Source organism: Ruditapes philippinarum, unplaced genomic scaffold (assembly GCF_026571515.1).
Source record: "Ruditapes philippinarum isolate M1 unplaced genomic scaffold, ASM2657151v2 ctg2948_1_1_1_1, whole genome shotgun sequence".
NCBI lineage: Eukaryota > Metazoa > Mollusca > Bivalvia > Venerida > Veneridae > Ruditapes > Ruditapes philippinarum.
In genome coordinates, this window is record NW_026865442.1 from 139,358 (window position 1) to 203,247 (window position 63,890).

The 63,890-nt window shown below is 31.8% G+C and overlaps 2 protein-coding genes across 2 annotated transcripts; both read right to left on the reverse strand.

Annotated features, from left to right (window-relative positions):
* Positions 1–204: 204 nt before the first annotated feature.
* On the reverse strand, positions 205–4,948 carry LOC132729032 (uncharacterized). The gene is made up of 2 exons (XM_060714769.1): positions 4,806–4,948; positions 205–2,316 (listed from the first exon to the last, which is right to left on the reverse strand). Exon 2 carries the CDS (start codon positions 2,300–2,302, stop codon positions 281–283), a length of 2,022 nt encoding a protein of 673 aa, XP_060570752.1. The 5' UTR covers positions 2,303–2,316; positions 4,806–4,948; the 3' UTR covers positions 205–280.
* Positions 4,949–9,891: 4,943 nt separating this feature from the next.
* Positions 9,892–22,967, reverse strand: LOC132729031 (uncharacterized). Its single transcript, XM_060714768.1, has 2 exons — positions 22,846–22,967; positions 9,892–13,279 (listed from the first exon to the last, which is right to left on the reverse strand). The coding sequence occupies exon 2, from the start codon at positions 13,270–13,272 to the stop codon at positions 11,215–11,217; it is 2,058 nt and encodes a 685-aa protein (XP_060570751.1). The 5' UTR covers positions 13,273–13,279; positions 22,846–22,967; the 3' UTR covers positions 9,892–11,214.
* Positions 22,968–63,890: the final 40,923 nt, after the last annotated feature.

The following is a 63,890-nucleotide window of genomic DNA, read 5'->3' on the forward strand; positions in this document are numbered from 1 at the left end:
ATATACATGGAGTCATTAGACAGACGGAATAAAGACAGAATTAACAATTGCAAATATACTCAAAACAGAACACTTTACAGGTCGGCCAATACTTTCAAATAAACTCTTTCTGGTATGTTTGATTTATACAATCTGTTCGTTAGGCTTAAGAATGGTTGCACCTTTTATAATCTCTCAAGAATAAATTTTAACTAATCGAGTCTGCAAGATTAATCTTCTACTTTATGGTTTCATTTCTTTTGTCGGGAATCACATTTTATAAGCTTATGAACAGTCCATATTAGAAAGGTAAATACATTAACCTTTTGATAAATGCAGCAAGGTCGTCATTTGGTTTGCAGTGTTCGAGTAAAAGTCTTACGCTCTCTGTGATATTACTACATGTAATACGTTCATTAAGAAAAAGTTTGCGTTTTTTGTTTTTGCGTTTTTTTTTTATACGCAAAGTTCTGTTAGCACTATCTAAAGAAATCACATTCTGTTGAACAAGACCGTTTGCAAGTTCATCGTCGGCTTTACACATTTCAATCACCATTTTCTCAATGTCGCCATCTTTCCAATAAAAGATTCGTTCAGGTTTCACTTGTTCAGATTTATTTTTATCCGTATCCAAAAGGAACAGATGATTTAGCTCAAGCTTGTCAGATATTGTATGATAAAATGTACTTAGATCTTTACCATTCAATTCGATAAAAGTATATTTCATCATACTGCGCTTCAATTTCTCGCATTCGTCTTCATCTCCATTGAACAACTTTGAAGTGATACTACATTCACTAGTCAGAATCTGACGTTTAAGTTCTCCGAGAAAAAGTTTCTCCGATTCACCTTCATAAAATAAAACTTTCCTTGCAAAGAAAATATCCGATATATGCTGTGATGTTGCTAATCTCATATCTTTCATACTGGCATCCTTTTCTTCACCTAAAAGCTGCTTGCCAGATATGATACGATGCTTTGTTTTAGAACGTCTAAAGATGAATGTGTCTGAAACTGTCCAAGGTGATATAAACTCTTTTTGGTGTGTAGTAAGTATAACACGTTTGTTGCCCTTTTCTTGATTCATTATCTGTATCATTCTGGCCACGAGCTGTGGGTGCATTCCTCGGTCAGGCTCCTCAAGCAAAATAGTCTTGTATTGCTTGCTTGATAACAGGATAGAAAATGTCTTTGCCTCTAAGATTCCTTCTGGCGTTTTAAGAAGAGCAAATTTACCTTTTGGTAAATCGATCTTGCCATCTTTGCCCAGTTGAAAGTCGTAATCTTTAATCTGTGTTAATTGTTTAAAAATAAGTTCCTCTTTTGTCTTGTCGAAAATTTCGCCTTTGTCTTCTAAGAAATATTTCATGATTTCACATCTAATCTCTGCTTCCCTGTAATTGTCTTCTCGAAATTCCCCAGCGATGCGTTTACTTTTAGACCATTGTAAAGGCCCAATTGAACGTAAAGGGAATGTAACCACAATTTCTTCCGTTAAGATACTCAATATGGACTCTAGTCCTTTGTTACTTTCTACTCGTCGATCTTCTATACTTTTAAATTCTGTGCATATGTACTTGTCTACATCTTTGCTGTCCGACTTTTGTTTTAAAATCGAGTCGACAAAAAGCTTTTTTAGACTGTCAGTGTTCTGTACAATATAATATTGTAAAACTTCTAATTTTTTCTTGTCTTTAGATTTTTCAACTGAGTTGATAAACATTGGATGTTCCTCAGAACACTTCATGGCAAATTTATAGTAATTTTCACTTTTTAAATCATTTTTTTCCTTCACATCTTCTCCAATTGATATCTTTTTCAGGTCAACATCTCTCTTTGTTGCTGGTCCCGAAATACTTAGAGGATTATCTCGACTCGAATTTCTTTGTCGTTTTAATTGCTGACTAGTTGATTCCATGTCAGTGCTTAAATCAGGTTCAGTTTGTTTTCCTTTTTGTTCATCTTGCATATCTTCATTATACAACCTTTCGTCAGAGCTTTGCACTGTGTGCATAGATTCATCACTTTCGTTCTTGCATCGATTTGTCAATGGAAGTCTTACAATCCCAGAAATAATATTTTCATTACTTCCTGACAATCCTGTTTCAAAATTGCAAATGAAATAAGACGGAAAGTTTTCATCAAACACTGAAGAAATTGATGTACTGTACTCTAACTTTAAACACCGTCTAATGCCTTCAAAAACTGAGCTTTTACCTGTACAATTTTCACCTATAAATATGAAAGGTCCTCTCCCCGAAAAATCCATCACTTGATACTCTTTAAATTTCACAAAGTTCTTGAAACATACTGACCGCAACATGGTTAAACTAAAATCTGAAATGAAAAAGATATCGAATTACACTGAAAGCATTTTTCTAGTTACGAATTATCTGATGATAAAAAAGAAGCTCAACTTATTGTATAATAAGTTATAGGTCTCTATTAAAGCCCCACTCCACTGACCCAAAAATGAAAGCTTTTGAAAATGCTCTTTAATCAAATCGAACTGAAAATCGCACATCCTTTCAATTTTCAATTTAATTCTGAGTACCTTTCTTATTATCCTTTGCATATTTCCCAATTTTAAGTCCTTCACTTGATTTTTGTTAAAATGTTTCAAACTTTATGTTTCTAGATTTTGTAATCTTAGTTTAGCTCCTTTAAAACAAATGTAGCTATCTATGTTGGTTTAATTTGATAACGATTAATTTTTTCAACCACACATTTTTCCATTTCGAGAGGACACTTAACTTCCCGTCTAGTTATGTGTATTTTCCTTACGAGTTTTGGAAACATATTATTTGGCCGAGGACACAAATTATAACAATGTACGTAATCTTTTAAAACACTTTCATAGGTACCCTACCTTGCCTTAAATGATGCAAAGTCGCCATATGACCTCTACTATGTTGGTGCGACTTTAAACTCAACCAAAAGTATAGATATATATTCTACACTTAATAAATTAAATTTATAAGTAAAGGGCCTTCAGCATTTGAACCACGTACTGTATCAATAGCAATCATCAACACATCTAATCCTAACCTTTTGGTCTCGTTTCAAGTCAGGCTTATTTTTATCAACCTATGTAGTCTCGTTTTCATTTTCAATGTCCAAAATATCGGTATAAAATGCATATCGTACTCCATCTAGCCTTGTTTTCATGTCTAAAATTCATATCAAATCCTTTTATACTTGAAGAACGAATTTCTGACAAAATGTCAAAATATCATGTTGTGAAATAAAGAGGTTTCTATACATTGTTGATAACAATATTCATTCCAATGGACTAGTGCACAGTGGCAAAACCTATATCAAACTTGGCCTGTGTCTGCTACAACATACATGTAGATTTGACAGCCACGTACCTGTCCAACAGAATTCAGTTTTGCAATTTATAATATCCTCAAAATTTAACAATGTACCGTCAAAAAAGACGTAAGAAGATGAACATAGTTGATAGTTATTTCTATTCTCTATGTCTAACTCAGTTTTGTCATGAATCAATAACAACATAATGTGCTTTAACAGTATGGAAATAAAACTTAACCAGGACCTAACACAAAGTAGCTTACATAAAGAAATTAAAATTTATTGACTCTAAGATAACATATATAACTCTATAACCTTATCTTTGTTAACCTACACTGAATGCTATACATGCATATTTTTTGATATGGTTTTATCGCTTCCTACATTTCTACATGCAATTTTGGCCAAAATAAATCCTCACAAGTTTGCGTATAACCTTAGGACAAACTTTTAAGGGTTATAAAATGAATTTTAGTAATATTTTGTCATACAGATATTCATTTTAGTTTTCAAAAAGTATATAAATAGGTTTTAGATGACTCTCATTTCTTAAAACTTTATATTTGTAACTGTGTATAAAACGGAAGCAAATAGTTTGATTTAAATTCAAAAATAAAAATATGTTTTACCATGGAACATGAGGGATGATAGAAAAAGGTTGTTCACTGACACTGATTGTGTCTTACATGTCGGGGTTTATTTACTTGATTTCTTTTAAACAGACAGAAACACTACTCAAAAAGGTTTGGGTAAGAATTCACCATTTATGATCTTTAAAAGACGAACAATATTTCTTTATCGCTTGAGTTTGACGACTGATATCAATTTTTTTAAATGCTGGAAACTGAAATCTAGTTTAACAATACATGATCGATTGATTGATTGATTGATTAATAAGACTTTAAGCCACATTGAGGTTTTAAAAGGCATATGGTGACTTTCCAGTTTTGCTGTCGGTGAAAGTCCTTATTAAGATACAGTATTTCAGGCATAAACGGACACCTGATCAATGTTGGAAAGCTTCCTCACATGAATGAACCTCAGGCGGGATTCAGTCCAAGTTAGGGGCAAATTTAGATATTGAAATAAAATTTTAAATACGAATAAAATTTCGCATCCGAAAATATATATTGTGTCACAATTTAAGTAGCATTTTCTTTAATTTGTAATAAAATAAAATCATCTCTTTTACGTAATTGTCGTTCATTATCTGATTATATGATATAAGGACCAAGAACTTCTGCAAAAGTACGCTTTATTGCCCATTGTTACATTAAAAACTCTTTCCTCAAATCCAGTCTCTCTCGCAAAAAAGCTAAGTATTAGGTTATTTTTATTATTGCTTGGCAAGTATATCGTAATTACTATGTAACATTTACAATTATTATAGTAAATTGACCGATTTTTTTGCGATTTCTTCCAATAGCCATTCCTTACTCTTATTGGAAGTAGCACCTATAGCAACAAGCAAATAATGTGATAAATAGTACGGAAATAAAACAAGTACTTACTATGTTCTCTGTATTTATAATTAACTATCACTAAGTATCTCACACAAAGAAATTGATTAAACTATACAAATTTATACACTATACTATAATTCATAAACAGCCTTATCTATGTTTACTTATGATATCGAAGCATACTTCATGTGCATTGCATTACATATCTCGCTTTTAATTTAGCTAAACAGTTTTATCGAGACAGACATGTATTGATTTTCTGCTATTTGCGTAAAGTCCTTAAAATGCAATTTAAACTACTTGTATTTATACGTTTTTATTCCGTATTTATCATAAAAGGTATCAAAATATATGAAGAACTAGTTTTTGCATAAATTATATACTGCTATTTTAAGTTATATTAATGGAAATTGGTCACAATGAGTACAGGTGTTATATTTTGATGAAATTTGATGATCAGCAAGACACGGCGTGTACGCAGCTATTTTGACAGATGTATTTAATGTAGAACTAGAAACTTACAGAAATAAGATGATTTGCTGCGCTTTGTACAGTATGCATCTCTGAAGTTAAGAAGTAACAAGATATGTTTGTAAAACATGTATGCCCCCTATCGGCAGCCAATAAATCATGTGATCAGGTTATTATGCATGACTATTGACCCAGTGAATAAAAAGTTAATAAGGGTTATAATTAACTGGTCATGACTACTCACAAGGTAATAATTATTGTGACCCCATAGATTATGTGCAGCAATTTAAGTTATTACAAATCTTACCAAATAATGTATGCATAAATTTTATGAATCATGAAGGCTTATTAATGACAGTCAAGTTGTTATATTTCCTAAGACCTTGAAATGTGTATACCAAAAGAATTTTTAGTTTAATATAAAAATATCAACCAAGGCAACTAGAGTTGTTGATTTATTGGTCAGAAATCGTCTTTATGTACAAGGTCAATATGACACTGACCTATTGACCCCAAAATTGATAGGGGTCATCTGCTGGTCATGAACAATCATCATTCCAATTTTGAAGTTCCTAGGCCTAAGCGTTCTTTAGTTATTGATCGGAAACCGTTTTTAATTACAAGGTCAATGTGACCTTGACCTTTAATCCATTGACCCCAAAATCGAAAGGGGTCATCTGCTGGTCATGACCAATCACCATTCAAAGTTTGAAGTTCCTAGGCCAAAGCGTTCTTTAGTTATAGATCGGAAACCGTTTTTACTTACAAAGTCAATGTGACCTTGACCATTGACCCATTGATCCCAAAATCAATTGCTGGTCATTTCTAATCGCCGTACCAAGTTCGAAGTTCCTATGCCTAAGCGTTCTTTAGTTATTGATCGGAAACCGTTTTTACTTACAAGGTCAATGTGACCCTGTCCTTTAACCCCTTGACCCCAAAATCAATAGGGGTCATTTATTGGTCATGACCAATCACTATAATAAGTTTGAAGTTCCTATGCCTAAGGGTTCTTTAGTGATCACTCGGAAACCAGACGGACCGACAGACAGACAAATGCATTTAGCAATATAGCCCATCTTCTTTGAAGTTGGGGCATAATAAAAGAAACCTTTATATTAATAAAAAACTATTAAATATCAAGGCACATTAGTCCCCAGAAAGAAAGTCATTTTTACTTCTTAAAAAAGGGCAGACTTGAATTTTATTATGTTTAAATAAAAGTTTAAGAGAATATTAGATACGTATTACCTGAGGAAAGTAGCCATAGATGCAAAATAATTTGTAAAAAAGTAGCAAAATGTTTCCGAAGTAGTATTTTGACTTCCATACACAATACTAATTCTCAATAATTGTAATTATTGTAAAAAAAGAATAACAGATGGTTCAGTTAATTGGACATTGAGTAACAGTTTGGATATTAAAAATGTACATCAACATTAAAAACTTTTGTACACAGTGAAAGCTGTTAGTCAATTGTGTGTTCTTAGCGTACGCATGTATTTGTGCGTGCGTGCGTGCGCGAGCGCGTGTGTGGCAGCATTTGAAAATCCAAACTGGTTACTTTCCTTTCAGTACTACGGTCCAATAGCAGTGGAAATCTCCGTGTTGAGATAAGTTTAAATATACAAGGGGTAATTGATACTTTTTTTAAACATTGCTTTTGTTAACGAAGGCTTACACACCTCCTGTATTGTTTGTGACAGGTCTATATTTTTCGGATAAACCTGTTTAAACAAAAGAAAGTCCGTTATGAGGTCTATCTTTTGCATGTGCACAGGTCTGTTTTAGTTAGACAGACCTGGTCATGAAAAACACGTGCAAAATAGACCTGCCTATGCACAGACAAAGAAAACATGAAACGCAATAAAAAATTAAAAAAAATGTAAATGTAAATGATTGTTATAATGTTCCTGTCTTACAAATTCGAGAAACATTTTTTAAACAAGATAATGTTCATTGAATACACTTAACAATTATTCCAGCATCCTTATATTAAATCTTTGAATAAAAATAATTGATAACATATCAAAGTAAGGACACATTTAACATTTATTGAATCGCGTATGTAACTAGTTCTTCGGTCATTAAGTTCATAATATAAAAAATGGACGCTTCAAGTTCATTCATATGAAACTAGAACAGTTATCAAAGCATACTTCTTACGATTTTAAATCACCTAATCCAGAACAATTTTAACGTTCTAGAAAATTCGCAGTACGGAAATAAAACAAGTACAAAATTGTACCAAAAATTCATATCGAAAAAATATACCAAAAATGTGTCCATTTCACAACTTTTCACCATTTCATATTCGCTTTGCATTAGAAACCGCAGCTACCCACGGTTAAAAGAAAAGTCTCTGGTAGCATTCCCACCCGCGGGATCAATAAGATTGTAAAATCCCCGATGACCCCCACCCTCTTTCTTTGAGTTAGGCTTTGTTTAGATGAACAATCATATTTTATTTTAGAACGTTTCGGTTCATGTATCTCACACTTGCCATCAATATACATATGTAAGTCTTTCGTGGTCTGCTGGATATTCGGACATTATCCTTCGGACAGTTGCCAACTCGGAAGGGTCCCCCTCTTTGCAGTGGCTGTCATTTGCCCCCCTCATATCTTTGGAAGTGTCGGGCATTCCCCCCTCCCTGTTTTAAAAACGTTAAAATATATAATTGTTGAATTGTTTGTTACCAAAATTCATCGCATTAAAGCTGCACGCCTCCAGATGAGCCAAAATATTTCAAGAAAATCAATATTGAGATAAAAGTAATAAAATTTAATGAAAGGTAAAAACATTCAAGGTCTAAATTATATTTTTCATGTTATGTGCGGTTAACGAATGATTTTGCAGTATTTTATTACCATACTTCTACTGAGCTGCTAAAGCAGTAAGGGCTACTTTTGCATATGTTGACGATTTTTTGGTTATTTTCTTGGATTGTAAGTGCCAATTGCAATATGTAAATTACTAAATTTGTTCACCTTACAATAATTTACTTTGAAATTCATTTCCAAATTTTCATGAAAATTTACATGAATCTTGAGGCGTGCTGCTTTAAATACACTAAAAATCTCGAGCAAATTTGAGAAAATCAAAATAGCATCCAAAAAAAACAAAAAACAACTATAATCATTCCATTGACATACAAAAAAAAACTATACACGAGATGACCTCTGACAAAGTAACAAGTCGCAACAGCAAAATAAAAGAGGCAAACGTCCGGGGGGGGGGGGGGGGCAACTGTCCGGGGCAAATGTCTTAGATTCCGCGATGTCTGATACGAAATAATATCAACATAAGTATGCATTCTTTAACATACCTTCCATTACAGTTCTATTCATTTTTCCATTGGCATATTGCACATTTAGCTTTTTTTTGATTATTATTTTAAAGGGAAAAGCAAATTTAAATGCAAAATATGTATTGTATTTAAGCAGAACATTGATAAAAGCTTACCTGTATATGCGCTGTGTTAATAATAATATTTGTGCATTACATCAAATGATTGCTCAAGCCAATATAGTTTTACGGTGTGTTAGTTAGATATCGGCCTCGTACATCGATCTTTCTGTTTAGGAAAGACCTGGTCACGAATTTCATGAAACACCTCATAATCACATGTATCATATCACTGATTTTATACATGTCACTACTGAAAATAAATTTCTTATCTTATATTATGTTATCTTATATACGCGTCATAATTTCAATTACAATGTACTTTGTATCTACGGATACGTCCTTTGTGATTACCTAATTACCTGATAGTATCTGCTAATTACGTGATTGTGTCTTGTTATTAGGCATCTGGAAAAACGTAAAGTATAATTAAGTCACATTAGGGAGACAGAGTAATTTAATTATGTGAAAGTTACCCCTAAAATGGTGATAATGTTTAAATTAAGTAATAATTAGGAAACATTATCTTCTTCCTGTTTAAATTAAAAATATATTATAGGCGGGTAACACCTTATTGGATGAAAGTTTTTTCTTATTGGTACAGCTTGTATCAGGCATCAGAATTTGTCGCTATCTAAAACTAAATCAGAAATAGTTATTCAGAAGCTTCAAAGGATAAGTCTAAAAGTACAATAATCATTTCAGTGGCATAGGTACGGAAGTATATGGTAAACAGGTAAAAAAGTACATAAATGACTACATAAAGCAACTGCAGACAAGAGTTGTTATATTTTTCTTGCCTTAGGGATAGATGTCATGTCCCACCGGCGGGCGCCTAATGTCATAGGGTTAGAAAAATGAGCAGCCTTATGGGACTCGAACCCGAAACACTGCTCCGCTGATCTATCTATTACACTGTCCGGCTGCTTATACATTGTATTATACAAATTTAATTAATTCAACAAAAAATATGAAGATAACAGTAGTACCAATGCTTACCTGGATGGAAGAATGATGACTTGTATTTGTATTATAATATATATTTCTAAAGCTCCTATATTACATGTACAAATGCAGACTATTTCATCATGAGATAAGCAAACTTAACGTAAAAACGAAATTTGCGGCAAAATATAGTGGACGAAGAGCACATAACATTTGTACTTTGTATTTTATTGCTTATAATCCAAAAATCTATAAAAGAGGTATTTAACATTTTTAGTACATCATTTAAATGTTTTAGTGTTTCGACAAATTGACGTTCATTCGACATGTGTAATTAGGCTTGAATTTCTCATTGACACTATAATTTATAAATAATTTGACTTTATAAAATAGCCACAAAACATTGTCTTAAAATTTGACAGTGAACCTTTATCTGTTGTCTTTTTATGAGTCTATATATATAAATAGCTGGCGAATGAATGACTGTGCGTGCTAACCTTTAGCCACCAAAAAATAAAGATAGACAAACTCTCTAGGTTTTCACAATATAATGTTTGTATTTGCGGTTGTTGGGAATTGAAGCAGAACGTTGTAGTTGTTCTAGATTAAAGCAGAACTTGTAATGTACGTATATATCTAAAATAAAACTGATGTTATTATGTACGTCTATCTCTGAAATTCGTTCTGACATTGAAATAGCTTACAAAATTAATGTATGGCAAATGTAAAATGTTGTTTATACTTTACCTTACTGTTTTTGTTTTATATTTTCGATCATTTGAGGTATTTGGCTCTAATACATTTATTAGAAGTTGAGGTTAGAATCTGCTCAAACTGGAGCTTATGTATCAAGTATATCAAAAGAAATCTAGTTTTCAATTCTAAACTTGAAATCCATGTGGGATTAATAATGATGTTTTGTGTACTTCATGTTGTTTCCCTTGTCCCCGCAAAGAAGCATATGGGCGAGCATTTCAATTTACCTACATTTTCCTGATTTTTGTACACATCAGTGCTGGTTATAAATGTATTTTTAGCAAAACTTTGCCTATTAATTCATCTCTGTTTTTTTATTTTTCTGTGCATTTATATAAATTTTCTAGCAATATCTGCATTAAAGATTGAAAACAAGAAACTGGAGTGCTATGTGTATTGTGTAAACACTGAATAATCAAAATTTTGGTTCTTCAATAACGTTGTTTAATTCCTGATTTTCGGAAGTCAGCGCATATAAATGGCGTCAAACATAACAAAATAAAAAAGGATTGTCACGCTTACGTGACGCTAGTATTTGCCTTATATACTATATACATGCATGCGTATGTAACAATGTGAATGAGACACGTAGACATAACATCACATCGTAGATCTTTAATTACATTATGTAATTAAAAATCCTGAAAACGCCAATAATAAACGGCACATGTAAATGACCATTGCGGTGTTACAAGTAAATATTATTATTGTTAAAACAAATGACGTCATGTTGTAAACATGTCGTGGCTTCATTCAATATTGGCATCTGTTTAATTTTAAAACATTCACACGGCATGAACATCGAACCTCAGATTGACATTTTTTTGCTTTTTTGTAAAGATTATTGAAAGTAATTATGAATATTGTGCATAAATAGTTATTCCATTAGCCTTTTGATAAATGCAGCGAGATCGTGTTCTGGTTTGCAATTATCAAGAAGGAGTCTTACACTTTCTGTTATATGACTGCATTTAACACTTTCGTGAAGAAAAAGTTTCCGTCTTCCACGTTTCACTTTCTGATCGGCAAGATCTCTTTCTAGTCTGCTGTTATTTTCACACATTGCAAAAACCATATCCTCTATATTACCATCTAACCAGAAAAAGATCTGTTCTTCTTTTATGTCCCTTCTGATATTTTTCCATTCTTCTCGTGATCTTTTCTTTAATCTTTCGTTTTCCTTTTCTCTTCTTGGTTTGCGATCCGCTAGCATGTATGCTACAGCTTCTCTGTCTACAAGAACTAAATGATCTAGCTTTAGTCGTTCACATATTGATTGGTAAAATTTACGATTGTCTTTACTATTCATTTTAATAAAAGTATATTCAATAAGACATTTCTTCAACTGTTTGTTTAATAGTACAGCATCATCTTTTTCAAATAATTTTGAAGTAACACTACAATCTCCAGAAAGAATTTGGCTCTTAAGTTCTCCTAGAAACAGTTCTTCTGAGTCACCTTCATAAAATAGAACTTTTCGAGCGAAGAAAATGTCAGGTATATGATGCGATGTCAACAATCGCAATTTCTTCATATTTGCGTCGTTTTCAAGAATAGACTTGCCAGATATGATTCGATGACTTGTTCCAGAACACCTGAAGATGAATGTATCAGATACTGTTCGAGGTGTAATAAATCCTTTCTGGTGTGTAATGAGTAGAACACGTTTACTTTTATTCTCTTGATTAATTATTTGTGTCATTCTTTCCACGAATTGCGGATGCATTCCTCTATCTGGTTCCTCAAGCAAAATGGTCTTGTATTGTTTACTTGATATTATAATAGAAAATGCTTTTGCTTCTAAGATTCCTTCTGGCGTTTTCAGCAAAGCAAATTTACCCTTTGGTAAGTTGATCTTGCCATTTTCAAGCGTAAAGTGGTAATCGTCAATCTGTGTTAGCTGTTTAAAATATTCTTCTTCTTTTTCTTTGTCAAATTTTTCGCCATTGTCTTCGAGGAAGTATTTTATAATTTCACACCTGTTTTCAGCTTCAGTATAATTTCTCTCCCGATATTCACTTGCAATGCGTTTACTTTCAGACCATTGTAAAGGCCCAACCGAGCGTAAAGGGAATGTGAAAATAAGATCTTTCGTTAACGGGTCCAATATTGACTCTAATCCTTCGCTTATATCCTCTTGCATTTCGTCGATACTTTTAAAAATTGCTTGTATATAATTGTCTACACCAATGCTTTCTGACTTTTGTTCTAAAATTGTGCTTTTGAATTGTTTATGTGCTTGTTTATTGTCAGTTGGACTTATTTTATACCTTTTACATATAATAAGATTAGTTCCATCTTCAGATTTATCAACTAAATTGATAAACACTGGATCACATTCAGCGCATTTCATTGCAAATTTGTAATAGCGTGTTGTATTATATTGTCTTACTGGATTATATTGCTTAACATTTTCTCCACTACAAAATCGATCCGATGTTTTTTTGTTCGTTGAGGTTCGTTCTACACTAAGCCCCTTTTCATTCTTTAAACTTGATTTTCTTTGACGTTTTTGTTTTGGAATCGGTGTTTCTTCTACACTGCTTGATTTTTTTCGTTTCTTTCGTTTTCTATCTGGTTTCTCTCCACAACTCATCTCATTTTCAGAATTTGGTTTTTCGATATCTTCATCACACTCTTTGTGCTTTTGGCTTGTCGGTGGAAGTAAAACTATACCGCATATTATATTATTTTCAATATCTTCAGTGAAACCTGTTTCAAAGTTGCAAATGAAATATGATGGTTGGTTTGAATCATAAACTGAAGATATTGATGAACTGTACTGCAGCTTCAAACATCGCCGGATACCTTCAAAAACAGAGCTTTTTCCCGAACAATTTTCACCTATGAAAATGAAAGGTCCACTTTCCGAAAAGTCAAGCAACTGATATTCTTCAAACCTTACGAAGTTCTTGAAACAAATAGACCGCAGCATTGTTAAGCTTAAAAGAAATAAGAAGCACATAAAGTAAATAAAATATCCCATTAAACAATGTGGCCATACCACGTGACATTTCGGGTACGGTACACGCTGATTTTTTTTCACCCGATCCCGGTATGTTTTTGACTAAAACCTCTGCTGTTGCTCAACCAAATTTAATCAGATAAGGAGCAGAGTGCCTGTTATTATATCAGGTACCCACGGTTAATCAAGATTTTAAAAACCTTTGAATGGTTTTTGAAAACATTTGAGTACAATTTTTTCATTGCCGTGGCCGAGGGGAACGGTTCACACACATTTATCACAACAAGCGATTTCTAGCAAGTCGTCTGTTTTTCCCCACTGTTTCATAGAAAAATGAACTCCTACTCTTATAGATTTACTATGTCTAATGTATGTTTTGAATGCAGTGATGTTTAAGCATATTTCATCATCTTATTTTTAAATCGTACGGAACACACAGTTACAAAATTTTGTGTTTTTTTTTTTCAAAATGCAATGAACGCGTGCTAAAGGCAAGTTTGTCATTCTAGCTTCCTGTCTGACAGTGTACCTTGCGTCTTTCTTCAGAATTTGTCAAATGTTTTCAATGTTAAGTTTTGTCGTTGTTGTTGCAGGGGGCCTGTGTGAGCAGCATCTTTCAGCTGCTGGTGTCCCGACTTAAATCGACCAACCCACCTTCAAACAGTCAAATACGATATTTGACCCTCCCCATAAATAACGTACACCTCGCCATGAATATCCTTCGCCTTTAAGCCAAGCAGAGACCTAACTTTGATATAGGCCCTAATTTCACCCCTTTCCAACCATATTTATGTGAGTGTAACGAGTTCTCTGCAAAACAATGTACTTAGTACCAAGGTTAGTGTAATTGTTAGCGAGATATTGATCAATACTACTCAATACTATTACGCTATCGACGTGTATTGGATTTGAGTTTACATAAAGTACGATTTTCTACGAGATACAACCCGAGTTACATTAATTTTGGAACACCCCTTGTACATAGTGTTCATTGTGTTATGTTGATATTTTACGTTTAGAAGTACTTATATTTAAAATGTCCTTTTTTTCAATAATTAATTTTTAAATCCACCTCTTTTCCTCCTTTATTTATATTATATATATATAACATATGTATATTTTGACATCGGAAATGAAAAAAAGATCAGGATGAATACAATATAGACTTGACATAAATACTTGAAAATCAGAACGAGGCTACATGAACTAGATATTTTTAATTAAAGATATATCAAATAAACAGAGGTTATGAAGATAACATCGGGTCCGAGAGCGATTTGTATTAGATGATGACGCAAACCCTTGAACTTCCTCGGTAACATCCTTTTAAGTCCCTAGAACCTAGCACATGTAACAATATTCGGACAATTATCATAGTTTAATTGTCCGTCAATTTTTGGCTAATAAATGCTGTTTCGGTCTACATTAAAGTTCGGGCAAGAGTTCAAAAACTTTAGTAAGCTTCTAGAAGTAAATTTTATCTTTATATTGGCTTATTCCCATGCTAGCTGTTGGCAATAATTTAAACGACAAGAGAGCCCTTTGAAGGCATTCATTCAGTGCTAACAGTAGCGTACGTCTGTTTACAGTAGTGTACTTTTGTGAGAATTCTACAACGTTCTGATTTGTCAAAGTGATAGTCGCTGTTATTAGGAAACACATCAATATTTTATTTTAAAAATGAAGGTATTAAATCAATGAAAATATAGAAAATTCTAATTACATATTGCCTTTTGACTGATTTTCTATCTATTAATGTAATTTACTATAATATATTACTACATAATTTAATTAACACCGTTTGGATTAAATGTAACATAAAAAGTGTGAGTAAAATCGCATTTCTTAAAAAAGTTAGATCTTAATTATCAATATTTATTTTGTTTTCTCAAATTCCTATCGGTCACTTCTTCAGTTGTAACTTGTATAGATTGCACAACATTTTATAATCGAATTGTGCGCCAAATTCTATTTAAGTGTTAGTTTCTTCTTTAAATAATTATGTTGGCATCAAGCGGTAAGTATCATGATACCTTGCAACATACAAGTCCCGGGGTTCTCGTATGATTAAATAAGATATGTTAATTTGAAGAAGAAGAAAAACTTTCATTTATATTTTCAGATATATTTTAAAACGACAGAAAATCTATGTGTACCGTATTCTTTAAAATAACAGTGTTGTCCGTACCATGATGAAATATGCTAAAACACCACTGCATTTACAAGATACATAGCAATCTATAAGATTTAGGGTTCATTGTTCTATGAAACAGTGGAAACAAGAATTATCTTTAAAAAAGATACTTGGACTAACTAAAACTGGTTCATTTGCATCGTATCTTAGGAAACATGGAAAAAGAATCACAAGGATTTTGATATTTGGTCTATTATTGAATTTCCGTTTAAAGTTTTGAAATATTGAATTCATATGCATATGTTCGCTATTTATGTGAAAGAATCACATTTGAAGTATTTTGAGTAGAAACAACATGTAAAGTCTGAAGTAAATCCTTTAAAAATAAAGAAGCAAATAAGAACTACAAACATAACAATTTATTTCTTACTCAATTGTGTTCGTGTCAGTTCTTTTTTACGTCATGAATTCTTTTATTGTTATTAGTGTGAATGCCTTTTAGCTCATAGAAAAATTTAAGTAATTGAAGTTTAATCAAATCGAAATTTTAATAGAAAGTTTATAAATGACATTTTGTCGATACGAAATAACCGAATCTACGAATTAACAAAACCTTGTCCATTACTATAAATACTGTATTCCCAGAAACTTTCACGGAGACAATATTTTGCGTTTTTCATAAGGATTGCATTTTCGCGGAGATAAACTTTCGTGCAATGATAGTGACCGCTAATTTCGCGAATATTAAGTCACTGGGGGGGGGGGGGGGTAAAGAGCATATTTTACTAATATCACAATTAGGTTTCGGTATTTTTCCACTGTATACCTGCAAGAAAAACTAAAAGCATACGTACGATATTGACAAAATCTTACTTAATCTATAGGTAAGATATAAAATACCAAAATACCATTCCGTTTTGACGTAATTCTCGAATACGAAAGAAACCTAAAAAAAAGAGCCGAACGTAAGCTTTCTAATCTAAAATATACGTGTTCTTTGACACACATTCATAATAAACAAGCCATTCAATCTTCAGCGGTTATTTGAGAGGTCATCAGACCTCTCCACAGTGTTCAGACTGATTGCTGGCGGCATCCATTTTTGCGTATCTGATTTGTAGTGAAAAGCATAAAATCATTAGGAGCAGTCTTCAAAAACTGTTGTGAGCATGCTCCGCTTCAAAATACGACTTAACTTAAACGAAAAATTAGCATTGAAGTGAACAAATCGGTACATGGCAAAAGCGGTAATATCATTTACGTTTCTAAGCGCTAAGTGGGTGTTTCATTTCGTTTTAGTCTTTTAAACTGTATAAATTGATCACCGTACTGTTTTCTGAATAGCGTTTTACTATTTCATGTTCGATAAATAGTCACTTTGAAAATTATAGCTACAATATCACCATGCACTATTATATGACCGAGTGAACCGTATACCGAAGTTTTGCTGCTCCTTTAACTTTTAAACCGGTATGACTAAATAACGCAACGTAGTATTTTTGGCGCAAATAGCACAAATTTTACTCAAGTTTGAAGTCATGCATCTTTACATACTGTTTATTCCAATCAAATGATATACACATATTTATGTAAATCTGGGACTTAAAATTGTTTGATTAACATACTTTATGCCCGATTTAGTTTGATGACATAACATAAATTGTCCCCTTTGTAGAAAAAGTATCCCTAATGCGCCAAAAAAAAGTCCATTTCTCCGGCATATAATCTTTCAAAACATTAAAAGAAATTTAGTATGAAACAAACTTTCATTATTATACTATATTCAATATATATAATAAATTATATCTTGTTAAAAAATTGTAATTTATAACCATTCATTATGCCTTTTATGCAAACAAATATTCCCAAATATTTTCGAATTAAACAAATATTCCACAGCTGCAAAAGAGACCTCTCGCATGCTTCTTTTAAAAGAAGCAAACTTGTACAGAACAGAGTTTATTTAATAACATGTACACACATAGGTAAATCGTGATTACAAACGTGTTAGACGTGTTTTGAAGGCTTTTCGAGCCCCTCCCCCTTTTTGAGGCCTCAAGTGAAAAAATTATCCAATTTAGGCCCAAACACTTTTTCGTTTGGGAAAAGTTGCTATTCAATAAAAACGGCCATTTTTCACAATATGCTCATGAGAGAAAGAATTAATTACAAAAATTAAAAATGCTACAAAACAACAATTTTTCACCAAAATTAGGTGAAAGGCCACATGTTAACATGGAAAAACTAAATTTTGGGTTATTTCAAGGTTTTTCGCCATTTTTTGTTAACCCTTTAGTTCATATAGACGTGTTTAGACGACTTTTCTACCCCATATCCTTTTTGAGGCCTCCAATAGTGACAAATTACCCTATTTAGGCCCCAAACACTGTTTTTCGTTTGGGAAATATTGCTAAAAATGTGATCACTTTTTCAGCGCCGCCCCTATCAAAAAGGTACATCAGGGGATTGTCAGAAGGGGGATGTGCCCCCTTCTGTTTGCGGGGTTCGAAGGGGGCAGTAGTCCCCCTCATCGCCAAAAAAATTTGGACTTGTGAGAGGCTATAAATGACCCCAGGTCGATCGTAATGTAATATGTAACCAACGCTGAAAAGCCTTTGACACTTGCTCAATTCATTGAGAAGTTGCAGCACTCTGAAATCAATTTTCATGGAAAAAAATCTACGAAAAATAGTGATTTCTGGCAATTTTGAGATGACCCCTCATTGCCATGGTAACAGGAAATTTAAGACATAGCATGTCGTTACAAAGGCAATGGTCTAGTTAACATTTGTGCCAAGTTTGATTAGTAATGAAGCATTTTTCATAGTTTCATAGTAGTTTGAACTTGTAACAGGAGGCTTTTCAATGAAAACGGCAATTGTTCAAAATATTCTCATTAGAGAAATGGTTAATAAAAAAAATTAAAAATGCTACAAAACAACAATTTTTCACCAAAATTAGGTGAAAGGCCACGTGTTAACATGGAAAAACTAAATTTTGGGTAATTTCAAGGTTTTTCATCATTTTTTGTTAACCCTTTACCTCATAATTATAGACGTGTTTTGGCGGTTTTTCGACCCCCATCCTTTTGATGCAACAAACAGTGAAAAATTACACTAGTTAGGCCCAAACACGGTGTTTCGTTTGGGAAATTCTGCTTAAATAGTGATAATTTTTCGGTGCCGCCCCCTATCAAAAGGTACATTAGGGGGTCGTCAGAAGGGGGATGTGCCCCCTTCTGTTTAGAGGGTTCGAAGGGGGCAGTTTTCCCCCTGATCGCCAAAAAATTTGAACTTGTGAGAGGCTAAAAATAACCCATGGTCGATCGTAAGTTATTGTGTAAAAAGCCTTCGACACTATCTCAATCCATTGAGAAGTTGAAGTACTTTGAAATCAATTTTCATGGAAAACATCTACGCAGAAAAGTGATTTCTCGTAATTTTGAGATGACCCCTAATTGCCATGGTAACAGGAAATATAAAACTTAGCATGTCCTTGAAAAAATATTGGTTCAGTCAACATTTGTGCCCAGTTTCATTAGTATTGGAGCATTTTTCATAGTTTCATAGCAGTTTGAACTTGTAACAGGGGGCTTTTCAGTGCAAACTGACATTTTGCACAATATGCTCATGAGAGAAAGGGTTAATTACAGAAATTAAAAATGCTACAAAACAACAACTTTACACCAAAATTAGGTGGCAGGCCACATGTTAACATGGAAAAACTAGATTTTGGGTAATTTCAAGGTTTTTCATCATTTTTTGTTAATAAAAAAAACTAAAAATGCTACAAAACAACAATTTTTCACCAGAATTAGACGAAAGGCCACATGTTAACATGGAAAAACTAGATTTTGGGTAAAATCAAGGGTTTTTTTTAATCATTTTTTGTTAACCCTTTACTTCATATAGACGGGTGTTGACGGCTTTTCGACTCCCTCCCTTTTATTGAGGCCTCAAACAGTGAAAAACCACCCCATGTCGTTACAAAGGCAATAGTCCAGTCAACATTTGTGCCAAGTTTGATTAGTATTGAAGCATTATTTATAGTTGCATAGCAGTTTGAACTTGTAACAGGAGGCTTTTCAATGAAAACGGCCATTTTTACAATATGCTTAATATACGAGAGAAAGGATTAAATACGAGAGAAAGGGTTAATTACAGTAATTACAGAAATTAAGAATGCTACAAAACAACAATTTTTCACCAAAATTAGGTGAAAGGCCACATGTTTACGTGGAAAAACTTAATTTTGGGTAATTTCAAGGTTTTTCATCATTTTTGTTAACCCTTTACCTCATAATTATAGACACGTGTTTTGACGGCTTTTCGACCCCATATCTGTTTTGAGGCCTCAAACAGTGAAAAATTACTATAGTTAGCCCCGAAACACTGTTTTTTGTTTAGGAATGGTGGTTTCGTCATTTTTTTAAAAACAATTATGACTCATTTAAGCAGCGTAAAACAATCTTTGGATGCATTGTTATCTAGAATTATAATGTGTAGGAGAAGGCATAGTTAAACAGAACTTAAGTATCTAAAAATTAACTTGATAGTAAAAGAACTTATGAATGTAAATGATTTGTTTCTAGAACTCCTTTAGATTAATAAAAAAATTAAACAATGGCAGAAAAATCCTTTGTGTTAGTTTACTTATTTTACAATGGCCAATTAAATTCCTAGATTTCAGATTCTTATTTTAAAAGGACCAATGGAATTTTAACATATATTCAGTTTTTGTAAATTTTATAGGAAGTCCAATCGAAATCAGACGACCTCCGGCCGAAAAAAACCCAGAAGACTTGCTAAAAATCGGTAATGGTAATACCATTCCCCTTGGCCCCAGCTATGAACAAAACTGTACTCGAATGTTCTCAAAAATTATTCAGGGGTTTACAAATTTTGATTAACCGTGGGTAGATGATATGATAGCTGGTATTATTCTGCGCCGTATCTGATCAAAATCGGTTGAGTAACAGCAAAGTTATTTCCCAAAATCATACCCGAATAAGGTGAAAACTCTTCGTGTACAGTACCCTAAAAGTCATGTGGTATGGCCACATTGTAAATCATATTTCAATATTTTGATATACATAATCTTTGGAGACGTTTACGAAGATATGAAAATTAAATAACTATCTATATATACATTTCAATAGATCTTATTCGTATATTCGTATGCTTTTTATCAAAAGATAAAGTCATTCATACAAATAATACGCAGGGATTTTAATGTCTTTATAAGTTTTTGACTATACATGTATAAAAATTATATAATAAAATTTTACAATGGGAATTAATGTGTGTGGTATGATTTGCTGTATAGTTACATTTTTTTTTCAAACGTGTAGGTCAAAATGTCTCGAAACCATAATATATAAAAAGAACAAAAAATGGTATCGATTACCGCTAAATCCAATATTGCCTTATGTTATTCTTCTTCCTGTTACATTTTTATCTTTAAAAAGAATTATGATCATTGTAAACCTGTCACATGTACACTGATATACATGTGTTTCACACAAGTTATTTGAAATTTGATTTCGGTAATAAAAATCACAATGCATTTACATTTTAAAGCTATAAGGTTTTCAATATGTAAAAGTTATATCAAATTTGTACTATCATTAAAACTAAAACTCTATTGATAACTAATTTTTCACATGAACACTTGAAACAACAGAAACAAAATTTGTAGATTTAGAGCATTTTTACATAACAAAAGATTATTTGTTACTGAGTACCAACGATGGATTATTATCAATTTATTATACATGTATTTATAGTGATTGTAATTTTATACATTTAAGATACATCAACATGCGTTTTTATCATCTTTCTTTAATTAAAGATTCCAGAAGCATGATTAGGTCATGTGAAGCATTCAAATTTTGATCATTATATAATGTGAATGCACTGATGGAAGAAACATGATTTACATAACTCATTGCTAATGGTAATAGCCAGATAAACATGTATATATTAATAAAGATTTCACGACAATATACTTAAAATCACGGTACTTCTAAGATCCGCATGCTTAAAATATGTAGAATTGGTGAACCTCAAAGGAAGGTATCCTTGCCTTTTCTTTACTAAGATATTGCTCCGGACATAACTTTTGCTTCTCAAATACAGTATATTTAAAATGACAACGGGCAATAACTCAACAAGGCATCTGTAGATTCCTATTTATAAATTCATTATACATGAAACAAATAATTCAGAGTTATGAAGTTGAATTACTCACACATGTGAACTTGAGTGCTAATCATTTCCTGCTTGAAATACACATTCCTGCCGAATTCCATCAACAGTTAGCTTAGTGTCTTTAAAATTGGACAATTTAAGGGTTCGATGATGATTTTGTTTTCTTTATGGGATTATAAAAAATATAATTCAAGATTCAAACAATTTTACTAAAAATGCTAAATACACAAGTTATGTGGCGACCGAATTATATATGTAAAAGTCAGGAATGATGCTGTTAAATTTCTAAGCAAGCACATACTCTGTTAATTTATCGGTGAAAAATCCCTTTTTGCGATAATTCATTTATTAATTACTCAATAGAATCAACATAAAAGTCTTTAAAATTAATTTATGTTTTGTTTCAGCTTCTGATAGAAGAGTGTTTATACAGCATTATAAATTGAAGACATTTTAACCAATCAATTAAAGGCAGTCGGCCAATCAAGAGAGTCATTGACAATTACAACTTCAATGAAATAATAAGATAATGATATTACCTAGGGCTATTACCGTGGGTTTAGTGAGCTCTGTTGTATTCCTTGAGGCTATTGTCATGATTTATTTGAGAGAAGAACCTTAAGAAAGAGCTGTCACCGCGGGTTTAGTGAGCTAAACTGTATCCATGGAGACTATCACCATGGTTTATTTGAGTTCGGAACTATTAGTCAGAGCCGTCATCGTGAGTTTAGTGAGCTGAACTGTTATCCTTGCGTTTTTAAGATAAGAGATATAAGATATTGCAATCACTCTGGGATGTCTGGGATATACTATATCACATGAGACTGTCACTGTGCTTTACTTGAGATAAGAAATGTTAGAAATATCACTCTGCTGTATTCTTTAAGGCTATATCCCTGCTTTATTTGAGTTAAGAACTTAATAACTATTGGGCAGAGCTATCACCGCGGCTGTAGTGAGCTGTACTGTTTTCTTTGTTACTAACCTGTTCTTTATTTGAGATAAGAACTATCTAAGTTATGTGACGACCGAATAATATGTTCACAAAGAAACTCGTTAACAATAAGTACGTATATACCAAACACTGAACTTTCGGTTTAAATGAACAACTTAAAAAACTTCATAAAATAGCAAAATAAAAACAAAAATGATAAAACACCAACGTAAATTAAGAAGAAAATATTAAAATAAAATACTTACTCTTAATACGATTTATGCCTTGCATAATATTATCTGAGTTAATTCTTGATGTTTTATAAATTAAATGACCCAAACAACTTGTTCAGATAAACACAATATTTGTTTTAGAAAAGTCAATGTCATATTACGTAAGAAGACTATTGATTAGCATAATATATTATATTTAGAAAAATCAATAGTCAATACCACAAAACGACACCTAATAGTGTACATAATTATTTCTTTAACAATCTTTACATAAGAACATGTTAAACCAAAGCTGCTGTTTTATTCTTTCTTTTTTTAAAATAACATAACTTTATTTTCTAATAAATTACATAATGATTTTGAATTGCCCGACTTGACATTTTAAATCTAAGTGGTTGTTAGTCAAACCATCAATCAAAATCAGTCTATAATTAACACAATTATGACAATTTTAACAAATTCAATAATATCGCCTTTAATGTCTATGACATTTGAAGGTCAAGGTCGTTACTAAATTGATTAATATAGCAAGTGTATAGTAAGTGTTGGTTTGTTTAAACATCAATCAAATATTTCCATTACTAAAATAAGTAATAGCTAGTTTTAGAAAAAAAAAATATACCATAGATGTCGAAGTCATGGTAAGGTCAAGGTAAATTTTATGATTAGATTCCAACTTATATATATCAACGAAAAGGTAGCTATGCCAAAGAAAGTTTACGAAACATCAAATGATGCCAAGGTTGTTCAACATTGGCACAATTTAACAATTTGACAATAAATATTAAAATCATTTAATGGTCAAGGTTATACAGTAGTTGCAAAACATGACAATTTTATGTCTTGTTATGTTCAAGTCTGTATCAAATACATCAATAAGTTACCAAAATATGACACATTTTAGCAAAAAGAAATAATTTGACCTTAAAGGTTAAGGTCAGTTTTAGGTAAAACTCAGCTTTTTCTACTTTAAAGTAATGTTTTTAGTGTTCTTATTTCCAATAATACAATACATCCATTCATAACAAAGTAAAGCCGTTTATAGACAAATTCACCAAAATATAAGCATTACTCTTGTAGGTCAATCAAAGAATATACGTAGATGAAGCATCGTTGATTAACTTGAGTTCATTGTTGTGGAGTTCACGGGAATAAAACAATGACAATGGCATACATTAAGCTGATATGAAAAAGTTAGTGAATTCTTTGTTTTCACAAGGGGCGTTATGAACCGATCATCTCGGCCATAAAATATCCTATGTGCATATAATTCAATGCCCAACAAATGGTTCGATGTAAAAATATTACAATTTGCATAGCTTGTGAAAGATAAAGGGCGAAACAATAAATATATAAGTTGATAAAGGGTTGATATGACATGTCGTTCAGTTGATAAATAACAACAACTACAACATATTTATTTCATAAGAAGGCCATCGGATTTATTTCATAAGAAGGCCATCGGCCCATAATATACAATGCAACATGAGACTAGAATCATTTTACATCCTTCGATAATAATCATACGATATACAAATAATTTGGTGTATATAAACACAGACATTACATATCGTTGTTTTACAGCTTGAATTCATTCATGGGTAAAAATCAGTTAAATTATTTCTCCCTTCATAGTATTTTAATAAGTATTATTGGCCTACTTCGTTATATTTATAACAATGGAAAAAAGCATGATATTCACAGTAAATGACATATGTTCGTTATTTAAACAATAAGTAAACACGCGTTATTCTCTAGGAATGTTTATACGACTGTAGATTTCAGTACATTATGGTTTTCAGTCTAAAACAAATCAAAAACACCAGCTCTTGTTTTTTTATAGGATGCTTACAGAAAAGGTGATGAACCAAGAAAAATAACATCTAATCATCAATTTAAGTTATGGGCAACTATAATCACAAAGCAAAGATTAAAAAGTTGACGAAACGTTATAAAGATCATTTTTAAAATGATTTTGCTGTCTGCGTTTTATATTTAAGACTTCCGTTTCATTTGTATTCATTTCTCTAGCGTTAGAGTAAATTGCACTGTAACAGATTGCACTTTATGTGCTTCATCTTCAGTTTGCAGTTGGCCTTCATGTTTCGTTTCCTGCAAGACAAAAGTAGCAAAACGAACACCTTGTTCGTACACCAACGAATAAAGGTTTTAAATAATTTATACACTCTCGTCCATTTGCATAATAAGAATAAGTAAAAGGAATGTCTCAAAATAAAAATGAAAAATCAATTATAGATTAAATTATCTGTTACCTAACTCACTTCTTATTTCCAAGAAAAATTTCAGAGATCTGCCCCCAAAACCTGTGTACAAGTTGTAAAATATACAAAACTGACATATCACAGCTGCTTATCCTGTGAAGCAGTTGGTCGTTTCAAAATTATAATTATGTTTATTTTTTAAAAGGCTTTGATAATTAACCATTAATAGGTATGTCCATGGAAATGGTATGTGAAACAATTTGAATGTGTAAACAAAACACAGATTCTTGTCCGGTGTAACATTAAATTTTTTAGCACGTTTAAATTATACCCTATGGGTTTTTTTTTTAAATATTGAAAACTGAACCAACTGCCAACAATTTAATTTTGATTAAAAAGTCTTTGAGAACTGATCATTCGTTAAATTTTTATCAGATAAGGGTTATTTTTACGGTAATTTAAATTTTATCAAACGTTTGTTTGTAGTCGAGAAACGCTTAGAAGAAACAGAATCTCTCAAATATGAGTCACAAAAATGATTTCACAAACATAACTTAGCAGAGTCAAGGCCTATTCCTACTGCTTCGGCGAAAAAGGCAAGATAATCTGTATGTTCGATACAAAAGATTAAGACAATGATTTCCAACTGATGGGTCTATGTTGTATGAGTCCGACATGCCCATCGAGACTTCCTCACAGGATTTTTGACCAATGATAATGGTCAATTTACTAATGGTATACTCAACTGTTGAAATTCATAAGAATGTTTGTAGCTAGCCGTGGTTTAAGGAAATATTCTCTTAACATTGTGTTTAGAACGATAATATATTTCATATGGTGTGTATAAATAAAATGATCTACTGTATACCCATAGATATATTAATATCTTCCCGTGCCTAAAACCGATAGTTATACATTACTATGTACTCAAATAAGGTATGCATTTGGTCATAAAAGTTGTGCACTTTAATTTATGACTTGTTTTCTTGTCCTACTCAACATTTCTATTTAACCCTAAATTCATGTACACAGTCAACGGCGTCTTATCTCATGCCAGTAAATATTTTACGTCTGCTACATCAACGTCTTCGCACCTTGCTATTCACTTTTCTGTATTGACCAGGGGAATAACCGTTACTGATACCCTACACTTCTCGCAGCGGTTACTTCCCTTGATCAATGAACTCGCATTCCGACTTTATAAGAGATTTAAATAAAAGTTTGCTTCTTTAAAAAGAACCATGCGAGAGGTATTTTTGCTGCTGTAGAAGATTTGTTTAATTTGAAAATCTTTAAAAAAAGACACAATGAATGGTTAAAAATAACAATTATTTAACAAAATATAATTTATTATATAAATTGAATATATAGTATCATAATGAAAGTTTGTTTTACACCTCATTTTTTAATGTTTTGAAAGATTATATACCGGAGAAATGGATTTTTTTCTTGGCGCATTAGGGAAACTTTTTCAACAAAGGGAACTAAATTTAAAATAAATGATATGTATATTAAAAGTAGTATCAAAATAAAATTTTCTTGTAAAATTCAATAAGCATATTTTCGGTTAATGTTTTGTCAAATATATGGAAACATTTCCTCTAAATTTTCCAAAACGGGCATAAAGTATGTTTATCAGACAATTTTAAGTCCAGGATTTACATAAAAAATGTTGTATATCATTTGATTGGAATAAACAGAATATAAAGCTGCATGCCTCCAACCACAATATTTTAAGAAAATAAAACTTGTGTCAAATTTTGCCATTTGCGCCAAAAATCCCCGTTGCGTTTAAGGAGCAGCAAAATTTCGGTACGCGGTTCACTCGGTCATTATAATAGTGCATGGTGTTATTGTAGCTATAATGTTCTCTGTTACTATTTTTCGTCACTGTTACTATTTATCGGAACAAGAAATAGTAAAACGCTATTCAGAAAACAATACTGTAATCGATTTGTACAGTTTAAAAGATTAGAACGGTATGAAAATCTACGTAGCGCTAAGTAACGTAAATGATATTTTCCGATTTTTCTATGTCCCGATTCGTCCACTTCGATGTTAATTTTTCGTTTAAATTAAGTCGTATTTTGAAACGGAGCATGCGCGAAACACATTTTGTAGACTGCTCCTAATAGTTTAGAGCTGTAAATGAGATTCATTTACTACAATCATATACGCAAAAATGGATGCCGCCAGCGATCAGTCTGAACACTATGGAGAGGTCTGATGACCTCTCCAATAACACGGCGGTTTTAATTCCTTATCGTTCTTATAGGGACAGATGGGTTTTAAATGGTGTGATATCTGTAGATGCATTCACTTTAATAATAGCAAGTGACTGCCTTTTATAGCGGATAAAATATAAACATATATTATTTCGCAATGTTATTATAGTTCACTACATAAGTACCATGTAACTAGCCGTCCATTATCAGTTTTTGCCGATGGATTGGCAAAATGTTATTTAATTTAGCTCCTGTTCAACTTGATTTTATTGAATAAATATATTTTTATCACTTGAAAATCTGAAAGGAATACAGAAATATTTCTGTTCATACTATGACCAATTATAGGCATGTTTTGGCATTATTATTTTATCTCTAATGGCAAGTCTGTAGTTGATCATTTTTCAACTTGGGTCACTTTTACACGCGTGGGTCATTATACAACGTAGAGGGGTCGATTTTCAACGTTGAAAATTGATCAGAATCCGTTAGACCCCTGGTGTCGATGTTCAACAGGGTCAAAATTAAATGTTACTGCGGCACGTTGTTCAATGATAAAATAAGTCAAATTGCTTTGACATTGTCCCATGGCAAATGCTGTAGTTTAGAATATACAATAGAACTCGTATACAAGTCAAAACGCATGAACACGTTTTTTCAAATAGTTAAAAAAACAAATTAAAATAAAACTAGGATGCTAGTCCAGAAACAGCCGAATAGCCCGAGTATACCTCGGATTCCAGCCCGGACACTCTAGTAGATAGTCTTGACATTGTCTCATGTAAAAATAGATAATTAATAGATAATTAATCACGGATTCTAGTCCTGAATATGTTTTTTTAATACTGTCTCATGATCGATGTTGTCAAGTAATAGCAAGGTTTCCGATGCAGGTGAAAGAACTTACAGTTTTGTCAGAGTCTTCAGCCGAAAATTCCTCAACTGTGACCAAACGTGTTGAACACTAAGGGTTCTTCATTCGAAATCACAAAGAATCGAAAAAAAACATCCAACATTTTCTGTTCTAAATGCGGCACCTGCAGCAATACATTTGTTTTGCTGCCTCGGTTTCAATGCTTCATTTGTAATTTCTTTTTCCGCAAAAATTACCTTTGTATGTTGATAAATGCATTTTGTTGTTTCTTAGTTTTTTGTCTCTCCTTTTCTTTATTTTTGTTTCTATATGGTGACAATAACTCTTAAATTCCATGTATGGTTTCTTGAAATTTCTTTCTATCTTTTTCTGATATAACTTTTTTCTGATATAACTTTACCTTGTTGGTTATTTTGATCTTTCTGTCTTCGTTCTGCCATGTAATCTTTATATTTTCTCAGCTAATATTTGTATTTTTATAATCACTCGGTGTTTGTCATTGAATTTTTTATGTTAGTCATTATAACAGGACTAAAAGTCAATAATAATGTGTTCACTCTAAATTTTTCTTAAAAGTTTAATGGTTGATCTTGTCAAACTAAAAATCTTTTATCGTCTACTTCTGTTTTTATAAGACCATATTTGTTCTGTATTATAAGACCATATTTTTTCTGTTTTTATAAGACCATATTAAATTGACATCATTTTGCCAATGAATAGCTAAAATAATTAAAGAATTAAATATTTACTTTTCAAAGAGCGAGTCTGACAGACACATAGATAATGATAAAAGAAGAAAAGAAAAAAGAAAACAAAACGTTTACCCTACTGGGGTTTGAACACACGCCCCTTACTTTCATTGCAGTTGACATTAATTCTAGCCTATTTGTTTACTTACCAAAGTGGAGGTAATGCATTAGTGTGCATATGTTAAGTGAACATTTAAAATTTAAAATTGTAGTTAAAGATAGAGAGACGTTTTGTTTGTGAATACTTAACATGAGATGGAGTTGCAATATCTTTTGAATTTTATAACATCCTTCAAAATATTTTGTGTTTTGTACCCCTCAATCATTTTTAGCTCGACTATTCGATAAAAATAAGTAAAGCTATTGAAGTCACCCGAGCGTCAGCGTCGGGGTCGGCGTAACCACTTATGTTAAGGTTTTTGTAATACCTTAAATATGTTCAAAACCCATTGAAATTCACCATCATGACCTCAACCTGTAGACAGGAGGAGGTAACTGTATCAAGCATTTTGATGAATTATGCCCCTTTTTCAACTTAGAATTTACGAAAAGTTTTTGTAATACCTCACATATTTTCAAAGTCCATTGACATATGGCTTTGAAACTTTGCACACTTGTTCACCATCATGACCCCAACTTGTAGACAGGAGGAGGTAACTCTATTAAGCATTTGGCAGAATAATGCCAGTTTTCTTAGAACTTAGAATTTACGTTTAAGTTTGCATACCACCTCCGATATTTTCATATTCTATTGACATCTGTCTTTGAAACAAGTTGAAATTTTATACTCTTCTTTGAGAGCATTATTGTAGGACTCTCTCTCTTCAGTGCCTATAACTGTAACATAGATTTAAAGAAAAAAATGCCTTTTTTATTAACTTAGAAAATTTTACATTGTCAAGGCTTTTTTACTATCATGCACTAAGAATAGTCGAGCGTTGCTGTCCTACCTAGAGCTCTTGTTAATATGATACTGTTGTACACGATAGGAAATCAGGATTTTAAAGAATCAGTTATTTGTATTATTATTATTTGTATTTGGCTTATTTAAATTAAAAGGTAAATTGTCGGTCGGCCTCAAAACTGTTGACCTTAAAAGTAAGATAAATGTCTTGTGTAGAAAATGTAATCATACTTAAAATTAACACTAACTGACAAAATAACGATTATTTTTCAAAATAATCAAAGACACTGTGTTAGTAAACAAAAGAATTCAAATATTTGTATTTATGCATTTTGTACTAGTTATCTGATGCAATTTACTGTGATATCTTTGATATTGTGATTTTGTAACATTTCTCTTCAAGGTTATCTTGCCTTAAGACAGGAAATCCTTGGATTAATGAACGTTGGTAAACACAAAGGAAGAGACAAATTTGTTCTCACTTGGTGTTTTGTTCTGCAGTGACATTTAGATCTTCGGCTGATTAATCAAGCCGAACGCTTTATTTGGTCTTCATTAGACTAGTATTATGGCATCGGTCCTAATAGTTGTCTCTAATTAGATAATATTCGTGTAAACTATTATAAAACTCTAAGTACATAGTAGATGAGAATATGCTGTTTGTCATCAACTTATAATATGAGTATGTATTCTATACAACGGATATTTTCGAGGAAATTGTGTTGTTATTATAGGTATAATGATATAGATTTCATCAGTAATTAATTTGTGTATGTAGATCTATTTAAAAAGTTGGAAAGTGTTACAAGAAGAAGTAACACGTGACCGTTGGTCAAAACTAGCAACGTATGCCAAGGTGATTGCAAAAGTGTAAGACATAGCAGTGACTGATCATATATACACCGCTGTGTCAAGCACTGGGTCTGCCTTTCAAGCCGACACCTCCTGTTTGGGGCTCTCTCTTTCTTTTCGTTCCTACCTAACTTGTAGGGTCACTCCCCTCGGATTCAGTGATGACATTGGCACATGTTCTGGTCTTTATTTATTCTGCCATCTCTACTTCTTCAAATCTTCTGCCAATGCCCTGTGCCTCCTCAAAGACGTGCACGTAACAAGGGAAGAGAGAAGTGAATAGAAATCTACTGATCAATATGCATGATATACTAGTTAAAAATAAAACGTTACTATATAAATTAGTTATAATAATTGTCGTTGTATTTTCTCAGTATTTATTTTAATATGTCAGACATCAACATAAAATATAAAAACATGAACAAAATAAATACAATGTTTATTAGTAATAGAAAGATAAATAATTCATCGAACATAGAGCTGGACTCTTTGTCAGCAAATTATTTTTTTACATAAGCATAGTATATATTGAATTACTTCTCTTATTTAAACTGTATAAAAAGTTTAAATTGTTTTTCAAAATCATTTAAGCTTAGTAAACACTCGAATCATTGTGATCTCTTCACTAACATTCTTTATTGAGGAAACAACTTGAAATGAACAATTTATCTAATATCTTAAAAAAGATTTCAGTATAATTCATTTCACTATTATTGTATTCTATCAATAATGTGCATATATACAGTACATCATACAATGTTATTATACAACAACTCTCATGTCCCTAGCACCATACATCACGTCAAACAAGAAAAAATATAACAATATAACAACAGTGAGAGATACGAAAAAGTGCAACATTTTACATCAGTGTCGCTGTGACTAAAGAAATGTTTTCATATGTTATGTAATCATTGTCTTTACAGCAGTATTTTGATGCTGTGATTTTAATAAATCGCAGATACTATCTATATATTTCAAGCTACCTAGGAATGATTAGTAAACTCTTTTATAGGGTTTGCTTAGCCAGAATATTAATAAAATCAGCAAGATCGTTGTCTGGATTGCAGTGGGCCAAAATGGATCTTACACTCTCTTTTACATTCCCAATGCCAATGCAGTCATGAAGAAAAAGTTTTGTTCCATAAATTTGACTACGTCGAACACCGTCATGGGAAGACTTGTCTTGTTTATCTATGATCACTTTTTGCTTTATAAGAGACGCTTTAAGATCACCGTTTCCATCACACATCACTGTTACCATATCTTCAATGCTGCCATCTAACCAAAAAAATATATGTTTTGATTGCATAAGTGAGTTTCTGATAACTTTCCATTCCGCCTGTGATCTTGACTTTGCTGCTTCCCTTTCATGTTTCCTAATGTCTTTTGGTTTATTTTTTCCATGTATACCCGGAACAGCATCCCGATCTACAATAACTAAATAATCCAGCTTAAGATTGTCAGCTACTGTTGTATAAAACTCACGATTGTCCTTATTGTTCATTTTAATTAACGTATATTCCATCAGACACTCCTTCAGCTGATTGTTTGCTGTGACAACATTATCTGCATTTAACAGTTTTGAGGTAATACTACTTTCTCCAGTCAGAATTTGACTCTTAAGTTCTTCGAGAAAAAGTTGTTCAGAGTCACCTTCATAAAACAAAGCTTTCTTTGCAAATAAAATGTCTGGCACATGATGCGATGTTAATAATCTCATTGTCTTCATATTAACATCTTTTTCGTCCCCAAGTATAGACTTGCAGGATATTATTTGATTTTCTTTTCCGCTGTGCCTAAAAACGAATATGTCAGGTACTGTCCATGGTGTAACAAACCCTTTCTGGTGTGTTGTAAGTATTACTCTTTTGTTGTTTTTCTCTTCTTTCATTATCTGAATCATTCTTTGCATTAATTGTGGGTGCATTCCTCTGTCTGGCTCCTCAAGCAATATGGTCTTGAATTTTTTGCTTGAAATAAGGATAGAAAATGCTTTTGCCTCTAAAATCCCTTGTGGTGTTTTTAGCAAAGCAAACTCACCTTCTGATAAATGGATCTTGCCATCTTTGTCTAACTTGAACTTGTAGTCAACAGACTCTTTCAATAGTAACTGTCTGAAATATTTTTGTTCCTTGTCTGTGTCAAACTCTTTGCAATTTTTTAAGAAATATTTTATTATTTCACATCTCTTTTCAGCTTCTTCGTAATTTTTCTCCCGAAGATCTTTATTGATACGATCACTTTTAGACCATTGTAAAGGACCAATTGAACGCAAAGGGAACGTAAATACAAACTCCTCTGTTAATAAGCCCAATAATGCTTCTAATTCTTCTGGAGATGTATTACGGTTATTGTGAAGGTTTCCAAATATTGACTTGATGGAAGTCTCAATTTCGGATTCGTCGGGATTTTGTTTTGACAGAGTTTCGTTGAATTGATTATCGTCCCGTAGAATGTAACTTTTAGAAACGGTCAGATCTGCTTTTTTGTTAGATGATGTTGATTGATAAATTAAATTAATCAATATTTTATCATCCTTCATGGCAAACTTATAATACCAACATCTGCTACTTTGACGTTTTGATTCATTTCTATTTCCTGTTGCATTCTTTCTAGTTAAAACTGTGTCAGATTCTAACGTCGGAATAATATCATTGCTCTTCAAGTTTTGTGCCATGATTCCAGACTTATGCGTTTCTATGCTTGGAACTCTTTGTCGTTTTACTTGTTGGTTGGACAATTCCTCCTCAACATTCATTCTTTTACGTCCAGTTGGACTTCTTTTGTCTTCGTCAACACTCATCTTCCTATGTCCAATATGAGTTCCTGCTATTTCAGATCCGTCTGACTTATTTTCAGCTTCCGTCATTTCTTTGGTATTACGTCTTTGCATTTCTGTATTTTGTTCGGTATATCCAGGAATAGACACGATACCGAATATAACATTTTTCTTACTTTTTGAAATATCAGTTTCAACATTGCAAATGAAATAAGAAATCTTTCTTGAATTATACACTGAAGATGATGATGTACTCAGGTCCAACTTCAAACACCGCCGGATACCTTCTAAAACGGAACTTTTGCCTGAACCATTTTCCCCGATAAGGATAAAAGGGCCATCACTTGAAAAGTCCATCCTCTGATGCTCATTAAACTTCACAAAGTTCTTAAAACAGACAGACCGAAGCATACTTAGTTGGAGGTCTGTAGTGATAAAATAGATTAACTGTTACATAAATAATACAGTACAGGTAAATATTTTTTTTTTAATTTTCATACAGAAAAAAGTCGTCAACAAAAAAGGAGGTCTGAATAGATCAAGAAGTCAGAATAGGTCAAAAGACTTCTTTGTATTTGATATAATATAGGCTACATATTTTGTATCTTATCATTGTAGAAGAATGTCATTCAAAATATTACGTATATTTTGTTATTTTATCGCCCCCCTTCTTCAACCAGCAATAGAATCTATTAAAAAGGTTTGTTGCCACGTACTTCACTTCAGTGTTGTTATATTTTTCTGGTCCTTCGGGATCATTGATGTCAGCACTATTAAATGTTGAGAATTGAGTACCGCACAAGCCGGAGTTAGGGGGCGTGAGGGATGTTGCACGTATTCGTTAATTTCATGTACAGAGTCAATCAAACCGAATCTGCAATTCTTTTGTAATTTTGTTGTAATTAATGCTTCCGAGGGATCACTTTGTTTCCAGATTTTATTTATAAATCGAGCAAAATAACATTTATTTATAAAAAAATAAAGCTTGTGATGGGTCGTGTTGTAAGATGGTATATATTTTGAAGAGTCGAAGCTTCGAAAATACTAGTATTTTAACTTTTCAAGACTTTATATATTTTACATTCGAAGTCCAGTTACAATTCCTTTTTTTACAAGTACTCATTGACCTTATAGCTTAACCAACTTTCGCTTCCTTTGCGAAAAGAACAGTTTTAGCGATATTCATCGGAAGGCAAAATACCAATTATTTATAGATTGTTACATTAGTGACAATCTATTTCGCATTAAGTAATTACTGCCGGTTAGAAAAATCTTAAACGGTTTAAATCCATTATAAAAGCATTATCTTATTGCTTTTTTCCTTTCATTCTTGTGTCATATTGATATACATGTATAAAAAGATAACAAAATATGTATCAAGCGTTTATAACGATATCTTAGTAATAGAGCTAGTACTTAATCAGCGTTTTGGATTTATCAAGACGTTACTTCAGTACGACAGTTTTAAATTAAGTATAAAAATGTAATGTACCCTCCCTTAATTGAAAGAACGTACACACACACACACACGCGCGCGCGCATTTTACTTAAGGATTTTACCTTTGGATAATTAACATTTTAATGTTCGGGAAATAAAAAGTATGTCAAAACGTTTACAAAGTCATGAAAGCAAAACGTTGCGTTTTGATTACGATCGACACTAGAACTTAAACATCAACAAGTATATACTTTCTAACCAAACTTTGTAAGTTTTCTGTTTGTGAATTTCTTATTATTTAACAAAGAGGAGGGATTTGATAAGATATAGAGGATATTTGTTTCTTTTTTTGTGTAATATGAAATTGTATTTCATCGAGTGAGCTTTAAAAACAGTATTCTCACGAGTTGCGTAGCTATGAGTGAGAATACTATTTTTTTTAAGTTCACGAGATGAAATAAAATAACATCTTACACATTTTCATTTTATATTATCCTTAAACACCATTTTAAATGAAATTTCCTCAATATTTACTGGAATATCAAAATGTGTTTTCCCCACTGATAGTCCTCAATTTCAGACAAATTTCTCATAAATACACGAAGTCTTAAGCTAAAAACAACGTGATATGATGATAATATTATTAGTTTTATTAAAAAATATGAATGATCGCTTGTTTTAATAATAAAAAAGAAACGGACACAAACGTACACAAGAAAGCATTCAGAACTCAACACTATGATAACAAGTTGAATCCTGCCGGCTTTTGAATGCAAGGTTGTTTGCATTTTACACATAAATGGTAAACAAATAATTCGAAAATCTACGCAGTGCACATAATATAAGGTTTCAATAATTTGTAAAAGGGGCAAAATATTTCATGAAAATTGATAACCGGAAAACATAAAAATATGGTAAGTAAACCTGATACGTTGTTTGATTAATTTAAAATAAGTTACGATACTTATCCGAGGGGCCACAAGCAGAATAGCATATCAAACAAGTCAGCTTATTTTTTTGAGATACTGACAAGGTATGGGTATGCGCACATTGCATCGGCTACTGTCGGCGCCCAAACCCTGACTATATCCACGTTATTTTGTTTCAAACATAAATTGTTTATAACACCATAAAGTACGTTAAAACACAGTTGATAATTACGTATAACGCAAAGTATTGTTTTGTCATTTTATCTTTGCAACTCATGATAACGAGCATAAAGCGTGATATATACATGTGTAATAATAAATAATATAATCATTAATTTATTCTTTTTTTAGACATATGTACTACATAATTATTTTCTAAAAAACTGACCTGGCTGAAAAATCAGTATCGTTTTCTTAAAATATATAGATAAAAAATTAATTAATTAATTAATTATCTAAAATAATCAAAATAATAAAATAAATAAATTATTTTAAATAAGCCAACAAAAATAAATAAATAAATTATGATTAATTGATTATTTGTATTCTCTTTAATATTTCTTCCTTAAACTAAAGAACTATTTCATGACAGATCAAAGCAAATTGTATATAAGATTAATCTTAATATATTAAATACAAATTTAATACCAAATCATAATTAAAAACGATTATCAGATATATTTATTTAGATTTTTTTTAAAAATGTTATAAATTTTGCGTTATTGAGTAACAAAATGTACAGTCAACTTTGTCAACCAAATCGATGTGACTATTATTTTGGGTATTTTACAATCAGTTAAAATATGGTGAAAGCGCGATGACACGATGGTGAAAACGCGATGTGACGATGGTGAAAACGCGATGGTACGATAATGAAAACAGGATGGCAGTAAAGACGCGATGGTACGATGGTGAAAGCGCGATGGTACGATGGTGAAAACGCGATGCTATCACCATCGTACCATCGCGTTTTTATCATCGCACGATCGTTTTCACCACCGTACCATAGTGCCATCGCGTTTTCACCATCGTGCCATCGTGCATCGCGGGTACAGACTAAATAAAATATCACCATTGTCCAAACGGAACACCGTAATTGCGCGAAATAACGGAAAGGGAAAATCGTTCGACATTTAAACGCTGGAATTGCGATATTTAACAGTAGTCAGTTTTGCGACATTCAGCGGCAGTTGCGATATTTAGCGGCAAGTGTGATAATTAGCGGCGCTTCGATATTTTACGACGTCAAATTCGGTGTCTGTTTTAATGTTGAACTAGTTTGATTTTAGTATACATGACTCTCTACTAAAGACAGTTATTTAACATTTAAAGTTAATGTTTGAAGTTCATGAAAGCGAATTCTGTCCGGTACAAAAAGTGCAAGAAATGTCCGTGTAAATACAATTTGCATACACATCACACTGCCTAAACCTTTACGGCCATGTTTTTGTTTGTTAGTTTTATATTTTCAGCAATTATGTACATTTATTTTAATCTATTATAAAATACGTTTATTCTTTTGACATGTCTTTACACGTAATCGTGGTATCAGTCTGATACAGTTACTCGTGTTTTTCTTCAAAAGTGTCTTTTTAAAGGCGTGAATACAGTTTGCTAGGAAAAAAACAACATCTTATCATCGGCTTCGCCTCGGACAACGTGTTAATTATCCTAGCAAACTGTATTCTTACGACACTTGTGAAGAAAGCTAGTACTGTATCCATTACAAAAACTTGTTGTTTTAATGATACATTGTATAATTATTGCGGTATTGTTTTTCTGCTCTCATAACCTCAAAGATAGGCATTGCACTTTTATGCTATAACTTTGTCTTAATATTGAGTCTACTCGTAAAATGCATGACGTGACGTCATTTGCGGTATAACAACATAGCGTAAAGACGTGCGAAATTTTAGTCACACTATAAACTTGTCAATGAAAAATTGATTATTTTACTGAACATAGTTTTTATTTTGGATATGTGATTAACAGAACATTGCATTCGTGTAGTTTCATTTATAGATTTATTGAACTCGTCGACTAAATTAAACTTACTCGCCAGAGGCTCGCATAATACATGTATATCTCTTTTCAATTTATTTAATAAATTCAGTAATGAACCTACAATAATAATTAAGTACCCTTCATATATTGAACGACAATACGTGAAAGAATGCCACCAGACATTCTCCTAAACATATAAATCAAAATGATGAAGACTGATACAATTTCTATGGAAACAAGCATTTCAGTAAAGAAGTTACTTTGATCGGAACTTTGATCACAATGTCTTGATAACAATTTTAACGATCTTAATGGAAAAGTATCCTAACTATGGCGTGATATTTGTTATAACAAGATAAACATTCCTGGGAACAGCTTTATATAATGTTGAAAGTTGCCCAACCCATCTGCTGTTGTTGTATACCAATCATTTTATATGTGTTTGAAGCATATGTACTATTGTTATCATGCCAAACTCGGCTGATGTCTATCAGTGCTTATATCCTATATTACGCCTTCTAATTGTCGCTAGATTCTGTCAGAATAAAGAAAAAAAATTCTACAATCTACAATTTTGAATCATCGGTACACAGAATGTTATTTTAGTATCATTTCAATGAGCTTATCAGATTTTAGACTTGATAACATTAACTATATAATTAATTTAATTTTTTTCATGTTTTGTTTGTCGAAAAAAGATAAAACGTATACACATATTATTTTGTATGATAACATTAGAATAAGAACTTGGTTTCCATAAGTGCTCGGTCAAGTCAAAATATGTATACAAGAAAAGCATTGATGCAATGCATCAAAGGGCGTCCAAGCAAGAAATGCAGAAAGTGAAGATGAACTAGTAGACATATGATGTCAAGATATTCTAATAAACTTTTCAATGGTTAATTGGTTTTTACCAAAATGAACGGACGGAAGACATTGTTCATTATGAACTTTGATTGGCATGCTAGAGATTAGAATATTACTTGTTATTTCTTTATGATCGTGATTATTAATAGCAACGGATATACATGTATACAATCATTTATAATCCATACCCATGTGTAACGCATGATCAACACCACACTTGTGGAATTATCCCTTATTATGTAATCGCTATTAGCGAAGACCCCCTCTTAAGGTATCTGTTCACACTTAGTAAAAATATGACACTGGTTATATTACCATGTCATGTTGAGCATTATTGTTTATTATACAATAATTGTAATATCTATTTTAATAACAAAAATACAGATTTTATGAATATTGTTTTCCTCTCTTTTTTTTGTTTTTATGTGCTATTTTATTACTGAGTTTTTAACGTTTACTACTATTTTTTATTAAAATTGTAAAATAAATTTTAAGAATTCAAATGTCATATTGACCGACGATTATAAAAACTTAACTGGAAAAAGTCAGTAAATTGTGGTAAATTTAATCTTTCAATATATAATATTGTTTATTCTTAAACCATGTACATGTATTTTTCTTTATCATTTTTTAAATTATCAATCAATTAAATAATTAATAAAATCTAATTTGTAACTTTGAATAATTCCTCGGCATCTTTACTAAACACGAATAAAAATTAAATAAAAAGTTTCAAAGTTGATAGTGTCATATTAAAACCATAAAAATGTACCTTTTTTCACAATTATTGTACATATTTATTGTTTTTATCTCATATAGATAAAATGAAACATGCTATTGTTGTTGTTGGTGGTGGTTCTTTTCGAATTGTATGTTTATGTATAATAATAATCAATAAATTTGAGATTTGATCTTTATTTACTTTTTGATATTTATTTGATCTTTATTAACATCTTTGATGTTTATTAATTAGTGTAACCAAACTAAGTGACAAACATTCATTTTGGAAAAAAAGCTTATTTATCTGTAAAATATTTGTTCTGTTCTGTAACGATATCAAACATCTACTCCAAAACCGGGAGAGACCGGACAATAAACATGTGATACTTTTCGCCGGTCACTAGTATCACGGTCAAAATAGACCGGGAGAGACCGGAATTACCGATAGGAGTACATTCCTCTATAAATAGATTTTCGGAATATTTAGGTCATCAACTCATCATTCTATTTTAACATACCATGATAACCCACTGTGTACTACAAAATGATAAATAAAAAACCGAAGAGACGGAAAAGGTTATTGCATTTGAAAATGTTTGCATTGCGAAATCCTCCAGTTCGCTATTCATTGTACATATCGCGACATTTCATTTTGAATTAATAACAATCAAGCACCCTCATACCGATCGGAATGATCGGCTTTTATTATGACCGACTAAAAGGCTCGAGAAGTTGCTGTCGCCCTTTCACAAAATCTGATTTCATTCCATACAGGGGCGCCGCGCTTCGGCGCGGACGCCAATAATGAGATAATGATGTATGGTTTATCATAAAGCAAGTATATGTATACATGCTCCTGCAAATACAAGTGAAAATGAATAAATAAAATTCTTACTATGTCATCACATCCGTATAACAAAATTGAACAAAAATACCAGGTATCTTTTCTTTTGCTTAAAAGTTTTCACTTTATTTTACTTTGCCAGTGTATATTGAATGAAAAAGCTCATTTTTTCTTGAAGGAGTTTTGAAGGAACAACTTGAATTCTAAATATTTAATCGACTAGAGAAAGAAACGTTTGAAGTTACATTTGTTGCTAGGCAAAATAATCTTTTAGCTCAGTCATTAGTTAAAGATGAATCATTTTTAACACCAAGACATGGGACAGGTGCCTGTTAAAAGGAAAAACATTGATTAGAATATTACAAACATATACTGTTGTATGATAGTCATGTACCTTAGTCGGTGTTATCAGGTTTGTAAGAATTCTTTTTTTTAGTTAGCAACAGTTCCATGTTGTAATTAAAGTGATTAGACTCTAGTATTATGTATGTGATATGTTCGTCTGTTTTACATTGAAGACATCAATACATACTCAGTTTAAAACACGAATACACCACTATAGTACATATAATTATTGAAAAGATATTGGAAAGTCAGATCTTGTATAAACGGGCTAACAGGAATGGTTTTGTATATGTGAAACTTCCCGATATGTTCGTTTATGTTATAACTGTTCATAGAGTGTGATTTAGGATACAATGCCACCTTTTCAACTTTCCAGAAAAGAACAATAACTTGACTTTTTATAGAAAATATATTCAGTTAAATGTCCAATTACTTTTGAGATACTTGTTGTATATCATTCTTACTACCAGGACAGAGGTGACATAATTCTTTTTAACAATCTGACAAAATCATGCAAAGTTTTCAACTTAGAAATTTCACTAAGCTTTTTGTACAACCCCGTACTCTTTCAGATATTGCTTTGCAACTTTAAATTCCAATATAATAAACTTCAGATCCATTTTCTGGCAATCAGGCCTAACTCTGGTCAAGAAATAGTGTGACAAAATTAGGCCCATTATTTTTTCCAAGTTTATTTTGTACCATCAAAATGTTTTCCTATATCCTATAAGGTATTACTATGAATCTTAATAATGCTTCCATACCTGTTTAACAATATGAATGTTTTACTTCACCTGACGTGTTCAATAGACCTGTCATTTTTCTAGTTTTAAAAGACCTTTTCTTATAACCGTATCATGTGAAGCTTCTAAGGATCTATTCTTATTCAAATATCAAGAAGTTATTGAAGTACACTGTCTCTTGTTATTATTATCTTATCGGTAAGTTTATTTGTTTCGTTATGTTATCATTGTGTTTACTTGTTTCATTATGTTATATATTGGTTAATTTGCTTCATTATGTTATCTATTTGTTTACATGATTAGTTATGTTATTGGTTTTTGTTTCATTATGTTCTCTATTGGTTTATTTGTTTCATTATGTTATCTGTTGGTTTATTTGTTTCATTATGTTACTATTGGTTGATTTGTTTTATTATGTTATCTTTTGGCTTATTTGTTTCAGTATTGGTTAATTTATTTAATTATGTTATAAATTGGTTAATTTGTTTCATTATATTATCAATTGGTTTATTTGTTTCATTATGTTATTAATTGGTTTATTTGTTTCTTATGTTATCTGTTGGTTTATTTGTTTCTTATGTTATCTGTTGGTTTATTTGTTTCAATATGTTATCTGTTGGTTAATTTGTTTTATTTTGGCATCTATTGGTTTATTTCTTTAATTATTTTATCTATTGGTTTTTATTTTTTTCATTATGTCAAATATTTATTTATTTGTTTTATTTTTTGGTTTATTTGTTGCATTATGTTACCTGTTGGTTTATTTGTTTCATTATATGTTATCTTTTAGTTTATTTGTTTCATTATGTTACCTGTTGGTGTATTTGTTTCATTATGTTACCGATTGGTTTATATCTTCCATTATGTTATTAATTGGTTTATTTGTTTTGTAACGGATGGCGAATAAACGAAATAAAATTAAGCTCGACTTTTCGACTGGAGAAATTTATTCATTCGTAGTCATGAGTTATTATTTGGTTAAGGTGTTTCATAATCTTATCTTTTGGTTTATTTCTTTCATTAAGTTATTAATAGGTTTATTTGTGTCATTATGTTATGAATTGGTTTATTTGTTTCATTATGCTATCGATTAGTTTATTTGTTTCATTATGTTATCTATATGTTTGCGCATGCTCGTAAAATGGCGGACATAAAATTTTGAATCTTATGAATTTTCCAAGGAATAGTTAATAAAGTGCATTTTCAATAATAAATAGATAAAGATTGAATGGATTACTTACTACAATTATATTATTATTAACTTGATAGTTCAGTTTACTAAATCTGATGACCAATAAGCGCAAAAAGGACAATACATCGCCACCGAGTGGGAACAAAGAACCAAAAAAGAAAATGGCGTCAAGTAATAACGGTAACAATATTTCATCTCAAAATAGTCAATCTTCTGCGTTACCGCCTATAACACCAATGACTCCAATGACTCCTATGTATTCAGCACCTAACTACTATCAGCACACATCGCCTGTATTTCCTATGCAGCCAATGCAGCCTCCGCCATTGATGAACTCTGATTTATTACAAAGTATAATTCAACGACTAGACAGCATGGACAACAAACTAGGTCAGTTAAATACCATACAGGCTAGTGTCAGTAAGATAACGGACCGACTGAATAACATGGAGCATCAAATAAATTCAATAGAGCGTAGTCAAAATTTCATGAGCGATCAGTATGACCAAATAAACGCTTGCTCCGTGTCAAACAAACAGAACATTGCTAAATTACAGGCTGAAGTAAAGTCTTTATCAGATGCAAATGCAGAGTTGAAATTAGACAATAACTCATTTACAGAAAGTATCATTGATTTAAAGTGTCGTTCGATGAGGGATAATCTGTTGTTTTTTGGTGTTAACGAAGGCCCAAGGTTCGATCCCATAGTCTCGACTTTTGAATCTGGATCCATTGAGAATGGCTTTACATGCACCCAGGATAGTAGCCCTAGTACATTTTCTTCCGACCCTCCTACATATTCTGGTACCAGTGAATCAACTGAAAATTGTGCCGAAAAAGTGTTCACATTTTGTGAAAAAATTTTACACATCAGTGATCCTAAGGCTAAAATTCGTATAATACGAGCACATAGAATTGGTAAGATAACCCCTGGTAAAGCAAGACCAATTGTGGCAAAATTTGATACCGACTCTAAGATGTTAATCAAAAGTTTTCTGAAAAAGGTTAAGCTTCAACACACCGACTATAACGTGTCGGAACAATATCCGCAAGAAGTCAAAGATCGGCGTAAAGAGTTGATCCCAGTCATGCTTGAGGCGAGAAAGTCGGGCAAACGAGCTGTTCTTGTGAGAGACAAACTGTTTATCGACAATGTCCAATATAGCGGTAAAAATGATCCATAGGGGGGTGGAGAAAAGTGTGACACTGTCAGCATTATTTCGTGGAATATCGAGGGATTAAATACCAGCATAAATGACGCAGACTTTCTCAACTTTGTGTATAATTTTGACATAATATTTCTAAATGAAACATGGCAAAAAAGTAATAACAATTTTTCATTGAACGGGTATGAGTCTATTTCTGTACCTAGACCTGAAAGTTTAAAATCAAAGAGAGGTCATGGTGGAATTTGTTTTTTCTATAAACACAGTCTTAAGCAAGGAATATTAGTACAAGAGACTGATAGTGCAGGGTTCATATGGGTGAAGTTGTGTAAAACATTTTTTGGTTTTGAAGATGACTATATGTTTGTTTTGTATATATACCACCAAGTAACTCAGTTTATTATTTAAATCACGAAATTGGGTTTTTTGAAAAATTAGAACATAACATTCGAAAGTATCAGGAGCATGGTAAAGTGTCAATTATTGGAGATACAAATGCCAGATGTGGTGATAGATCGGACATTTTACAAAATGTATGCGATTATAACAAGTATATTCCATCATTAGAAACTGATGAACACGATAATTTTAATTATGATTTACCTGAACGGTTTAGCATGGATAAAACTGTTAATTCTTCTGGTAACAAATTGCTTGATTTATGTTTATGCTCGAATTTAAACATTGTTAATGGGCGTATTGGTGATGACGCTGGTGTTAGTAGCTTTACATATATGTCATCGAACGGAAATAGTCTTATTGATTATGTACTTATGCCATATGATTTTTTCAAATATATAACGGATTTTATTGTTCACGATTTATATACATGTTCTCATCATGCACCTATTCAAATTAATCTAAGTGTTAACAGTATGGTACCAGATACGACCGTGGATGATAAATTCATAGATAAGCTCTTCTGGAGTAATGATAAAAGCTATGAATATAAGACACTAATTGACTCAAAAATTATTAATAAAATCGATAATATTGTACTTTCCAATATTGATTTGAATAAAGGTATAGATCAATTTGCTAATGTGTTATATAAAAATGCTTATACTATTTTTGGCAGGTCAGTAAATGTGTCGAACCCAAAAGTAAAGATCAAAAATGCATGGTTTAATCATGAATGTACAGGGGCTAAACGTGAATTTCGTTCAGCTAAAACGGCATATAGGAAAAATAAATCCAGTTATAACAGAAACATTTTATTAGAAAAGCGTCGAATGTACCGTTTAGTGAAGCGTAAAGCTCTCGCATGTTTTAACGCCAAACAAAAAAGTCATTTACATAACCTAGCTTCGTCACAGCCCCAGCAGTTTTGGCAAGAGTTACGTAAGCTTAAATCTAAGAAGCCTCAAAATAGTAGCATAAGCTCGGAAGAATTTTTTAGTCATTTTTAAACATGTTTTTTCTGGTGATAATAATTTCTGTAATGAAAATGTTGAGAATGATTTGTCAAATGATAATAATATTAATAATGTAGAACAACTTGACATTTTGTTTACTGTTGAAGAAGTTTTACAAGCTATTTCAGAGTTAAAACGAAGAAAAAAGCGCAGGTATTGACTGCCTTATTCCAGAAATGTTTATTGAATGCAACGATATACTTGCACCGTTATTGTGTAAACTTTTTAACCATATGTATATTAATTGTATTTACCCAGAAAGCTGGACTAAAGGTGTAATTGTCCCAGTTCCTAAAAAAGGAGATCAAAATAATGTGAATAATTATAGAGGAATTACTCTTACTAGCATTTTTTTCTAAGATATTTTCTACACTTTTAAATACACGTCGTCGTAAATGGGCCGAATCAAATGAATTATTGTCCGATTTCCAATTTGGTTTTAGGAAGAACAAAAGCACGGTCGACTGTATATTTGTTTTAACATCCATAATAGAAAGAGTTATCTCCCATGAGAAGAAAAAAACTTTATTGTGCTTTCGTAGATTTTCGTAAAGCGTTTGATATGGTTTACAGGAATGGTATATGGTTTGAATTGTTACAGTGTGGTGCTTCCTCTAGATAAGTCAAGATGTTACAAAAGATATATGTACAAGTAAAATGTTGTGTTCGTTTAAATGGTCATTATACTGAAAATTTTGATAGTATAAAGGGAGTTAAGCAAGGCGAACCTTTATCGCCCTTGCTATTCTTATTTTTTATTAATGGTATGCAACATTGTATATATGATAATACCATAGATTCTTTTTGTATTGATGAAATTAGAATGTATTTATTGTTATTTGCAGATGACACTGTTTTAATGTCGTATTCTAGAGATGGTCTTCAGAATATTTTAAATAACTTACATGCATATTGTACAGGTTTTTAAAAAAGGCAACAGACCAGAAAATATAGATTTATTTTATGATAATTGTAAACTTAATATTGTCACAAAATTTACATATCTTGGAGTTACATTATCTTCTAATGGTTGTTTTTTACAGGCTCAAAAATCTTTATCGCAACAGGCAATGAAAGCCATGTTTTCTCTTGCTTCATTATTTGATATTGTATCGTTGACTGTATCGGAAAAAATTAAGTTGTTTGATTCCATGATTGCTTCTATTATGAACTATGGGTGTGAAATATGGGGGTTTCATAAGGCCCCGGATATAGAACGGCTGCATATGAAATTCATGAAACAAATATTGCAAGTAAGACAACAAACACCCAATGCTACAATATACGGGGAATTAGGTAGATTCCCTATGATTATTATACGTAAGATAAGAATTATCCGATACTGGTATAAAATTACGAAAAGTCCAGATTCAATTATGTACAAATTATTTAATATGCGTGATAGACATGGCAATCATATATGTATGTGGTCGAAAAATGTTAAAAAAATATTAGATGATACTGGATTTACATATCTATGGAATAATGTCTCTTTGTCTAATGTGCAAATTCAAAATGTAATACAACGCATATATGACCAATATTTACAACAATGGTTTTCTGATCTTAGAACTCAACCTAAACTTGAAACGTATTGTTTACTGAAAACAGATTTTGAACCAGAAAAATATATTTCTTGTGTTAAGAATGAAAATCATAGAATTAGTTTGACCAGATTTAGATGCTCTGCACATAACTTTACTTATAGAAGAAGGAAGACATAGAAATATAGAAAGAAACCTTAGAATTTGTACCAAATGTAATATGAATGTCATTGAAAATGAATATCACTTACTCTTAGTTTGTCCGTTTTATCGAGAATTACGTATCAAATGTTTGCCAAATTATTATTGTCATTGGCCTAATTTATTCAAGTTTAAAAATCTTCTTAACAGTTCTCAAAGTAGTACTATTATCAAGCTAGCTAAATATATATACCAATCATTTTCTTTAAGAGGATGATTATAAATAATTTATGTATTGTGTAACCTGTGTTGTAATGTCATAAATAATTTATATGTTTATGTTCAAAGTATATAATTGTTATTTTCATGCTTTTCTCATGTTCAAAATATGTATTGTTTTGTATTGTGCCGCCAGAATACTATATGTATTGGCGATAAACATTGTATATATGTTAAAGCCAAATAAACATTGAATTGAAATGTAGGTTTATTTGTTTTATTATGTTATCTATTGGTTTATTGGTATCATTATATAATCGATTTCTTTATTTGTTTCATTATGTTATTAATTGGCTTATTTGTTTCATTATGTTATTAATTGGTTTTTTTGTTTCAATATGTTATCTATTGATTTATTTGTTTTATTATGTTATCGAGTGGTTTATTTGCATCATTTTATTATTCATTGGTTAATTTGTTTCATTATGTTATTAATTGGTTTATATGTTTCATAATGTTATTAATTGGTTTATTTGTTTTATTGTGTTATCGATTTCTTTATTTGTTTCATTATGTTATCTATTGGTTTATTTGTTTTATAATATTATCGATTGGTTTATTTGTTTCATTATGTTATTAATTGGTTTATTTGTTTCATTATGTTATATGTTGTTTTATTTGTTCATTATGTTATCTATTTGTTTCATTATGTTATTAATTGGTTTATTTGTTTCATTATGTTATCTATTTGTTAACTTGTTTCATTATGTTATCTGTTGGTTTATTTCTTTTATTATGGCATCAATTGGTTTATTTCTTTCATTATGTTATCTATAGGTTTTTATTTGTTTAATTATGTCATCTGTGTTTTTATTTGTTTCATTATTGGTTTATTTGTTGCATTATGTTACCTGTTGGTTAATTTGTTTCATTATATGTTATCTATAAGTTTATTTCTTTCATTTTGTTATCGATTTGTTTATTTCTTTCATTATGTTATAAATTGGTATATTTGTTTTGTAACGGATGGCGAATAAACGAAATAAATGTAAGCCCAACTTTTCGACTGGAGAAATTTATTCATTCGTACTCATAAATTCTATCATTAAGATATTTATAAGTTAAGGTGTTTCACAATCTTATATGTTGGTTTATTTGTTTCATTATGTTATCTATAAGTTTATTTGTTTCATTATGTTATCTGTTGGTTTATTTGTTTCATTATGTTATCTATTAGTTTATTTGTTTCATTATGTGATCGATTGATTTATTTGTTTCATTATGTTATTAATTGGTTTATTTTTTCATTTTGTTATTAATTAGTTTATTTGTTTCATTATACATGTATTATCGATTGCTTTATTTTTTTCATTATGTTATCTATTGGTTAAGGTGTATAATCTTATCTATTTGTTTATTTTTTTCATTATGTTATTCATTAATTTATTTTTTTCATTATGTCATTAATTGGTTTATTTGTTTCATTATTTTATCGATTGCTTCATTTGTTTCATTAGGTTATATATTGGTTTATTTGTTTTATTATGTTATCGACTGGTTTATTTGTTTCATTATGTTATCGATTGGTTTATTTGTTTCATTATGTTTTTAATTGGTTTATTTATTTCGTTTATTATATTACTTTATTTATTATGTTTTCTTTTTGTTTTACTTGTTATGTTGTTGCAGAAATACGATAGAAAAATTGTTGGGCAGGTATAAAAAATATGTTACTTTGCAGTTATACGATAATATGTTATTGGCAGACGTACGATAATAAGTAATGGGGCAGGTATACAATAATAACTTTTTGAGCAGAAAAACGATAATAACAAATTGGGCAGATAAAGGACAAATAATTTGCAAGATATACAATCATAAGTTATTTGACAGGCATAAAATAATTGGTAATTAAGCAGTTCAACGATAACAAGCTATTGGGAAGGTATACGATAATAAGGTATTGGGTAGATATACTATAATATGTGATTGGGCAAGTATACGTTATCATATTACTTGAAGCGTAAGTTGATATATAATTGGTTTATTTAGATCTTAGTGGAATGTATATTCGCCTTTTTAAGGTAGACCATGGGTAATGTATTACCTCCACTTTGAAGAGTATACTCACTTGTCAACTGCATTGAACCTGAGGGGCATGGGTTCAAACCCCGGAAGGTGCATCTTTTTTTTTCCTTTTTTTTTCATTTTAACATTATCTATGCATCTCTCAGATCCCTTATGAAAGAAAAAAAGTGTTTGATTTCATTGTATTTTATTGTAGGTATTTATTTGCTAAATAATACCAAATTTGATAGGAAATATGATACCGGATATTTTCAAAGTTTAATAAAAAAAAACTACACAGTAAATGTATTTTATATTTCACATGATCGACCAATATACTTTGAAAAAAAATAGGCAAACTTTGAAAACAGTCCCTCCTTGTGGTAAGTTTTAGGGATATTTTGAATAAGGCTTTTTATACAGGGAAATAGTCGAATAAGTGCGGTGAGGTAGGGTAACATTTTTATACATATTCAAAACATTTTGTTTAGAAACAATCATTTTGCTCATGTAATTTGTTACCTGAATGTTATTATTTGTTTCTTAACAAAGAGCAAAAGGCAAGCATTTTTCATAATGATGATATAATGATTATTTTGAGTTTTCTCATTTCTGAAAAAGCCCTTCTAATAGCAAAGTTTAAATTCAGAAATACATTCATAACTCATAAACCACACCGTAAATTTTATTTAAATTTTGCATACAGGTGACCTTTAAGACATATAACTGTCCTATGTTGTCATTTTTACAGTTCCTTATAGTGTTCATTACCCATGGTCTACCTTTACAGAACAAAAGTATTCGACATATAAATAATTCTGTTTAGACATTGTAAGATTTATAAAATTCTAGGAATCTACACAGTACATCATAGACCGTTTGAGCATGAATAATTAAAATTGATTGACGTTAAAAGTTTTTACTAAAATGTGACATCCGTTTCATTGTTTATAGACACATCTTTAACAATGTTTTTCTTATTTTGTCTCTCAAAGTTTTTCAGAGACATATTGTTTTTGCCTTCACCGTCTGTCTGTTTGTCTGTCCGTCCGTCTGGATGTCCGTCCGTCCGCATTAAGCTTGCCAGGCCTTCACGGGTCAATTTACTACCAAACTTTACAGGAGTGATCAGTACCATCCTTAGTTGTGCAAATCAACGACACTTTCGGCTTCGCTGCAAAAAAAGGCCACCAGAGCTAAAAAAATAGAAAAATCTTGTCGGCCTTCACAGGTCAAATTACTGGTGGGATTTCACATAAAATAATGGATATTTAATTCTTTTTCAAAAATGGAAATGTCGAAATATCAATAAAAAAAAGTATATTTTTAACACTGAAACAAAACAATTTAAAACCTTTGACCAGCTGAAACTTACTTTTGACATTCCTGATACAGAAATATTTAACTTTTATAAATTAATTTCATCAATACCCAAAGAATGGAAACGTAAACTACAACAAATTAATCAAACTTCAACGCTTAAAGAAATAAGCACTTTTGATATCATAGAAAAAACAAGCACGTCCAATATTAGTAACAATTTAACACAGATTCAAAAACAAATAAGACTCTGTAAAAATAAAAAAACAAAAACGCAAATAAAATGGGAAGAACGATTTCCTCAAAAAGAATTCAATGGCAAAATATTTACGAAAACGTTTTTGTTTATTGCAAAGATAATATTTTACAAAACTTTCAATATAATTTTTTACACAGGAATATTGCAACAAACAATGTAAATTAAGCGAATCTAGTCTCTGTGATTTTTGCTGTATGGATGTTGAAAGTATAGAACACCTATTTTGGGACTGCCAAACGGTACAAATATTCTGGAATAATTTATTCAAATGGCTTAATGAAATAGCAATAAATGTTACGTATGATAATTTTACATCTTTCTTTCATACTAAAGATAAGAAAACATCGTATATTTTTCTCTTTTCAAAATATTACATTTACACCAGTAAATTAAAAAAAAAACTCCAGATATAAGTATCTTCAAAAGAAAATTTTTAAACAGATTAAAAATTGAAAGATTTGTTGCGTTACAAAATGATACATTAGAAGAATTAGAAAATTGCTGGATAAATCTAATTGAATTGTTTGATTTCTAAATAGTTCATGCAGAAAAAATGCTACTAAAGCAGTTCATTTACTTTTTACTTTTTATTTACTTTTCAACCTTTTGCCCATTTTCTTGTGTAATTGTATAAATGAATGAACCTCTTAATTTTTTAAAATGTCTTATATATTCTAACTAAAAACATGACAAAATAAATTTATTTTTAATTATCTACATGTCAATGAAAATGCTAGAGTTATCATGGTTTGTATACTTGTATTGTATTATGTTTTCTAAAATAAACGGGCCTTAAACGTGGTTCCAAAAAAAAAATGTTTGTATAATATTATGAACTGAAAATGATCAAAATAAAAACATATTCTGTTTAAAAAAAAAAAAAAAAAAAAACTGGTGGAATTTCAACCAAACTTTACAGGACTGATCAGTACCATCCCTAGTTGTGCACATCGCCAGCACCTTCCGGTTCGTTGCACAAAATGGCCGCCAAACAAAAAAGAAAAAACTTGTTCTGCTTGCACAGGACAAACTACTGGTAGGATTTCAACCAAACTTCAGTACCATCCCTAGTTGTCTACATCGACGACCTATTTCGCTTCGCTGCACAAAATGGCAATCAGATCTAAACAAAGAAAAAACTTGTCCGGCTATTAAAGTTGGATTTCAACCAAACTTTACATGAGTGATTAGTATCATCTCTATTTGCACACATCGCCAGTGTATTTCACGTTCAAACTGGCAGCCATAGCTAACTATAGAAAAATCTTCTCTGGCTTTCATAGGTCAAAGTACTGCTAGGATTTCAATCAAACTTTACAGGAGTGATCAGTACCATACCAAGTTGTGCAAATCAACGACATATTCCGCTTCGCTGCACAAAATGGCTGCCAGAGCTAAAAAAGAAAAGAAAAATCTTGTTCTGCTTTCACAGGCCAAACTACTGGTGAGATTTCAACCAAACTTCACTGGAGTGATTAGTACAATCCCTAGTTGTGCATATTGCCAACATGTTCTGTTTTGCTGCACAAAATGGCCGCCACAGCTAAAAATAGAAATATCTTGTCCGGCGTTCACAGGTCAAGCTACTGATAGGATTTCAAAAACTTACAAGAGTGATGATTACCATCTCTAGTAGTGCATATCGCCGGCATTCTCTGCTTTGCTGCACAAAATGGCTGCCAGAGCTAAAAACACAGAGGGACACTGCTGGTGGGATTTCCACCAAAATTCACAAGAAGTCAGTACCATCCCTAGTTGTGCATATCACGGTATGTTCCGCTTTGCTGCACAAAATGGCCGTCAGAGCTATAAATATAAAAAAAACTTGTCAGGCTTTCACAGGTCAAGCTTCTGGTGGGAATTTAATGAAACTTCACATAAGTGAACATACATAGTTTTTGGAGACATATGTTTTTGTGACAAAAACGCTTCTAGTTTATTTCGTTTGTTACAAGGATTATTCAATGAGTATATTCCAAAGGGAGTAACTGCCTTGACTGCCTTATGATTATTAAAATAAACGCTATTGTGTCACTCTTTCTTTATATAAATTCAACTAAATAATATAGGATTCAATGTGTCTTTATTTGATGTCGACCTATCATTATACGGTGTGCGTTTATGAGTATATAATGTGGTAGCATCATTAAATAGTGTCAACTTACCAATATATTATGTCAATTTTGATTATACGATGTGAAACTATTATTATTCGATGTGAATTTATGAATATATTATGTGGTAGCATTATTATACGAGGGTTGTTCGGGAAGTTCTGAGAATTTTGTCATATCTCCTCTAAGACGTAATATTTTGCACATACTAAGATTAACATATCACGGAACTATTCCTTAAAATTGAATAGAATCAGACAACAATAGCCGGAAATAGCAGTAACCATAGCAACACTATAACGCCGCACCGGAGCAGTCCGACTCTAAAGAATGGTATAACGCGCTACACTAATAATATTTCGTAATTTTGATAACGTAAAAAATGCGCGAAAACGCTGGTCAGCAGCGGAACGTCAAGACATCATTTCCTGAAAATATCATAACGTTATTTAAATTCTCAACGGATCAATATTGTTTTAAGTTTTAGTCTCGTCATTTACCGATAGCTGGTACGTGGAAACATACAATAAGTGGATCAGCCGACACAGGAAATGCATCGAAATTGCAGGTGACTACGTTGAAAAGGTGCGACGATCGATGGACTTTAACGTCGCAAATGACGTCGGCGTGCTCCGGGTGTTTGTTATATGGTTATTTACTTTTTTTATTATGTTTTAGTTTCTGTGTGTATGATGATGATATGTTCAGATACTGTACAGTATATATTGAAATAAATGCGCATATATTTATATTTACGCTAACCCGACTACAACGTGTGCTATAAAACAATTCTCAGAACTTCCCGAACAACCCTCGTATAGTGTCAAGTTACCAATATATTATGTCAATCTTTTATTATACGATGTGGGCTTATGAACATATTTTGTGGAAAAATCTTTATATGTATTTAATTTGACAATATAAGCGGTCAATTTGTCATTATATGATGTCAATTTATCATGATAAGATTTGCATTTTTTACGACAGATTGACATAATTAATTGCCATTTTGACTCCATATAAGGATGGATCAACTTAATATATTCATAAATGCACATGTTTAATGAAAGATTTTCATCAAATAAGGACACATTGACATCGTTTATTGTTATGTCGACTCTATATAAGGATGTTTTGATTTATTTATAAATGCACATCGTATAATGAATATTGACATCATATAAGGACACATTGACGTCATATAATGTTGAATTGATTCTACAAGAATATAGAAAATAGAATGATTACGCATAATATACTTTTATTTTTGACTCTATATAAGAATGGTTTCACATATTAATATACTGAAAAATGCACATCGTATATTATAAGATTGACATTAACATCATAAGGAGACATTTATATCATATTTTGTTGACACTATATCAAAATTATTCCATATAATATATTCATAACTTCACATCTTATAATGACAGACTGACATATATAGGGGCAGATTGACATAATATATTGTTGTTTTGAGCTAATATAAGGATAGTTCCCCAAAATATACTCGAAATATACTCGAAAATGTACATCGTATAATGATAGATTGACATCATGTATTGTTCAGTTGAACATAGTGCTTCCACATAATATATTCATGAGTGTACATAGTATAAAGAAAGATTGGACTGACTCATTATATGGCTATTTGGACACATCAACGTTCAGTTTTGCTTTCCATAACTGGGTGCCATTTCTGATATTGTTTCTTATATGCGAAATTTCGAAATAAATTGAGCAATTGCTAAGCGCTTTGCACTCGTACCGTACCCTTCTTGGTCATCTGTTAATATATGAAGTATCCATACCGCATAAATCATGGATAAGAATAAGTAAAACAAAGGCCTATACATAAAATTGAAAAATCAATTAAAGATTTAATTATAATATGTTGGGTAAATCAGTCTTATCTCCAAGAAAAATGTCAGAGATCTGCCCCCCCCCCACTCTTGAGGTTTTAAAACATACAGAACTAACATGTCTCAAGTGCTAATCCTCAGAAGTTGGTCCCTTAAAATTTAAATTATGTTTTTTATTAAAAAAAATGATAATAAACCATCAATAGTATGTGCATAGAACATAAAATTTTGACCCGTTGAAAATTGACCCTAGGGGTCATTTTTTCAATGTTAAAAACTGAACCTCGGTCAGTTTTCAACTTTGAAAATTGACCCTGCAAATAATGTAATATAATATTTTGATCAAAAAGTCGTTGAGAAAATAATCAGTCGTTTAATTTTTAAATTAGGGTTTTTTTAATGGTAAGAAGAAACAGAGTCCCTCACAGGCGTCATAAAAATGATTTCACAAACATAACATAACCGATTCTAGGCCCATGCGAACTACTTCTGCGAGAAAGGCAAGATAATCTGTATGCTAGATTATATGAAAACTTTTAAGACAATGATTTCCAACTGATGGGTCTATTTTGTTGGAGTCCGACATAGCCATCGAGACCCCCACACAGGAAGCATCTTTTCAAACTAAGCTTTTTGTCCAATGGTAATGATCAATTTACTAACTGGTATAATCAACTGAAATTCTATTAATATCTGTAACTAGCCATGGCTTTAAGAAATATTCTTTTAACATTGTGTTTAGAACGATTATATACTTCATATGGTGTGTATAAATAAAATGATCTACTGTATACCCATAAGTAAATATATTAATATCTTCCCGAGCCTAAAATCGATAGTTCTACATTGCTATGTACCCAAAAAAGTAAGATTTTGGCAATACAAGTTGTGCATTTTAATTAATGACTTGTTTTCTAATCCTACTTAACATATTTAACCCTTAGTACATGTATATAGTCAACTGTTTCTTATATCATGCCAGTAAATATTTAAGTCTGCTTCACCAATGTCTCCGCACCTTGTTATTCACTTTTCTGTACTGACCAGGGGGGTAACAATTACTGATATACTACGATTCGCGCAGCGGTTACTTCCTTGATCAGTGAAAGCACATTCAGACTTTATTAGAGATTTAAAGATAACTCGGCGGTTGTAATTCATTATTCGTTTTTATAGGGGTAGATAGTTTTAAACAATGTGATATCTTTTAAACTTTGATAACAGTAGATGTAGTCACTTTAATAATAGCAGGCGACTCCTTTTTATAGCGGAAACACATCAATATATATTATTTTGCAATGTAATATTATAGTTCATTACATAAGTACCATGTTGCTATCTGTTCTTATTAGTTTTTTTCCGATGGATTAGGAAAATGATATTTAATTCAGCTCCTGTTCAAGTTGATTAAATTGAATAAATATATATTTATCACTTAAAAATCTCAAAGGAATGAAGAAATAGTTCTGATCATGCTACCATATATTTACAAGTTTTGGCATGATAAATGTTGCAGTTTAGAACATACAATAAAACTCGAATACTAGTCAAAAAGCATGGAAACGTTTATTGAAATAGTTAACAAAACAAATTAAAATAAAACCCGGATGCTAGTCCAGAAACAGTCGAATAGCCTATGTATACCTCGGTTACGAGCCCGGAAACTCAAGTTTGTTTGTTTGTTTTGGGTTTTTCGTCACATTGACACAGTATATGTCATATCGCGACGTTCCAGCTTTACTGGTGGAGGAAGACCTCAAGTGCCCTTCCGTGCATTATTTCAGGCACGAACGGGCACCTGAGTAGAACCACCGACGTTCCGTAAGCTAGCTGGATAGCTTCCTCACATGAAAGAATCCAAAGTCCCTGTCGGGATTCGAACCCACAGCGGTGAGGGGCAAGTGGTTTGAAGTCAACGACCTTAACCACTAGGCCACGGACGCCCCGTAGGAAACTCAAGTAGATAGTCTTGACATTATCTCATGAATACATTAAAAATTATAATAAATCTTGGATTCTAGTCCGGAATATGTTTTTTTAAATACTGTTTTATGATCGATGTTGTCAAGTAATAGCAAGATTTCCGAAACAGGTCAAAGAACTTTGCCAAAGTCTTCAGACTAATATGCCCTAACTGTGACCTCACGTGTTGAACATTAAGGGTTTTGTTTCAGCCGAAATCACAAAGAATCGATAAAACTTCCAACATTTACTGTTCTCAATGCTACACCTGCAGCGGTCCATTTGTTTTGCTGCCCCGGTTTCAATGCTTCATTTGCAATTTCTTTTTCCCCAAAATTACCTTTGTATGTTGAAAAATGCATTTTGCTGTTTTTTAGCTTTTTGTCTCTCCTTTTCTTTAACTTTTTTCTGTATGGTTTAAATAACTCTTTAATTCCATGTATTGTTTCTTGAAATTTCTTTCTATCTTTTTTTCTGATATAACTTTTTTCTGATATAACTTTACCTTGCTGGTTATTTTGATCTTTTTGTCTTCGTTCTGCCGTGTTTTCTTTATATTTTCTCAGCTTGTGTAATTAAAAGCATCATTATTATGAAATATGTTTTCTGACAATGACACAATCAAAATGGTGGTGACATTATTAAGCCAAAAGATAGGTATAATAATTAAAAGATATAAAGACTTTTTTCTTTCAAAGATGGGGATTGAACCCACGCCCGTCACTTCCAATGTAGTTAACCTATTTGTTTACTTACAAAAGCGGAGGTAATGCATTAGGAGAGCATACGTTAAGTGAACATTGAAAATTAAATTAAATAACAAAATTAAAAATGTAGTTATAGATAGTGAGACAGTTTGTTAATTAAAACATAACATGAGATGGAGTTGCAATATCTTTTTAACCTTTATAATTTCCTTCATTGTTTTTCTATTTAGTACCCCTGAATAATTTTTTATGATAATACTGTTGTACACAATAAGAAATCAGGATTTTAAAGTACCAATTAAATTTGTATTTGGCTTATTTAAAATTGATTATAAACACTAAATAGAAAGGAAAATTGTCGGTCTCAAAACTGTTGACCTTAAAAGTGAGAAACATGTCTTGTGCAGAAAATGAAATCATACTTGAAATTTACACTGACTGAAAAAAATAACGATTATTTTTCAAAATAATTCACAGACACTGTGTTTGTTAAGAAAAGAATTCAAATATTTGTATTTATGCATTGTGTACTAGCTATCTGATACAATGTACTGTAAAAAAAAACAATTTCTGTGCTTTTGTCACATTTCGCTTAAAGCTTATCTTGCCTAAAAACTGGATATTATGAATTCAATAAACGTTGGTAAACACAAAGGAAGAGATAAATTTGTTCTCACTTGTTTTTTTTTTCTGCAATTAAAATTTAGATCTGCGGCTGGTTAATCTAGACGAAAGCTGTATTTTTGCTTTTAATACACTAGTATTATGTATTCATACCATATATTCGTCTGTTATTAGATAATTTTTGTGTAAACTATTATAAAATGGTTAGTAGTAGATAAGAGTACGTTGTTAAGTATTCTCTTATATTATGAGTATGTATTCTATACAACATATATTTTCGATTAAAATTATCATTAATTAATTTTGCGTAAATATGTTATAATTGAGTTCCGTCAAACATTGTAAACAAAACATTTAAAATAAAATTAAAGAAATTCTAAACTGAAGTTATGCAAATGTTGTATGTGCCTCCTTTACATACAATAATTATAAATGGATAGATTTCAACAGTAATTCATTTGTTTATGAACTTAAAAAGTGGGTAAGTTTTACAAGAAGTAACTCGTGACCGTCGGTTAAAACTAGCAATGTATGCCAAGCAAAAGTGTAAGACATAGCAGTAACTGATCTTAAATACACCGCTGTGTCAAACAATGGGTCTGCAATTCAAGCCGACACATCGTGTTAGGGGCTCACGCACCCTAACACCCTTCCTTATCGTTCCTACCTACCTTGTAGGACCACTCTTATTGGTTTCGGTAATAACATTGGCAGCTGAATCATTGGTACAAGTTCTGGTTATTATTTATTATGCCATCTCGAGTTCTTCAAATCTGCCGATGACTTGTGCCTTCTCAACGACATGCAGTACCAAGGGGAAACTAGAGGTAAATTATTATCTACAGGTTAATATGCCTAGTATACTATCATGAAATTAAAACTAAAATTTTACCAAAGTAGGTAAATCATAATAATTGACAAAGTAGTTTTTCAATATTTAATTTTATTAGTCCGACAGTTTCAACAAGAAACGTTGTAGGTAAATAGGTCTCGTTAAATAAAAGTACAGTGCTAAAGAACCATATATTTTGAATAATTGTCCTTTGCTCATTTTTTAACTTAGGAAATTGTTCATGACATCGGTCTGACAGTATAATACATGTAGATTTGAACAAGAAACGTTGTATATAGAGTGATCTCATTTAATAGATTCTGAAGTGTAGTGCAAAAGAACCATTACTCTGCCTTGCCTGATTTTGAAGTTATTGCAATTTGTTTATTTTTTACACATTGTCCATGACATAGTTCTGAAAGTATAATAGATATGAACGAGAAACTTTGTAGGACGCTAGATCTCATTTGGAAGATTTGCAGTGCAAAAGAACCATAACTCTGCTTTGCCTAGCTTTAGAGTTATTGCTGTTTGTTCACATTTACACGTTGTCTGAGACATTATTTTGAAACAACAAGAAATATTAACAAGAAAGATAGATCTCATTGAGTAGTGCAGTGAAAATTACAGCAGCTCTCTCTTGCCTTAGTCTGAAGTTTTCGCACTTTAAATTTTGCCCGGGACATAACTCTCAAAATACAAAAGGTATGCTTTTCTGTGTCCAAACCCTATTCGGGGAACACCGGTTCTTGTCTATAAATGTACACATATTTTGCGTAAATATGTTATAATTGAGTTCCGTGAAAGATTGTAAACAAAACATTTAAAATAAAATTAAAGAAATTCTAAACTGAAGTTATGCAAATGTTGTATGTGCCTCCTTTACATACAGTAATTATAAAAAACAAAGCAGTCTGAAGGACAGCTAAATTCCTTTCCGCAGTGAATATGAATGTGTACTTCTTGACCTCTTACCAGCCACGACCATGATGTATGCCATGCATATATCATAAGCACATAGTCTCACGATGGTGATTATTTGTGCCATGTTATTTCAAATCTTCCATAAAGTAAAAAAAAGTTATGGAGAAGATATAACCTTGACCTTGGGGAAAGCAACCTGGATGTTGAGCTCTGCAGAATGTGTCATGGTGATGATCATTTGTGCCAAGTAATTTTAAAACCTTTTAATTGTCATTAATTTATAGAGTGGACATAAAAAATAGATGTTTTTACATTGGACTTTTGAGTGTGACCCTGACCTTCAGGGTTGGGACATGATTATTGTGCTCTGCCAATGGTGTCATAATGGTGATCATTTCTTCCAAGTTATCTTAAAACCATTGCAGCGGTTTAAATGTTATGGACGGACACGAACTGTAGACTTTCTAACATTTGACCTGTTAGTATGACCTTGATCTTGGATGTAGCAATTTAGTTATTGCACTCTGCACATCGTGTCATAATGGTGATCATTCGTGTCAAGTTATTTAAAAAACTTTTCGGAGGTTTAAAAGTTATATAGCGGACACGAATTGAATACCCTTTAACACTTGATCATAAAATGTGACCTTGACCTTAAGGATAGAAACCCAATTATTGCGCTCTGCACATTGTCTCATAATGGCGATCACTTGTGCCAAGCTAATTAAAAAAACAAAACAACAGAGGTTTAAAAGTTATGAAGGGGACATGAAATGTAGACTTTTATACAATTGACCATTAAGTGTGAGCTTGACCTTGGGAGTGGCAACCCAATTATATCGCTCTACACATGTTCTTATAATGTTGATCAAAAGTTATTTTTTTAAAACCTCAGCGGTTAAAAAGTTATGGAGCGGACACGAAATGTAGACTTTTTAACATTATTCCATAAACTGTGACCTTGACCTTTTAGGTAGCAAGCCAATCAATTATTGTGTTCTGCATGTCGTCTTATAATAGTGATTAGTAATGACAATTTTTTTTTTTAAAATCAGCGGTTAAAAAGTTATAGAGCGGTCACGAAATGTAGACTTTTAATATGAAATGAAGACTGCAACATTTAATTTTTAAGTGTGACCTTGACATTGAGGATAGCAACCCAATTATTGCACTCTGTACGTTGTCTCGTTTTGGTGATCACTTGTGCCGAGTTTTTTCAAAAAAAAAAAGAACGGACACGAAAGTGTTACAGACGGATAGGCAGGCGGACGGACAGAAGGACAGACAGACGGACTGACAAGCGGAGGTCATTCCTATACGGAAGGGGATTAAAAATTCATAAGCTTTGGCTTAAACAGTATTCACTCCTACTAAAAGTAATACGACAACAGATCCCTAATGACCAAAAAATAAATCAAGTATTTACAACTATGAGAAAAAGAACAGTGCAACATTTTACACCAGCATAAGGTCACATTCTATATAAAGTATTGTTAGACGGAGAAATGATCCATATAGTACAGAATCAACGTCTGTTCTGCAATATCTTTTTAATTTAATGTGCCATTTTAGTATTTCGCAAAAACATGAGAAAAATGCAAGCTGATCTATAAATATTTGTTTCTTCTTCAAAATGTTAATTTGAAAGACTGTTAATAAAATCAGCAAGATCGTGAGTCTGACACTTCCTTTTACATTTCCAATGCCAATACTGTCATGAAAAACAATTAACCCCCCTAACATACGAGTTATTTGAACACTAAGGGAAGACCTGTTCTTTGATGGCATTTTGCTTTGTAAGGGACGCTTTTAGTTCACCACTTCCATAACAGATTACTATAACCATATCACCTTAAGGTTGCCACCTCACCAAAAAAAAAAGAAAAGAAAAGAAAAAAGATAGATGTTATGATTGCATAAGAATGTTTTGACTTTCTGATATCAGTAAGTTTCCAATCGGCCAGTAATCATGATTTTGCTATTTATCTGTCTTCTTCCCTGGCTTCTTTTGGTTTATCCTAGTATACTTGAAACAGCATCCCTTTCTATTCTACAACAACTTGATAATCTAGCTGAAATTGAAAATCACGATGGACCTTAGAATTTATTTAAGCAACCTTTATTACATCAGACTCTGCTTCAGGTTGTTGATTGCCGCGACAACATTATCTGAATTCAACAGTTTTGAGGTGATATAACTTTCCCTACTAATTTCGTCGAGAAAAAGTTGTTCAGAAACACTTTCATGAACCTTTTTGCAAACAAAATGTCCGTCACCTGACGCGGTGGTAAGAATCTCATTTCCTTCATATAAGCTTCTTTTTCTTCGCCAGGAATAAACTTTCAGGATGTTATATGATTTTCGCCAAACGATGAATATGTCAGGTACTGTCCATGGTGTAACAAACCTTTTATGGTGTGTTGTGTATTAACTTTTGTAAGGCGTATATTGTTATTCACCTGGGTGTCCGTCAGTCCGCAGTCTGTTAGCAGGTTTTCTTGTCTGGTCTGTATCTTTTGAACCGGTTGAAGGAAATTAAAAGTTCGGACTAAGTCTCCTACGGTCAAAATTAGCCCATCCTGGGGATTAATTTATTTAAATAGATTTATATATGAGTTTTTGTGTCCGGTCTGTATCTTTTGAACCGGTGAAAAGAAATTAATACCACTTGATAGAAATGTAAACTATAATAAGACGATGTGCAGGGCGAAAGTTTGACCTTCCTCGGGTCAAGTTCACACTTAGTTATTTTGTAATAGTTTCAAAATTTTGTGTCTGCTATGTTTATATATATATATAGTATAAAATTAAAACTATTTGGCGAAAATATTTATATTACTGAGATGATGTGCTAAGCGCAGTTTTGGATTATTTCAGGTAAAAATCTCAGGTCAAAGTCCCAAAATCTTTTTTCTTTTTTATATTTTCTTTATCCAAGCTTTAAATTTTAAGATTTTTTCCTATTAAGATCATAAAAATTAAGGAGCTTTTATAGGTTTTCATGATTTTATTATTTTGAAAGTATAAGACAATCTTACTAATTGAAACTGTTACTTAATATAAAATTTTGTAAATTCACTAAATAACAATTAGTTGTAAATTAGGCATATAAACTGCTATTTATAAGGCATTTGATCACCATAAATAGGAATTTTTTGCCTGTTCCTTATTCAATGATCTTTACGCTAGCACAGTTTCCGGCAAAAAGTTAAAAAAAAAGTCAAGAATAAAATTATAGCCAAACTCAACTTCAACAGGCACCTTACCTGTTGTGTGCATTGCTCTTGAACACTATACATTGCTATTAAAATACAATATCTAGTATTTTATACCATTTTAAAAGAGTACTTTCTATATATAAGTGTACTAGTGTTATACCAGTTATTTATAAATAGGCGGTTTGTCCGCAGAAGATGTACATAAAATATGCAAAACAGGGTGGTCAGATATGGTCCATCCCCTCATCATAGGCAATGCCTTTGAAAAGCGAGAGGATCACTATGTAAAAATAGGCAGTATCAAGGGACGATGGGGTCATGAAATGAATGGCAGAATCACAAACGTAAGAATTAGGACCCCAGCAAAAGATATTAATATTTGAATTAATAATGTACTCATGGCAACACCCCTTGCGTCGGAAAATTTACTTCTCGACTTGGCTTCTACGGAAACACTCAGTAAAGCCCTCCATCTACCCAACTTTAAGTTTGGATGGCCATGGTGTAGTGTTTTATCAAAATAGAGAAATACTGAATCCCTAAAGAAAGTCCAACACGACATAATTTAAAATGTTGCAGGCTCGGTTTGATTGAACCTGTTCATGGACGGTACTGGAAAGTGCAAGTTACCGTCCACGCCCCCCTAGCACCGGTTTCAGCATATTGCTGAAATTTTGAATTTAGAAACATCCGCAAATGTGTTCATACGGCGGTAATCATGGAACCTTCAATGTGACGCCATTCAATGAAAAGCGGCGTATGATCCCCAAGTAAAAGAATGCGTGTGCCCTAAACGAGAAAACAATGGGTGCATCTAAATAGAATGGAATTTTGAAAGGGGATCTGAGGTTATGAAGCCTGCATATCACAGATTAGACGTCAAAAGACAAATTTAAAAAGCAGGGTAACATATCATAAGGGTGATTATACACAGTATTCAAGTAGGAATACTGGGAACCACCCAAGTTGAAAATGGCCAAAAGTAGGAAACTAAAAGTACCACATGATAT

Excerpts from the sequence above, each read along its gene's own strand:
- LOC132729032 (XM_060714769.1), bottom strand. The coding sequence starts at position 2,302 with ATGTTGCGGTCAGTATGTTTCAAGAACTTTGTGAAATTTAAAGAGTAT.
- LOC132729031 (XM_060714768.1), bottom strand. The coding sequence starts at position 13,272 with ATGCTGCGGTCTATTTGTTTCAAGAACTTCGTAAGGTTTGAAGAATAT.